Source organism: Tamandua tetradactyla, chromosome 12 (assembly GCF_023851605.1).
Source record: "Tamandua tetradactyla isolate mTamTet1 chromosome 12, mTamTet1.pri, whole genome shotgun sequence".
In the NCBI taxonomy this organism is placed as follows: Eukaryota; Metazoa; Chordata; class Mammalia; order Pilosa; family Myrmecophagidae; genus Tamandua; species Tamandua tetradactyla.
The window spans coordinates 16841641-16913729 of NC_135338.1; the positions used below are offsets into that span (position 1 = coordinate 16841641).

General features: G+C 45.9%; 2 protein-coding genes and 1 pseudogene across 2 annotated transcripts in view; 2 read left to right on the plus strand and 1 right to left on the minus strand.

The window, feature by feature from the left end:
• The first annotated feature begins 25187 nt into the window (after positions 1–25187).
• On the plus strand, positions 25188–44927 carry LOC143651337 (disks large-associated protein 4 pseudogene; annotated as a pseudogene).
• A 10620-nt stretch (positions 44928–55547) lies between these two features.
• On the plus strand, positions 55548–69861 carry LOC143651338 (cadherin-15-like). Its single transcript, XM_077122290.1, is given in 21 exon segments — positions 55548–55586; positions 61293–61439; positions 62083–62237; positions 62712–62886; positions 62977–63090; positions 63310–63669; positions 64579–64707; positions 65083–65125; positions 65128–65264; positions 65948–66201; positions 66556–66698; positions 66765–66932; positions 66935–67018; positions 67077–67314; positions 67666–67807; positions 67971–67981; positions 67983–68139; positions 69143–69319; positions 69435–69557; positions 69677–69780; positions 69822–69861. Coding segments are annotated over 21 exon segments (2940 nt in total).
• Positions 69862–70084: 223 nt separating this feature from the next.
• Positions 70085–72089, minus strand: part of LOC143651339 (putative solute carrier family 22 member 31) — a 4247-nt gene continuing 2242 nt past the window's right edge. Inside the window, 5 exon segments of the mRNA XM_077122291.1 lie at positions 70085–70439; positions 70809–70920; positions 70998–71080; positions 71278–71473; positions 71759–71937. Coding sequence (XP_076978406.1) covers positions 70085–70439; positions 70809–70920; positions 70998–71080; positions 71278–71473; positions 71759–71937 — 925 coding nt within the window.

The following is a 72089-nucleotide window of genomic DNA, read 5'->3' on the forward strand; positions in this document are numbered from 1 at the left end:
GACAAAGAAATTGAGGTCTTGAGAGGGTACATGACTTATACAAGGTCACACAACTATTGGTGCCAATACCAAGATTCCTTTTTTTTTTTTTTTTTTTTTTTTTTTTTTAAAGGAAAGACAGAGAGAAGGAAGGAAGGATAGAAGGAAGGAAGGAAGGAAGAAAGGGAAACATTTTTAACCATTTTCTTGTTTTATTGTATTCTGTTTCTCCGTTTTTGTTACATGGGCTGGGGCCGGGAATCGAACCGAGGTCCTCCGGCATAGCAGGCAAGCACTTTGCCCGCTGAGCCACCGCGGCCCGCCCCCAAGATTCCTTTTGACAGTGATTTCAGTGGTTTTATGTTTGTGTCTGTACCTCCATCTTATATACCAAGCCTCTTTTTTTTTTTTTTTCCAAATCATGACATGCACAAAATTGAGGCTTTTAATGGTTAGGAAAGGAGAATTAATGGAACCTCTTTTTTTTATGTTCCATGTGAGCAAAGAAGAAAATTTTCATTTACCTTTTCACATTTGACCAAAACAAAACAGGTAAAACAAACATTAGTTCACCAAAACTTCTATAGGCCTTTAACCCAGAATTTAGGAAACAATTTCATTAAGTTGAGCCATTATTTGAATCCTTATTTTAAAGACATGGAATCCAAGGTCCACAGAGGTTAAATGAATTGTGTGAGGTCTTGGAGTTAATAGTGGCAGGTCCAGGACTCTATTCTTTTGACACTAAGGTTCCAACTGGAGATAGTTGGCCATTACAAATAAGTTGTTTCTTTATGTTATGAGTGGATTTTTCTGGGAACCAAAGTGAACAAAAATTTGTTTAAGAATTATGCTGATGAGGTAAAATAGTTCTGGAGTGGATGTACAAATTGTTGTTGAGACATGCACATATAAATTTAAAAGACTTTGGATGCAATAGTACATGTAATTATTAACTGAAAAGGAAAAGTGTTTAGGGTCATTGACAGCTCCCTTTTAATATTATTGGCCATAGACCCTATATCTTCTTTCCCTTTTACTTAATTTTTTTGTTGACATTTGTATTTTGGAAAAAAATCATACATACTTGGTATTTTATGGAATAGTAACTATTTTTTCTATTCAAAATAATTTAATGTACCAACTCTATCAGATAAACTTGAGAAAGGACAGAATGAAACAATGCAGAGAAAAGCAATTCAAATTGGTTCTGAATCATCCAGAAGTTAGAGCTGTTCTTAACATCCTCTTCCAAGGTGGAGATATTTGGTTTTTAGTATTTGGTTGTTAATTTATGCAACAGAGTTTTTTGAAATGGGGAAAATGGGGTCTCTAACTTCAAACTAGTCCTTTTTTTAAAACAACTATTGAAATAATTGGTTACTCTCTCTTGAAATGTACTTACACAGAGCAAATTCTAGGCAAGTTTTAGAGTCAGGATTATAAGTCCTGATCTGTCCATATTGATTCTTTGTAATAGTTAAGATTTCCTAAGTTGAATATTAAAAATGTGTTCAGTGTGCATGGATAGTTCAGTGGTAGAATGCTCACCTTCCATGTGGGAGACCTGGGTTTGATTCCTGGACCATGCACCTAAAAAACAAAATAAAACAAAAACCAAAAAATATGTGTTCGGTACACGACTGAGTATTTCATATGGATTATCTCATTTAATCCTCATGACAGCTCTAGAGAGAAGAAAATTGTTCCTATTTTATCATAAGAAACTGAGGTTTAGATGGGTCAATGATTTGTTGCACTAAGCAGGTGATCTGGAGTAGAATGAAAGTAGATATGAAGTAGAATGAGGCAAATGAATATTAGAGTCTCATTCCTAACTACTGTTACCTTAGGACCATGAGAAAGAGAAATCCAATTAAACATTTCAATATGCCAAATTCATGAGCTCTTTCCTTCTGGAACCACGATTTTTCTATGATTGCAAATCTGACCACCCTAACTAGCATTTGCCTTTCAGTTTGGCTAACATCACTTCTAGAACAAATAGAGGAGAAACATGGCTCAGCAGATGCCTCACTTTAGCACAGGTTGCACTCTTTAGTCCAGTTCTTCTCAAACTCTAATGTGTGCATGAACCTCTTAGGAAACTTGGTAAATTAGACTCTGATTCAATGGGTATGGGTGGGGTCTGAGAGTCGGCATTTCCAACAACATCTAGGTGAGACTGGTTAGTGGTTCATACTTTGAGTAGCAAAGCATTAGTAAAACCCTACATGCTTCAGTTAAACTTATCTGTGTCTCAGTTTCCTCCTTTATAAAACTGGAGTTAATATCTCCCTCAAAGGATTGTAGTATATTCATGCAGGGGTTGGCATATGGTAAGCACTCCATAAATGTTAATTGTCACTATTATTGTTCTTTGATGCTCTAACTTTCATCTATTCACATTTCATACTATCTCAAATGCACAGGCCATACATTAACAATTGTTCAAGTTTCAAACTGCATTACCCTGAGCCTCTGGAACATCAGTGCAGCAATGAATCAAGCCAGCATCCAGACTTTCACATGTGCTCCTGGACTGCAGGTTGTCCTTGCCTTTCCCACCCCAGTCACTGTAACTCTTCTCCACATGTTCATGGAACTGAAGAACCTTCAAGTTGGTGAGTAGCTAGTCCCACTTAATAGGAGGTGTCTTGTTCCATGTCTGCCACCGAAGTCTCCAATTAGCCCATCTAAACCTGTTTCTTCCTGTATAAAATAGGAACAATTTCCTCCTCTCTAAGGCTCTTTTGAGGATTAGATGAGATAATCCATGTGAAATAGTCAATGGTATGCTGAACACATTGTTAATACTCAACTCAGGAAATCTTAACTATTGTGCTCAATTAACACAGATAATAATAGTTAGGGTTTATAATCCCATCTCTGAAGTTTTTCTAAGTGCTCTAGCATTTGCTATGTGTTAGTAAAACTCAAGACAGCTAGAGTAACCAATTATTTCAATAGTTTATTTAAAAAAATACTAGATTATAATTATAAACGCTGTTTTCCCCATTTCAAAAAAACCGTGTTGCATAAATGAACAATCAAGTATTGAATATCAAATATCTCCACTTAGGAAGAGGACGTTAAAATCAGATTTAACTTCTGGATGATTCAGAACCGATTTGAAGTGCTTTTTCCTGCATTGTTTCATTCTGTTCTTTCTCAAATTTATCTGATAGAGTTGGTACATAAAATTATTTTGCACAGAAAAAAAGATGGCTACTGTTCCATAAAATATCAGGTACATATTATTTTCCCCCAAAATACAAGTGTCAGAAATAAAATTATTGTTAAATTAAAATCCTGGAATCTTGTTAAAATGCCAATAATAAAATAAAGTAAAAGGGATGGAAGATCTAGGATGCATGGCCTATAGAATAAAAAGGGAGTTATCAATGACTCTAACCACTTTTCCTCAGCACAGGGAGGGAGAAGCAGGATACAGTCCTCCACAGGTAGAGACAGGGGATGGTTCATAGCATGTTCTCCTCTCTGCTTTTTGCCCATTCCTCCTCACCATGCTGAGAGCCTATCAGGGAAGTCCCTATGGCCCAGGAGAGTTTGTTTCTGATGCAGAAAACTACCTCTTCTCTAGCCACTTCTCAAAGCTATGGAGCAGGGGGTCTCTCAGGTGTAGTAATGAAACTTCCAGAGATACCAAGGCAATCTGTTGGGGTGGAAGCATAAAATATTGAAACTTCTCTTTGTATTTATTTCCTTGTCTAAAAAAATAAAGAAATCAAGCACAACCACTCAAATATAGATTGGCTTAAGTACATGCATATGTTTTCTATATAAATATGCATCTATTAGGGTATAGGCCTTAACTGTTTTATCATTAGGGGAGAACAATTAAAAGAGTTTAGAGATCATTTCTAGAGATGAAAGTTCACCCCATTCATGGATGAAAAGAAATAAAATATCCCTGTGGTAGAGATAGATCTGGTGTTCACCATCCTTTAATTTTCTTTCCAAGAACACAGAGAGAATCTTTTCCAGCTCCTTTGCATTGATGTGGGGTCATTCACCTGGCTCTGAAGGTTGGCCCCTAAAATAACTGGTGAGTGTTCTAGTTTGCAAGCTGCTGGAATGCGATATACCAGAAACAGAATGGCTTTTTAAAAAAGAAGAATTTATTAAGTTGCAAGTTTACAGTTCTAAGGCTGTAAAAATGCCCAAATTGAAGCAAGGCTATAAAAATGTTCAGTCTAAGGCATCCAGGGAAAGAAATCTTGGTTCAAAAAGGCTGATGATGTATGGGGCTTCTTTCTCAGCTGGAAAGCCATGTGGAGACATCTGCTAGCTTTCTCTCCAGGAATATTCAACAGCTTGCTCAGTGCTCTGTCCATTCTGGTGGCTCTAAAGTTTTTTCCAAAATGGTTCCTTCTTAAAGGGCTCTAGTAAGCAACCCCACCTTGAATAGGTGAAGACACATCTCCATGGAAACAATAAAAATGGTCCCACCCAACAATATTGAATGGCTTTTCTGGGGTACATAATAGCTTCAAACCAGCACAGTGAGATTCCCCCAGTTGCCTGTAGTCTTCTCCAGTCAGTTGGCAGAATGCGGATGATCACCCAAAATTCCAGGGAAGAGTGTACCCATTTGTGGAAGGAACCTGGGTCTGACTCAACTTGGAGAAGTGCTACCCAGTAAAGCAGACTAAGAGTATCTTTGATGGATTTTGTGGAAGCAGGAAATAAATATTTACTGTTTAAAAATACTGAAATTTCAGGAGGTTTTGTTACTGCAGCCTATCCTGACTGATACAGTCTAGCTCACCCTTCAACTCCATTGCCTGGTGTCACATGGTCCCCAACCAGAGTCTCTGGATTCTGGACATTTAATCTGTTTTTAAAGTTTTTCTTTCTTCATTAGAGAAATTGTGTGCTTATAGAACAATCATGCATAAAATACAGGATTCCCATATACCACCTTATTAACACCTTGTATTTGTGGTAATATAATTGTAACATTTGTTACAATGGATGCCAGAACATTTTTCTGACATTTAGTCTCTAAAGGTCTTTACTACCAGGAAGGTTGTAGCAGTGTAGATGTTAAGAAATCAAACTCTGATGTCAGGCAATGTGGGTTCAAATCCCAGCTTTATCACTTAATAACCGTGTGATCATTTGAGAAGCCATTTAGGCTCTTTCTGAGTTCACTTCCTTTTCTGAGATAATAGTGATTTTCACAAAATTAAATGAGGAAATCCTTGCAGACACATAGTAAATGCTGAATAAATGTTAAAGTGCTTTTGCAGTTATTATTGCAACTGCAAGTTTACATCCCTTCCACAGCTACAAAGCCTTTCTCTCAGTAAAAAGACAAATAGTGCTGCCCTACTCACTCTTCCCCCACTGCCTTCTTCCAACCCCCAGCCTCTAGCCTTGTGAGATAAGCAACTAGTTTATCCAGGAACATTGGCACCCCTCCCCCAGCAACCCCTCCCAGCTCCCAGTCCCACATACCAGAAATTAGTGCCGAATTCCAGGAGAGTTTTCTCTATGCCCATCTGTATCTCCTGGCTGGACCAACAATACACGAATCAAGGCATTAAATCCCTGGGGGAAAGCGAGGTTACCCTGATTCTTCTGTAACCTATAGAACTGCAGGGGAATTAGTAGAGTAGCCTTTGTCATTACAGAGATTAACTCATGAAGGACTATTCTGTGTATTAAATGGAAAATTACCTTCTTCTTATGCAGAATAATCTTATTATTAGTCCAGGGATTCTCACAATTGAAAGCGCATTAGAATCCCCTGTAGGGCTTTTAAAAATGCAGATGGTTGGGTCCCACCCCTGGAGATTCTGATTCAACAGGTCTAGGCTGGGCCTGGAAATTGACATGCCTACCAGGTTCCCATGCTCTAGGAACCATGCTTGGAGTAGCTGTGTATTAACCCATTCGATAGTTCAGAATTTAAAGATAGTGAGTGGGTCCCCACTTCCTTCCGCAGTCACCTATTCTCTGGGTTAGACATCTCAGGGTGCTGACTTTTCCTTATCCTGTGTCAGGCTCTGTCCTTAGTTCTAGGTACTCAAAGATAAAAAATAATTGCCCCCTGTTCTCAAGGAGCTTACAGTTATGTGGAAAAATAGAAAGGAAAATCGTCCACTGTAATGTGACCGCAACAATTATTTACTGTGTGTCTGCTATGTGCTGACTGTCCCCAAAGGCTGATAATTCAATACTGAGCAAGCTGGCATAGTCCTTGCCTCATGGAGCCCCCAGTTCTGTGAACAGAAAATTAGTCCAGTGTGATAAGGTGTGGAGAGGAAAAGCCAGAGAGCTCAGACCCCATTTGTGGCCAGAGCATCACTTGGGGAAGGCTTTTTGGGAGACTTGGTGGCCAAGGTGAGACATGAAAGATCCTTAAGCATTAAGCAGTTAAGAAAGGGGGGGCGGGGGGGTTGGGGGGGAAGAGATGCAAACAAGGGGGAGGCACAAGAGCCTGGTGCAATTCAGGGTTGCTGAGAAGTGCCCTGTGGCTTAAAAAAAGGTCTGTTGGGTGGGGGTGGGGGGACAAGAAGAGAGGATAGAGTCAAGAGAAACTGCCACTTCACCAGTGGACATTAAAAATCCCTATCTTCCCTAAAAACACCTCATTTCTTCCTTGGTGGTGTTTGAAATGACAGATGCAGACCACACCTCCAGCCCACTCTCCAGGTGGGACTAGGAAAGCAGTCTCGCCCCAGTGTTAGCTGGATGCCTGGAGGCGTGGCATATGGTAGGGAAGAGTTGGTCCAGGGTTAAACATTTTCCAGAGCTCCACCAGGACATGTCTGGCCTGGGGCCTCACTCCTGTGTCAAGGCCAGGTGCGCTACAGTGGGTTAGGTGTGTCCTACTTGTGTGTGACTAGGTGGCAATGGTGAGGACTTAGGAAAACTCAAGGGGACACTTCCTGGACAGAAATCTGGAGTGGAACAGAAATGATGAAGCAAGTGTGGAATTCAAGGCACCTCCTGATGTTATAGTATAATTTACAGGTTAGAGAGTCAGGGCAAAAAAGCCTGGAATGATGGTATGTGGGAGAAAGAGGTAACAATAGAGAAAGACACACACTCAGGTAGAGACAGAGTTAGACAGAGTGAGAGGGAGAGAGAAGGAGGAGGAGAAGAGGAGGAAGAGGAGGAGGAGGAAGAGGAGGAAGAAGAGGAAGAGGAGGAGGAAGAGGAAGAGGAAGAGGAGGAGGAGGAAGAGGAGGAGGAGGAAGAGGAGGAGGAGGAAGAGGAAAAAGGAGGAGGAGAAGGAGGAGGAGGAGGAGGAGAAGAAGACAAAGCTGAAGAAGAAGAAGACAACGAGGAGGAGGAGGGTGGACCGGAAAGAGGGAGTAAGAGGGGAGAGAGGGGAGGGCAAGAGAAGAAGAAGGTGGACAGAGGACAAGAAGAAGGAAGCTGAAAGGCAGGAAGAGAGAGAATCAGTATTCCCAGAGGCAGAGCTGAGGATTAGGTGAGTTTGTACTTCTGCAGGATTTGAACAGAAACTTTTTTCAAGGAAGTGACTCAGAAGGTTGGAAGACCTTGCTGTAGGGAAAGGAGAACACAGATTCCAAGGCAAACAGACCTGGGTTTGAGTCCTATCTCTGGCACCGACTCACTGTGTGACCTTGAACAAGTCATTTAAACTCTTTGTGCTTCACAAACCTCATCTGTGAGAGAAAATAATAAAACCCACTCCAGAGTGTTGTTGGTCGACTTAAATGAGGTTCAGATGCACAGTCGCTGGCACAGAGTCAGCACTCAGTAAAACATTTGTTCCTGTGCTATGCTCTCTCCTGGAATCCAAAGAGAACTCTGCCTTGGGTTCTGTCAAGCTGGAAGGGTCAGCTTGAAGAACTGTAGTTCCTAAACTGTGAGGGTATAAATGCCAGAGATAGTTTCTTGCTTTAAACCATTGTCAAGCTGAGTGTGTAAATGTTCGGTTGTTCTGTGAGCTGACTGTATGCTTTGGACCAAAGCAGCAGGTGGGAGCTGGGTGTGCTGTGGGAAAACAAAGGCTGGTGCTTAGCAGAATGATCATTCATGGAGAAAGCATCCCCATTTTTACCCTAGAGTAAAGAGCAAAGCTTAGATTCACCAATAGGAAGACAGGGTTCTGGCCCTTCTTGTATCAGCAGGTACTCAAAAAGAATGTGAAATGGTTCTCTGTTATCTTTAATAAACTACATCTTTAGTACAACATATCATACACTGGGGATAATGATTTGCCCATCATTTTATAGTTTGAAATTGTTTCCATGGACACCAATTGTTTAGTCATTCAACAAACATTTCCTGAGTGCCCAGGTTGTGCCAGACATTCATCATATTGTATAGTCACCATTATTACTTCTAAATTGGGTCTCTTTTAGGGTATTCACTTTGCTCTACATTCACGTGAATAATCAGGAGTGACCCTAATTTACTCTTCACTTCAACCAGGCCTGGGGAAATTTCCACTTGCATTCCTTCCTCCTTCCAGGATGGCTGAGTCATGAGCTAGTTGTGGCTAGTCAATTCTGGTGGTTAATGAACTGAAGAAAGGATAAGGTCACAATTTTGATCCCCAGGGGCTGATTTACTTGTCTACTTTTTTTTGTTACATGGGCAGGCACCAGGAATTGAACCCAGGTCTCTGGCATCTCAGACAAGAACTCTGCCACTGAGCCACCATGGCCCTACTTGTCCACTTTTGTGTATTGCCTTTCTTTCCCTATCCCCAATGTATGTACTTCCTTCCATCTCAAGGCCTTTGTCCATTTTCTCACTCTGCCAGGAGCCCTCTTGCTCCAGCCCCTAATTATTAAGATTTGGTGTCATTTCCTTAGCAAAGCCTAACTCACCCCCCAGACCTGTTCAGGTGCCTCAGTTTACATTCTCATAGTGCCCTATGCCTCTTTAGTATGGCATTTATCAGTGTTTGTATTTATACACTTATTTCATTATTATTTGATTGATGCCTATCTCCTTGTAACAGTTAGAGTACTATCCAGCTGCAAGTAATAAAAAACTTGACTGATCAAACCTACTTACAAAGGAGTTTATTTATCTCCCATAACAAGATAGGCAGTCCAGCATGGGTGTAGTGACTCAGCGATGCCATATGGGACTTCGATTCCTGTTCTTTTCTTTCTCTGCTGTCTATAGCAAGTGCCCTTAATTCTCATGTTTACAAGATGGCTGTTGCTATTCCAGGCATATTATCTGAATTCCAGTCAGAAAGAAAGGGAAAGAAGAAAACTGAGCATCAGTCGACTACTGCTTATGTCTCATTGGCCAGAACTGGTTCACATGGCTGTTTCTAGCTGCAAAGGAGTCAAAATGATTATTTTTGTTGTTGCTGCTATTGGTTTTCAGCTTTTATACCCTATATTGTCTTTTTTTTTTAACATGGGCAAGCACCAGGAATACATTGTCTTTAAAACTTTTTATTGTACAATATAACATATATACAAAGCAAAGAAAGAAAAAAGCAATAATTTTAAAGCACTCTTCAGCAGGTAGATCCAGGACAGATCCCAGAATTTGTCACAAGCTACCATTCCATCATCTCAGAGCTTTTACACCCTATAGGGTTATAATAGTTTGCTGAAGCTGCCAGAATCTGATATACCAGAAATGGTATGGCTTTTAAAAAGGGGAATTTAATAAGCTGCAAGTTTACAGTTCTAAGGCCATGAAAATGTCCAAATTAAAGCAAGGCTATAAAAATGTCCAAATTAAGGCATACAGGAAAAGATACCTTGGTTCAAGAAGACTGATGACATTCAGGGTTTCTCTCTCAGCTGGGAAAAACATGGTGAAGTCTGCCAGCTTTCTCTCCTCATTCCATAAGTCTTCCCTGGGGATGTTTTCCTTCTGCTCTGAGGGTCTCTGGCTGTGTGGGCTCTGCTCATTCTGGTGGATCTAAAGCTTTTTCCAAATGGTTCCCTCTTAAAGGGCTCCAGTAAGCAATTCCACTTTGAATGGATGGAGACACATCTCCATGGAAACCATCTAATCAAAAGTTACCACCCACAATTGGGTGGGTCACATCTCTGTGGAAACAATCAGAAAGGTCCTACCCAGCAATATTGAATTAAGGACATGGCTTTTCTGGGATCCTCAGTAGATTCAAACTGGCGCAATGGTAGAAGCACACCAGAGAGCAAGGATGAGATAACTAAAGTAGACCAACCGGTAGTGCCTTCCATATTCCCTTACTGAACTTCAGTATGTAAGAAGGCAGGCACCACGTTTCTTTTGTTCACTATCACAAGCCTACCTTGTGCAATGTCTATCCCATTGTAGGTACCCAATAAGTATTTTGTTGAATGTAAATGAATGAATAAATGAATTCCTGCAGAGACTATCTCCAACACTTGGTCTTAAGAGGGCCCAGACAAGGATAGATGGATCAGTATCATCTAATTACTATGGATAGGGAGAATTTAAAATAGATACAACGGGGGCCCCACTAGTCTTTAAAATGCCTTTGTATGAATTAGGAAAAGGCACCCACATCTTCCTCAAGACATATTACTGCCATCTGCTGGAATATGGTCCTAATAAAATTATAAATCTACCACTACTACAGTGTGAATGATGCCCCTTTAGACGTGGTAAGGCTATGGACTGAACAACCTGCACAGCCATATACGATCACCTTGAAGGATACATGGACAAGCATCACCAACCAGGTGGATGTAACCAAGCAATATGGGATCCATCCCACCTGTCTCCTGAAGCAGAGGAAGGGCATACCATCTGTGGGGCAAGTCTGGAGATTTTACCGGGGTTGTTGAGAGCTTGCTCACCATATATAAAGCTATAGAATAAAGCAGCAAGGGTACAGTGTGAAGAAGACCAGGAGGTGTGCTCCCTGCTCTTTACTTTCTGCCTCTTATAACACTGTGAGAAACACTTAATCCTTCTAAACTTCTGTTTCCCCATCTCTAAAATGGGGAAAAGAACTCCTGCCTAGAAAGATATGCTGAATATCCAATAAAATAATGTTCATGAAAGAGTTTGGGGAAACTTCTAAATATCAAAACAATGCAAGCTACTGTTAGTATGGAGGGATAACAGGAAATAAATATGGAGTGAGTATTCAAATCTTGTCCTGACTACTCTCCAGTCATATGACCTTGGGGATATTACTTAATTTCTCTGGGCACAGTCCTCTCATTTGTAAAAGAGGTATGAAAATATGAGTACCCATTACCCAGGAAATTTGTGAGGTTTTAAAAAAATAATAAATGTAATAGTAAATGTTAGCTACTAATATTAAAGAAGTCATGTCTTGCATTGTGCTCTGCATTTTGTATTCAGTATTTCATTCAAATATTTAATTAAATTGCCCTTGACTTTTAAAAAATAAAAAAGAAACATAAAATGGAATGAACCAAAAGGGTTCCTAAGCTTTTTTTGCAAAGAGGGCATGTTGGGTAAAGTGTGATTCAGCATATTTCTATGACTCTGGATCTGTTGTGATGTCTCTAATGCATGAGGAGGCACTCTCCTTTTCACTGACCTTCTCCTCTTCTCTCTACCCCAAACCACCTCCAAACTTTTAGCCAAACCTGCATGCTAGCCCTACAAGGTTCTAGCTGGAATTTATCAGTAAGTCATCAGTGATGTTGATTTCACAGAAATTTCACATGATTTACAAAGCCAAAAAGTACCAAGGGGAAGGAAAGGCCAACCAGCTTGGCAGGGTGGGTGAGCTCAACCAAGTAGAATTTTGGTTCCCACATACTCTGGTTCTCTCCTCCCCTCCCCTCTTCCCTGTATCCCCTGCCTTTCTTTCTTTCTAGCAGTCTTCATCCTCCTACCCCCAGCCCTGGGAACAGGGCCCTGTAATTGCTGAGGAAATTGGTTCAAAATTTGGAAGAGTGAAACTGGAGGGCAAAAGGTTCCAAAGCAGAAAGCCGAACAACAAAATTGTTGATTCGACTGCTGCCCAACAACTGATTTTCTCATGTGCAATTTCTTACAGCCTGATTTGCCTATCTGTCTAGTAACAATATTTTACCCTGCCTTCTTTTCCACTTGTCTACTCTTGACCATCACTACTGTCCTTTCTTCATATCTCCTCAGAATATAGAGTTAGGTGGGAAGCAAGAATTTTCTTCTTGATTTCTCATATCACATTTCACTGGAGTAAATAGCACTTCATTCTCCTTTGTTCTGCCCCACAGAAGTTGTTTTAGGGAAATTGTGCTGAGCACCTGAAATTCCTGGGCTTGGTTTCCATATGGCCTAAGGCTGACATCATCTTTGTGTTACTTGGTAGAGAGTAGAGTGGTGAAAAACCAGCTCCCATCCTGATGACCAAATTTCATTGACTTTTTAGAGGCCAGTGGCAGGACTGACTTGTCCCCCATTTAATCACTTCTTCCTTTGTGACAGCAGATTGTGTTAACCAGAGGCCATGCAGGTGGCTCTGGGGCCAGAGAACTTGGAATGGCTAGGGCTTGGCAGCTGAGAGAAGCTTGGATGAGCATAGGGCTGGGGGTGTAACAGCTGGCAGTTGTGAGCTATGGTTTTTATGACCACACTGGGGACAATAATCAAACAGTGGGTCTGTTGGACTCATTTGAAGAACACTTTGCATAAATTCCAGCTGCTAGCCATATGTCCGACCCCTGAGATGGAAGGGTATATTTCCCTGAACTTTTGGTCCCTTCCCTGGAAGTGAAAACTAACCAAACCTCTAAATGCCTGGTGGGGGTCTTTGGGTTAGGAAAGTTGGCCACCAGAGCTTAAGCTAATTTAATCACAACCTAAATATTTATTGTACTTCACCAGCTTTTCCTTTCCACAATTTTGTGTCATTTTGTCCTCACGTAACAAACAGAAAACATTTTGCATTGGGCGCTTACTATGCATTGGGCACACTTTAAATGCTAGAGATTTATTCATTTATTTTGTATTTGTATTAGTCTATAAGACAGATACTATTATTATCCCTACTTTATTGATAAAGAAACATAGCCCAGAGAGGTTACTTTACTTGCCCAAGGTCACAAGTTAGTAAATAGTAGAGCTAGGATTAAAACATAGGCTTCCTGGCTCCAGAGTCTGTGCTTGAAACTACTATATATGCTACCAGCCAGCTTGGCAGTGACAGAACTGGTATTCCATGTAGGAACTCACACTCCAAGTTCAGGTTTTCCCCTAAAAACCATTTTTTCCTCTAAGCCACACCACTCTTCTGAAATTTGCTCTATAAAGATCCCTTATCCCTAGAAGCATTAGCAATAGCAATTAAGGTTTGTATTATTTTCATCTGGTATCTCAGTCATTCACTTAAATTTCTTTGATTAGTCCCTCCTTCCCCATTTACTATGAAGTTAGAAGCATACCCATTTAACAGAACTGTAATGCAGCAGGAAATTACTCCCAAGCCAAGGCTTTGGAAAAATGCAGGTATCTAGGTGTTGGGAGTTGCTAAGGTTTGGCAGTCCAATGTCTGGGATAGTTATTTTTCTCACCCTGTTTCCTAGGGAGGATGGGTGTGGTTTTCACAGTACTGGCTGATTTGTGAGCATGTGTACTCCAAAGTTTCAGATGCCCAGAGAGTCTGCCTCTCCTTTTGGGAAAAGGTAATTCCATCCCTGACTTCTCTGACAATTGTGCACCTCTTAGCTGAGGTGTCTCCACAAGTCTGAGGTAAGAATAAACAACCAACAGCAGGAGCTGTTTCAATGTGCTACTATCTCCAGCTGCCCAGACTAACCTTCTCACAAAAGAAAACCTGTAAAAGCTTTGCTCCAGCATTCACTGGTGCCCCAAAGAAAACCTCTAGCTGAGTACAGATGTTTATAAAATTTCATAGCCAAAACCAAAGCTAGAGGACATTAGAATTTGTGATAGTGGCCCAAAAGCAGGACTATGATTCCCACTTTTAGTTCTGAATAGCAATTGTCTTTCCTCATTTGCAAATTAACTCTGTAGTCAGGCATTTGGTAACACAAAACAAGTAAAACAATGCTTCAGTTTAGAAACCATAATGGGAGGCTATCAGAAGGGGAAGACCAAAATGGTTTTGTTTGCTGTAATCATTAGTCATATTTACTTGATTATTTGGCTACTTTCTATTTCCCTAGGTTGGATTTATTTTGTAGGTGATTCCGGGAAGCACCAGTAGGAAGCAAAGAATTGAGACAGGAAAGGGAAGGAAACGAATTCAGAGTATCAGAAAATGTTACTTGTATTCCACATAGGAACTCACACTCCAAGTTCAGGCTTTCCCCTAAGCCATACCACTCTTCTGAAATTTGCTCCATAAAGATCCCTTATTCCTAGAAGCATTAGCAATAGCAATTAAGGTTTGTATTATTTTCTGGGCAACTGAGGCTCAATCCTGCTGAGGACCTTGGGAAGATGGTGGGGATCATGCCTCAAAGTCCAATATGAGGGCTAGGAAGCTGGGAGATTTATCCACCAACTCTGTCAATCATTGGTTTATGACTGTCCCTATATTTCTTAATTACCTGACATTCTGGCCTCTCCCACCTATGGCCTGAGCATTCCCCTGAAGTTAGAGAAAGTGCTCAAGTAGGGAGTCTCATTTGCTTATGGTGAGAAGGCATCAGGCTACATGAGAGCAGTGAGTGCCAAAGGGAAGGGCATTGGCAGCATCTCCTACTGTCTACTCAAGAGCCAATCCAGTTTATAGAGGAGGAAGATGTAAGGGAAAAGATATATAGTAATTAGGATTCTTTCAGTTGCAAGTGACAAAATATCAATTCAGCTTATGCAAAAAAAAAAAAGGAATTTATGTGAGATGTGAGTTATATCACTGTGCGAAGATCAGCTAGCTCCACAAACTCAAATAGTGCTACTGGAACCATGTCTTGGTTCTGTTCTCCTTGGTGTTGACTTTATTATCTGGCTGGTTGAGAGAATGTGTGGAAAAGATGGAAGCTCTTGACTTACATAATCCTTTTTTCCTCTTGATCTTACAGAAGAGCATTTTTTTTGGTAGATCTGGTCAAAATCGTGGGGAAAGATTTCATAGGTCTATCGTGGGCCATGTGCCCATCCTTGCACCAATTGTGGTCTTCACTATGTTTGGTCAGACATGGGTCACATATTAGATTGGGGAGGATGGTGTCATCCCACCCAAATAGCAGGGACCAAGAAGAATTGTTTGGACCTGGGGGAGGAGCGGTTCTGGTGATGTACTGATAAACCAGCTTATAGACTGTCATGGTTAGGGACAGGTGTCAACTTGGCCAAGTTATGGTACCTGTTCATCTGATTGGGCAAGCGCTGGCCTGTCTGTTGCAATGAGGACATTTCATAGGATTAGGTCATGATCACGTCAGCTACATCCACAGCTGATTCCATTTGTAATCAGCTAAAGGGGAGTGTCTTCTGCAATTAGTGATGCTAAATCCAATCATGGGAAGCCTTTTAAGGAGGACTCAGAGGAGACGGGTTGCATTCCTGCTTTGGCTGGTGAGCCTCTCCTGTGGAGTTCATCCAGGCCATCCATTGGAGTCGTCGGCTTCGCAGACTGCCCTGTGGATTTTGGACTCTGCATTCCTATGGTCACGTGAGACACTTTCATAAATTTTATATTTACAAGTGTTCCCTGTTGATTCTGTTTCTCTAGAGAACCCTAACTAATACATCTTGGTACCAGGAGTGGTTCTTAAGGAACATAATCTTAAAAATGGGTTTTTATGAATGGTTTTCTACTCTGACTGGGCTCAGAGACACTAAGGACTCTGATTCCCATAATCAGAATGACACTCCCAATCCATGGACTGAGTTGGCAAAGGAGATAGTCAAAATATCATCATTCGATTCTCCTAATGCTTCGCTTGTACGAAGCCAGACTCTGGGGGATAATGTTTTTGACACCTTTACAGAGTTTTGTAGAAATAAGAGTTATAGAGATGTTGGTTGGTTGTTGTTAGATACACTGTCTACATTAAAGGGTGAAAGGGATGGGCTTAAGGCTTCAAACAAGAAGCTTAAGTGCCGTCTGAAAGATGTAGAGGTTTCTATGAGTATCCTGAAGGAAAATTTTATTTCCTGTAGCCGTAGACTTGAGATCTCTGAAAATCAGACTCAGAATCTTATTGTTAGAGTAGTAACTTTACAACGTAAACTGAAATCTCAGTCTTGCATGGTGTCTGCCGTTAAAGTGAGGGCATTGATTGGAAAGGAGTGGGACCCTGAAAAATGGGATGGTGACATATGGATTGATAATGATGTTGGGGGTGAGGTTGAAACCCTAGACCATGCTGAGCCTTCTTTAGATAACCCTGTAATAGTCTGCCCTGAGGACATAGCCGCCCCACCTCCAGCCTGCCTTGAGAAATTGGCCACCCAACCTCCTCCTGAAGGGATTAGCCCTAGAGTTATTAATCCTGTTTCACCAGATGAAACTGCAAATGAAAGCCCTGAAGCAAATGGCTTGGAAGATATTTCTAATTCTTTTCATGACCCACCCCCACCACCCCTCATTTCTTCTAGACCTATAACTAGACTAAAGTTCCAACAGGCCCCTAAAGGTGAGGTACAAAGTATCACACATGAGGAGGTACGTTATACTCCAAAAGAACTGTGTGAGTTTTCCAATTTATATAGACAGAAATCAGGGGAATATGTGTGGCAATGGATTTTAAGAGTGTGGGATAATGGTGGGAGGAATATAAGGCTGGATCAGGCTGAATTTATTGATATGGGCCCACTAAGCAGAGATTCTGCATTCAATGTTATAGCTAGAGCAGTTAGAAAAGGTGTTAACAGCTTGTTTGGGTGGTTGGTTGAAACATGGATCAAAAGGTGGCCAACATTACCTGAGGTTGAAATGCCAGAACTGCCCTGGTATAATGTAGATGAGGGGATCCAGAGGCTTAGAGAGATTGGGATGTTAGAGTGGATTTATCATGCAAAGCCTGCTCTTACACCCCAGGAATGTCCAGAAGATGCACCTTTTACCAGAACAGTGAGAAATAAGTTTGTGAGACTAGCACCATCATCCCTCAAGAGCTCTGTGGTTGCACTTCTCTGTAGGTCAGATATTACTGTAGGAACTGCTGTCACTGAGCTGGAATCCTTAAACACAATGGGGATGACAGGATCCCGAGTTGGCAGAAGCCAGGTGACAGCACTTAATCACCAAAGACAGGTGGCTATTATAACAGATAACAAACTCAAAGGAGGCACCAAAATTATATGACACGCAGAGATTTGTGGCATTGGCTAGTAAATCATGGGGTGCCTAGAAATACAATAGAAGGGCAGTCTACTAAATTCTTGTTGGAGCTGTATAAACAAAAGAGTTCTAGGTCAAGGGAACAGAAGTCTAACCTGAATTACAAAAACACAGAGTCCCGGCCCCTTAACCAATTTCCAGACTTGAAACAGTTTACAGACCCTGAGCCCCTTGAATGAAGGGGAGGCCAGGTCCCTATGGGGGAGAAACCTGTTACACTGCCACAAATTTATACTGTTAACATTCCTCTAAGTCTTCCCCAAGGAGACCGACGGCCTTTTACCAGGGTAACTGTGCATTGGGGAAAAGGAAATGATCAGATATTTTGGGGATTATTAGACACTGGTTCAGAAGTGACATTAATTCCAGGGGACCCAAAACATCACTCTGGACCACCAGTCAGAGTGGGGGCTTATGGAGGCCAGGTGATCAATGGAGTTTTAGCTCAGGTCCGTCTCACAGTGGGTCCAGTGGGCCCCCGGACCCATCCTGTAGTTATTTCCCCAGTTCCGGAATGTATAATTGGCATAGACATACTGAGCAACTGGCAGAATCCCCACGTTGGTTCTCTGACTCGTGCAGTGAGGGCTATTATGGTGGGAAAGGCCAAGTGGAAGCCACTAGAACTGCCCCTACCAAGCAAAATAGCAAATCAAAAGCAATACCATATTCCTGGAGGGATTGCAGAGATTACTGCCACTCTTAAGGACTTGAAAGATGCAGGGGTGGTGATTCCCACCACATCCCCTTTCAACTCTCCTATTTGGCCTGTGCAGAAAACAGATGGGTCTTGGAGAATGACAGTGGATTATCGTAAACTCAACCAGGTGGTAACTCCAATTGCAGCTGCTGTTCCAGATGTAGTATCATTGCTTGAGCAAATCAATACATCCCCTGCTACCTGGTATGCAGCTATTGATCTGGAAAATGCTTTTTTCTCAATAGCTATTAGTAAGGACCACCAGAAGCAGTTTGCTTTCAGCTGGCAAGGTCAGCAATATACTTTCACTGTCCTACCTCAGGGATATATCAACTCTCCAGCCCTATGTCACAATCTTGTTCGCAGAGACCTTGATCGTTTCTCCCTCCCACAAGACATCACACTTGTCCATTATATTGATGATATCATGTTGATTGGACCTAGTGAGCAAGAAGTAGCAACTACTCTAGATTTACTGGTAAGGCATTTGCGTGTCAGAGGATGGGAGATAAATCCAACAAAAATACAGGGGCCTTCCACCTCAGTAAAATTTTTAGGTGTCCAGTGGTGTGGGGCATGTCGAGATATCCCTTCTAAGGTGAAGGATAAATTGCTGCATCTGGCCCCTCCCACATCCAAAAAAGAGGCACAACGCCTAGTTGACCTTTTTGGATTTTGGCGACAACATATTCCTCATTTGGGTGTGCTATTCCGGCCCATTTATCGAGTGACCAGAAAAGCTGCTAATTTTGAGTGGGGACCTGAACAAGAGGAGGCTCTGTGACAGGTCCAGGCTGCTGTGCAAGCTGCTCTGCCACTTGGGCCATATGATCCAGCAGATCCAATGGTGCTGGAAGTGTCAGTGGCAAATAGAGATGCTGTCTGGAGCCTTTGGCAGGCCCCAATAGGAGAATCACAACGCAGACCCTTAGGATTTTGGAGCAAAGCCTTACCATCTGCTGCAGATAACTACTCTCCTTTTGAGAAACAGCTTTTGGCCTGCTACTGGGCCTTAGTAGAGACCGAACGCTTAACCATGGGCCACCAAGTTACCATGAGACCTGAGTTGCCTATCATGAGTTGGGTGTTGTCTGACCCACCAAGCCATAAAGTCGGGCATGCACAGCAGCACAAGCCATAAAGTTGGGCATGCACAGCAGCACTCTATTGTAAAGTGGAAATGGTATATATGAGATAGAGCCAGAGCAGGTCCTGAAGGCACAAGTAAGTTGCATGAAGAAGTGGCACAGATGCCCATGGTTTCCACTCCTGCTGCCACATTACCTTCTCTTTCCCAGACCAGAGCTATGGCCTCTTGGGGAGTTCCTTACAGTGAATTGACTGAGGAAGAGAAAACTCGGGCCTGGTTTACAGATGGTTCAGCACGATATGCAGGTACCACCCGAAAGTGGACAGCTGCAGCATTACAACCCCTTTCTGGGGTGTCCTTGAAGGACAGTGGTGAGGGGAAATCCTCCCAGTGGGCAGAACTTCGAGCAGTGCACCTGGTTGTTCATTTTGCTTGGAAGGAAAACTGGCCAGAGGTGCGTTTGTATACTGACTCATGGGCTGTTGCTAATGGTTTGGCTGGATGGTCAGGGACTTGGAAAGACCATAATTGGAAAATTGGTGACAAAGAGGTCTGGGGAAGAAGTATGTGGATAGACCTTTCTGAGTGGGCTAAAAACATGAAGATATTTGTGTCCCATGTGAATGCACACCAGAGGGTGACTTCAGCAGAGGAAGATTTTAATAATCAAGTGGATAAGATGACCCGTTCTATGGATACCAGTCAGCCTCTTTCCCCAGCAACTCCTGTTATTGCCCAATGGGCTCATGAACAAAGTGGTCATGGTGGTAGGGATGGAGGTTATGCATGGGCTCAGCAACATGGGCTTCCACTCACCAAGGCTGACCTGGCTACAGCCACTGCTGAGTGCCCAATCTGCCAGCAGCAGAGACCCACACTCAGCCCCCGATATGGCACCATTCCCCGAAGTGACCAGCCAGCTACATGGTGGCAGGTTGATTACATTGGACCACTCCCTTCATGGAAGGGGCAGTGATTTGTTCTAACTGGAATAGACACATACTCTGGATATGGGTTTGCTTTCCCTGCACGCAATGCTTCTGCCAAAACTACTATCCGTGGACTTACAGAATGCCTTATCCATCGTCATGGTATTCCACATAGCATTGCTTCGGATCAAGGAACACACTTCACAGCAAATGAAGTGCGGGAATGGGCACATGCTCATGGAATTCTCTGGTCTTACCATATTCCCCATCATCCAGAAGCAGCTGGATTGATAGAACGGTGGAATGGCCTTTTGAAAACTCAATTACAGTGCCAACTAGGTGGCAAAAACTTGAAAGGCTGGGGTAATGTTCTCCAGGAAGCTGTGTATGCTCTGAATCAGCGTCCGCTGTATGGTGCTGTTTCTCCCATAGCCAGGATCCATGGGTCCAGGAACCAAGGGGTGGAAATGGGTTTGGTGCCACTCACTATTACTCCTAGTGATCCACTAGGAAAATTTTTGCTTCCTGTCCCTGCTACCCTGAGTTCTGCTGGTCTACAGGTTTTAGTTCCAAAACAGGGTGTGCTTTCTCCAGGAGAAACAACAGTGATACCACTGAACTGGAAGTTAAGATTGCCACCTGGCCACTTTGGGCTACTTATGCCTCTGGATCAACACACCAAGAAGGGGATTACATTATTGTCTGGGGTAATTGACCCTGACTATCAGAAGGAAGTAGGACTGCAACTACATAATGGAGGTAAAGAAGAGTTTTCTTGGAATATAGGAGATCCCCTGGGGCGTCTATTAGTACTACCATGCCCTGTGATCAAAATCAATGGAAAACTGCAACAACACAATCCAGGCAGGACCACTGCAACAACACAATCCAGGCAGGACCACTAATGGCTCTGAGACTTCAGGAATGAAGGTTTGGGTCACCCCACCAGGCAAAGAACCACGGCCAGCTGAAGTGCTTGCTGAGGGGAAAGGGAACATGGAATGGGTAGTGGAAGAAGGTAGTGATAAATATGAACTTCGACCACGTGATCAGTTACAGAAACGAGGACTGTAATGTTGTTTTGTTTGTGTTATACTATTTAAGTTGTAAGATATCAAGTTTAAGAATGAATGTTGCCCAAGGATTTGCACGCTATTCTGGAGAGATTTAATGTGTTTCCAGTTATATGCAGGACAGTTGAGTATTGTCAGGTAAAAGAAAAAATGTGTGCTTATTTGTTTTCATTTGGAAATTAAGTATGGTCTAAGGTGATATATATATATATATATATGTGCCAAATTGACAAGGGGTGGACTGTCATGGTTAGGGACAGGTGTCAACTTGGCCAAGTTATGGTACCTGTTCATCTGATAGGGCAAGCGCTGGCCTGTCTGTTGCAATGAGGACATTTCATAGGATTAGGTCATGATCACGTCAGCTACATCCACAGCTGATTCCATTTGTAATCAGCTAAAGGGGAGTGTCTTCTGCAATTAGTGATGCTAAATCCAATCATGGGAAGCCTTTTAAGGAGGACTCAGAGGAGACGGGTTGCATTCCTGCTTTGGCTGGTGAGCCTCTCCTGTGGAGGTCATCCAGGCCATCCATTGGAGTCGTCGGCTTCGCAGACTGCCCTGTGGATTTTGGACTCTGCATTCCTACAGTCACATGAGACACTTTCATAAATTTTATATTTGCAAGTGTTCCCTGTTGATTCTGTTTCTCTAGAGAACCCTAACTAATACATAGACAAACAATCCTGAATTTGTCATGTTTGGTGATTTCCATGGTATAGATGCTCCCACCATGGCTAACTCCAAGCTATCCACATGACATCACTGAACATGGAGTGAGGTGGTGTGTGCTACCAGTAGCACACCACTGCATGATTCCCCATAAGGAGGGCTCTTGGGCTGACAGCGTGGTCACTACAGCTTTAAAAGAGAAAGTCAAGGTCTATCTTGTGAAGTCCTGGTAGTCATGAAGGTCCAGATCAAAAACTGGCAATTTAGCTTACTTTGCTCGATGTGCATGATGTTTGAGATAGATTCATAAATTGAAACAAGTGGACTTCTTCCTCCAAACTCCTCATCTCATCTTGCAAGCACCTCCAGGGAACACTACCTGGTAAGTTCAAGCAAATCAAAGAATATATAGCACCATTTATTTCACAACTGTGTAAGTTCCATGAGGGTACGGATCTTTGCCAGGTTGGTTCAGTGAGTACAGAGGAAAACACATAGACATTCAATATTTATTGTATGAATACATGATAGCATGTTAGTTCTATTAGCTAAGACTATTTCTTCAGCTTACACATCATTTGCACATTCTTCAACTTATAGCTTCTTGCCTAACAGTTGTTGTTTAGACAACCATGTCTCCAAAACGTCCATGGAATTAAATCCATTCTTCAACACCAAAAAACCATCTTGTGGTACCCATCCCCTCACCAGTGATGCAAAAGTTTTGTTGACCTCACTTTGCACCTCACAGCTACCATGTCAGGCCCTCCTGACTCTCTGTTCTAGCCCTAGGAAGGACCAAAGTTGGTGGCTGATGCCCTCAGTCCACCATGCCACATAACTTCCTGGTGTGAAGAAGACGTAGCTGTGGCCCACTGTCCTGCCACTGCCACTTTGTTCTCCTTGCGCCTTGATTTCTTTAACCAGGTGTTGCTCATTGTTTTAGGTCAGGCTGGGAGACTCTCACCTTCCCGTCTTGGGGCTTGGCCTTCCCCAGACAGGGGCAGACCGTGATGGCGACTTCTCATTAAGTCACCAGAATCTGCTGGGACTTGTCTGATTAGAGTCTCCTTACACATCGATATAAAGAACTTTCTGCCTTTGCAATTCTTTTGTTTCAAAATGAAAAGCATAGTTAGGGAGCTGCAAGGCTGGAAAGTTGTTAAACACACAAACACATCACACCAAATCAGATTTGCTGATAACAGGAGAATAGGAAGGCCTGAAGCTGAAGGAGCAATTCAAGGTCACAGGCTAGGAGGGACCTGCGGGTGGTGGTGATGAAAAAGATGAATAGACAACAGTTGAATGCATTATTTAGTGTGTTCCACATTGCAAACCCAAGAATGGTTCCCTCGCACCAGAAGATTTGATGTATCATGCTGGCTGTCTCCTCAGAGGACACCCCCCGGTCTCCTCTTGAGTTCATGGAGACATGGTTGTTTAGGTGACAACTGTCAGGCAAGAAGCTACAAGCTGAAGAATAAAATCACCTTAGCTAATAGACCGGCATGCTATTATGTACCTGAAGGTTTAACTGCTATATTACCCTGAAAGAATCATTTGGAGGAGAGAAAGGAGCTGGCTTTTCCCTGGGCTGCATCAGTGAATTCAATTTCTATTGAAGAGAGACTAGTATTTTAAAAACCACTGTGTGTGGAGCTTCAAGTCTTTTTTGTCTTTTGGTGAGAAATGATTTAATAATGAACTTACAACAGCAGGGCCTCCAGCCAGCCCCCTGGAGCCTTAGAAGAGGGAAAGGGTGGTGTAGAGGGGCCAGGAGCTGGCAGGCTCCATCCTGTTCTCTTCCTGCTCAGGCCCAGGTTTTGTGACTGAGGTTACCCCAGAACAACTTGGTTCACACGCGTGTAGAGTCTGAGTGATAATTTTCCTCCCTCACAAGATTGCCAGGTGTCTCTAATTAATGGTTGTGAATTCCTTAGATGGGGTTGTTATTAGATGGAAAGGGGCTAATTGTACTGGTCACAATAGTTAACCTCTTCCAGAAAGAAGTGTGTGTGTGTGTGTGTGTGTGTTGTGCACCCATGCACACAAACATGGCTTGGTTCTTTCTGCAAATGAAGCAGAAAAGCTTGAGAATCATGGAAATTCTTTGGCATCAAGACACAAAGAAATGCCACATTGTTTTCACTAAGATATTTTTGCCAAGCAAAGGACCAACATTTATCTGATTCTTTCTAAGTCTGCCATCAGTGCTACTTGCTTTACTAGCTTGAGCACATATAACTCTCAACATTCTTGAGTCTTAACTGTGATTATTCTCCTTAGCTTCCAGATGGAGAAACCAAACAGTGCATTTAAGAGAATCATACAAGGCCCCACCCATGCCAGCAACAACTGAGGGTCTTTCACATTCAGAAGGTCCCGACAGAAGCCGAGCGCTAAGCAGGGCAACTGGAAGAAGAGTAAGTGGCAGGCAAGAGGAAGCCCTCATGCAAGGATCTGGACAACTTTGCCAGGCTCTTCCACCAGGCTCATGGCTCTGGGCAGCTGGAAAAGCTCTTCCTTTTCCTTCTGCTCCAATCTTGGCTCTGCCTTCTGTTTTGTTTGGTCCCTCTCTTGTACTACAAACAATATCTCTGCTCTATCCTCCTGTAACTCAAGCTCCGGATCATAAAATTGCCTTCACCTCCTCAGAGGCAACCCTAGTAAGACATACCTGTGTTGGTCACCTGCCATGTGCTGGGTGGCCCTGGACAGCTGACAGAATGAAGATAAATGGCATCACAGTCTGGAGAGGAAATGAGACATGAAACCCCCAAATCAAAACAGCATGGTTAGTATAATAATAATAATAACAATTTTTTACGGTTTCCTATGTGCCAGGCCTTGGATTAAGCTCTGGAAACAATCCTATTAAATAGATACCATTATTATGTCCACTTTACAGGTGAGAAAATTAAGGCACACAGAGGTTAGATCTCTCTCCGAAGGTCTGACAGGTAGTGAATAGCAGAGTAGGGATTTGAACAAAGGCACTGAGTCTCCAGAGCTGATGCCATTAGCCACTGCGCTGTACTGCACCTATAGAGACTAGTGTAGATATATGTATACATTATAAAGGGAGCCCAGATAAAGGACATAAATTCCTTCCTAAATAGAGTGGTTCACAGGAAGCAACAGAGAAAAGGGACTAATAAGGGAAAAAGAAAGATCATGTGTTCAGAATAGTAAAGACACAGATCAGGCACTGGGTCCCAGTTTTTGTCTTTATATCCTGTATCTAAAGTTGCCTAACAAATCACTCCAGAGCTTAGTGGTTTAAAACAACAATAAATATTTGCTGTCTCTCATGGTTTCTGTTTGTCAGGAAGTTAAGAGTAGCTTGGTTGGGTGGTTTGTGTGTCCAGGCTGTCTCATGAAGTTGCACTTCTATGTCAGCTAGGGCTGTCATCACCCAATGTGATTCACTCATACAGGATGGTTAGTTGGTGCTGGCTGTTGGCTGGAGGTCTGAGTTCTTCTCCATGTGGTTCTTTTCACAGGGCTGCTTGAGTGTCTTCACAACATGGTAGCTGGCTTCTTCCAGAGCAAGGATCCAAGAGACCCAAGGAAAAAGTCAGGCAGTGTGATGGTGGCTCAGCAGGAGAAGGTGAAAGCAGGGCTGATAGGGAAGCCAGGAAATGGGGCTGGCAGTGAGGGGCAATGTAGGTCTCTTGATAACTAAATCAGAGTGACAAGCTCCCTGAAGGCTTGACATCACTTAGATTATTGGCTAGACCCATATTCTGATCTATAAATCATATGGAAACAGAACTTATTCAACCAGTTCCCCTGCTTCTGGGTTGGATGTCTGCCTGTTGACCACATGTTGAAAGAAGCTACCGACAAAATTTTCAGTGGAAGAATTTGAGTACTTCTTTATTCCTCCTACTTCAGTGATTTGTACATACTAAGGGTACTCGTAAATGGGAGTAGCAAAATCACTGATGAATAAATGGCTACTCAATGATAAGTCAAAATATGTTATTGGGCACTAACACCATTTTAATAGACTCAATAGTTTATGGCATCTTTCTGTGTGCTGGGCCAGATACCATGCTAGATACTGGGGGAAAGCTTAAAAAGACATGGCCCCTGTTCCTATGGTGCTTGTGAGACACAGATATTAATCAAATAACAATACAGATAAATATATATAAACCTAGATAAGTACCATAAAAAAGGAAAGAACATAGGATTGGGAGATTTAAAACAGTAAACATTAAGGAAGTGGTGCTGGATTTGAGGTCTGAGAGATGAATAGTGGAAAAAAATGGGAAGAAGGGAATTCCAGGCAGAGGGAACAGCAGGCAAAAAAATGTGTTTGCAGAACTTAAGGGACATTAGTGCGACTGAAACAGAGAGAGTAAAGGGAAGTAGGGGGGTAAAATGAGGGTGGAAAAATCAAGGGCCAGATCATGCAGGACCTTCTAGCCCTGTCAAAGATGTTGGCCATTATCCTAAGCAGTGGGCAGCCACTGAAATGATTTAAGTAATACAGTGCCATGGCCAGATTTTTGCTTTGAAAATATCATTGTCTGCAAATGGAGACTAGATTAGAGAGGGCAAGACTAGAGGAAGGAAGACCAGTTAGGAGGCTATGACCAGAAGAGAGATGTTGGTGGTTTGTGCCAGGATGTTGGTAGTGAGGTTAGTGGAAGGAGGTGGAGTTGAGCTAAGTCATCATGACCTGAAAGATGAAAGCAAGCCATGTGAGGGCAAGACAGGAGATTGGGAAGTCAGAATGGAGTCAAAGAGATAAGAGGAAGAGGAAGATGGGTGAAATCCAGTTTGGGTACAGTTAAGTCTTAGACTGCAGAAGGAGGCTATGTAGGGACTGGGGTGTTTGAGCAGTGGACTTTGTTGTTAAGAGGCATTGGCCATTGCTATGTTGGGTTCTGATGTGTGAAGCTGTAAGTGATAAATCTGTGATGATCAATATTACTATTCTATCAAGTGCTCCCTGAGATCTTCCTTGAGTACAGCACATTTTTCCTGTTGTATTTTTTTTACTGCACAGTTTATAAAACAGGACAGATTGTTTCAAAAGTAAGTTTTTAGGTAGGAGCTTTAAGAGTGGCCAGTCCACACCATGGGGTCAATAATTCCATCCTTACCAAAAGGGGGAAAATGTAACAAATAAGGTATCAGTGGCTGAGAGAGTTCAAATAGTCGAGAGGCTACTCTGGAGGTCACTCTTATGCAAGCTTCAGTTAGATATTGCTAGGTACCATAACTTGCCAAACCAAGACCATTGCAACTAATCCTAAAGAACACCTAGGGCAATATATAAGATCCTACAAAGATTCCATGCATTAGAATAACTTTCTAGAAACCTACAACCTCCACATGGGTCCCTGGACCAGATAAGTCCTGAAATGCAGAGGGCCAGTCTCTCTAGAACATCAACTAGTTCCATCCCCCTAACCCATATTATCGACAGCCTCTTGCAAAATGAAAAAGTTAGAATGGGCATAGCCCAAAAACCCCTAAAGAGTGGGAAAAAGATCAAAGGTTATAGTGGAGTTGTACAGAGAAGGTAGGGATTAACAAACAAGTATGATTGCTGAATCATTACACTAATATTTCTTTTAGTCTCTAGTATCTTACAGCAGCTAGGAGTAAAAACCTAAAATTGTGGAATTGTAATCCATAGCAAACTCTGAAATCTGTTCTACAACAAATTGTTGCAATGTGTTTTGACATTTATTGCTTTTATATATGTATGCTATTTTTGACAAAAAAAAAAAAGAAAAATTTATTCCTTGTAGCCACCAGTGTTTTGGAGTGGCCAGAAGGAAAAATCTGAAATTGTGGAAGGGTAACCCATAACAAACTCTGAAATCTGTCCTATAACTACTTGTTGAAGTGTACTTTGAAAATCATAGTTTTTCTTTCTTTTCTTTGTGTGTATGTTATATTTAACAATAAAAACAGTTTTTAAAAAAAGAGTGGCCTGTCCTCAAGAGTGACCCTTAGACTGCACCTCTGAAATTATAACTGGATTTTAATTAAAAAAAATATAGTTGGGGGCAGTGTGATGGTGGCTCAGCAGGTAGAATTCTCACCTGCCATAACGGAGACCCAGTTTCAATTCCTGGTGCCTGCCCATACAAAAAAAAAATAATATATATATATATATATATATATATATATATAGATAGATAGATAGATAGATAGATACATACATACATACATACATACATACATAAATAAGAGGACCCAAGACCAATGGAATGGATTGGAAAGTCTAGAGACAGAAACAGATGCACATAGGAATTTATTATAAAGGGGGCATCACAAACCAGTGTGGGAAAAGATGGATTGATTAATTCCAAATTTGATTAAAAAAATTCAAATGAAAAAAAGTGAAATCTTAAAACACTATTACAGGAAAATATGGGGGAATTCTTGGGTAACCTTGGAGTGAGAAAGGCCTTTTTAACTATGACTCAAGTCCCAGAATCCAAAAAAGAAAAGGATGATCTATTTATATTAAAATCAGATTAAAATCTCTGCATAGCAAAAAAATGCAATAAACAAAGTAAAAGACAAATGATAAACTAGAAGAAAAGTTGCCACCCACATTACAGATAATGTACAAATCTCCCTGGAAAAATCAATGAGAAGAACAATAACCTAATAGAAAAATGGGAAAAGAATATAAACTAGTTCACAGAAACATAAATACAAATGGCTCTTAAAGTTATGAAAAGATGTTCAGCTGCACTCATAATATGAGAAATATAAAATAAAACTGTGCTAAGAAACTCTTTCTTTTTTCTATGATATATTTTTGTGTATCATACACACACACACACACACACACACACACACACACACTCCTACCAACTGCCTACTGGCAAAACTGTGGGGAACAGGTATACTCATACCTTAATTGTGGGAGGATAAATTGGTATAACGCTCTATGGTAAACATTTAAGCAATTTTCATCAAAATTACAAGTGCATAATCTATTTAACCCATTCTGTTTTACCCAGCCCTTCAATTTTTGGACTGTATCCTATAGAAATACTTGTCACCTTGGGAAATGATGTACATGCAAGTCTTCTCATTACAGTATTATTTGAACTATGCAAGATAGGGCACAACCCTAAGATGTCCAACAATAGAGGACTGACTAAATAAATTGTATCACATTCATTTAATAAAATACTATGCAACTGGAAAAATGAATGGGGAGATCTTTATGCAATTATAGGTCAAGATCGCCAAGATAGACTTTATTAAGTGACTATGAACAGAACATAATATACTCTTTCCTATCATAGGGTATAGAACTGATATCTATACTCACAGTTGCTTGCACATTCAGAAAGAAATTAGGAAACATAAATCAAGAAATATCAATAGTTTATTGAGTCTACGTTATGCATTTTTTCACATCTCAACATCTGTGAAATAAGAATGTGTCTTCCTATCAAATGATATTTTAGAATGACAATTAATCACATTATTTTCTTTCTTGGTGGTACATTAAATAATGGCTCATCTTCAAATTGAAGGGGTCTTAGATTTGATGGAATATAACATGTGACAATGGTTAGTTATGGTGAAGGGAGACTTGGCAAAAGGGTGAGGAGGTGTTCCATTTTTATGCTTTTTAATGGATTTTGTTTTAGCCATGCAAATTTACCCCCTACTCAAACACTGAATATATGATAACAATAATGAAAATAAGATGGTAGGAACTAACATGTGTCATATATATTAGTCACAAATATGACATTTATATATATGACATATATATGTTCCTGCTATCTACACCCACTAGCAATGGTCTAAGACAGCCAGTTCTACGTTATTAAAATGGGACACAAACTAACCCACTCCTTGGACCATGCTTTTGATGACCACACAAAAGCTGTGTGCTGTGTTGACTTGTGACCACTTGGATATTTATCAGCTCTTCAGACTCACATCTGATTTGGCCAGTAGATAAGAATTAATATTCTTCTAGATGAGACTAGCAACTTTGGTTTGATAGCCAGGAAGACATTGTCTCATCACAAAGCCCTATGAGCGGTGGAGGTACACTTTTATGGCTTCTATGATGATCTCATGGACATTTCCCGAACTTTCAAAGAAAAAAACAGCACTTGAGCAAACACACAACTGAACCAGGATCTTGCTTTCACTTTCTTCTCTTCTCAAAAGAAAATGGGCTCCTAATTAGATAGCTTTTTTCTTTTTGGCATTTATTTTAGTGATGAGAGCAATTGCTTCTCCTTCCCTCCTCCCTACTCCCACACACCTTTATGAGCCTCTTCTGGGTTAAATGTAGTTTCTAGGGAGGAAATTGACAAGAATCAGGGCAAAAGATGTCATAAGAAGAGCCAGATGCATAGCATCCTGACTTGTGTTCCAAAGAAGTCTTTTTAAATGAAAAATAGAACTGGGGGTAGAAATCCTAGTGGGTCTTTCTTTCTGTGAGTGGCAAGGTACATAATTTTGTGAAGACTCTAGTTTAGGTTCAAGAGACCCAGGTTCTAGTTCTAGGTTCTTCACTATACAGCCAGGCAATCAGTTAGTGACTCTTTCCCTCAGTTTTCTTATCTGAAAAGTGGGTGTAATAGTATCAATTCTGCTTTCCTCAAAAGGACTGTAATAAGAATAGATGAGATAGTGTTTGGGAAGACACTTAAGCCTAAGTCTATCCAAAGTGCTGCAGTTAGAGGTAAGGTTTTATTTTTGCCATCCTTTAAAGGGGAGACTAGTCATGTCTCAGCTAGAGATCCCTCTTTCCCAACTGCTCTGTTGGACTATGACAATTGGGAGCAGGAAGGGGTCAAGCCAAAATGACTGAACTAACCTTCACCAAGTACTTTTACATGCTTTATGTTACACCATCTTCCCAACAGTTCTGTGAGGCAGGTATCAAGAATATTATCCCTAGGTCACTGATGAAGAAGCTGAAATTGTGAGCTGAACTGGGAGTTGAAGCCAGATTTCTCTACCTCCAAAATCGGTTCTCCTTCCACCATACTGTTGTGCTTCCTTTCTTCTCTATACCAAACCTACCTCAGGAACATGTCACAGAAACCACAGAAATCTAGGGCTTGGTCTCTTCTGGTGATCAGAGGTAGAAAGAAGGGACAGGAGAGACATGGAAACATTCTACTTCTAACACAGGCTGTTAAGATGTGTACCAGGACATATGGTGTCATGGAAATGAAACCACTTATGTCATTGCAGAAACCCAACCTAACAACAATGTATTCAGGTTAGGTGGTGCAACAATGCCCTAGTCACCTAAAATTTTGCCTTAGGGAAGTGTGGCCTTGGTAAATGGTGATCAAGAGTCACAGTATATCTGTTGACACACAAAATAAAATGTTGGCCAATGTATGGAAACATAGTTCTAGTTGATCTTAAATGCCTTCAGGCAGATTGTGTTCTATTCTAACCATAGAAGTCATCCTTAATAACCATGTCATGCAAAATTGTATCAATGAAAAGGAACTTTCAAGGGAATGAAACTCAGTTCCATAAAGCAGATGTCTCTACTGAAGAACCAAATAATCATTTCCAGCTGCTGGTGTTTAAGGTTAGGCCAGAGATAGGCAAACAGTCCTTGGGCCAATTATAGCCCCTGTCTATTTTTGTAAATAAAGTTTTATTGGAACACAGTTATGCATATTTGTTAATATATTGTTTGCTTTCATGCTACAATGGCAAAGTTGAGTGGTTGCGGCAGAGACCATATGACCCACAAATCTGAACATGTTTACTATCTAGCCTTTACAGAAAAAGCTTGCTGATTTCTGCTCTAGACAATGAACGTTCAGATGAGCAGCCAAAAGCCCTGACCATGTCTCCTGCTGATGAGACACAGGAAGAGAAGGACCAATAGGAATCTCTAGATAAATAAGCCCAGAGATATACTTCAAGGGGACTAATTCCAGTCGGAACAGTAGAACAGGTTTAGCATGACCTATCCCTTACATTCTGGGCCTGTAGGCAGAGATGGCTGATTGAAGGAAACTGCAAGCCTGTAGTCATATCTGAAGCTCAATTTATTACAGGGGTTAAGGGGATGGGAAGTGTTATGAGAAAGTCTTTTGGGCTATATGAGAGAAGAAGGAAAGAGCTATATGCAATTGTTGATATATGGCTCTTTCATAAAGGACTGGAACAGTGAACCTGGGTCAAATCCAAGTGGGGCAACCACCAGGACAAGAAGGCAAGGTAAAGGGGAAAACACACCCCAAGAACATTGCCAGGCTCCTCACCATTGGGTATGGAATTTTCCAGATCAGAATCAGAATCCAAAGTCAGGGTCCTTGTGTATGAATAAGGACCACGGAGGAAAAGGTAGCAATTCTATTTCAAATGCTGGGTTGGTGTAGAGAGGCTGAGGTTATGGCAACAATGTAAGATATGTTGGATTAGAGATTCCATGCACTTATAACATAATAACTCTCCTATGAAAATTATTGTAGTGTGGGCTCACAGGAGTTCCAGAATTCCCATGTTGTTATGTAAAAAAAAAAAAAAAAGCCTAGGGAAAAATGTGTGTAACTTTGGTCTACATAGTAACCACTGCAGTTACAAATATAGGAAAGGATTACCAATGGTGAACACAGAATTGCTTAAGAGCAGAGCTGGCTGCATAATTTGTGTGCCACATTCTGTTCAGTAAGAACTGAGCACCCACAAACAAACACAAGGGCAGATCAATAGAAGATAGTCACATGGTGCAAGCTAAAAAAGTGGACCAAGGAAGATCTTAATTGAATAGGGCTTGGAAGTTTCTCTTTGAAAGTAGAGCTCTAATCTCAATTGTCCTCACCACAGGTCAATTTCATAACCTGGACTCCCTTTAGAATCTGGGGCTCTGAATAAATGAGAAACAATGTGTGTGCAGTAAAATGAAATCCTAAATAAACTGTTATGATGACAATCAATCTACTTTGTCTTTAACATTTGCCTGAGATGGTTGAACATGATTACATACCTGTGAGTGGTGTACTCTGTAACAAGTGCTGAGGGTAGAAAGATGAATGAGCACAGCCACTTCCTTTTGGAGCCTTCTCACTTAATGGGGGAAACAAAAGCACAAACAGAGAATTTTGATATAATTTAGTAAGGGCCAGAGTGCTCAGAGAGCACAGAGGAAAATCACAGTAGTTCAGCCCAGGATGTCATGGAAGCTTCCAGAAGGAGAGGACATGTGGTTTCACAATGGGATCAGTAATGGGATAGTCAGTGAGACAGGAGGAGAACCAGGGGACATGGAGACAAAGGAAATGGAGAGATTCAAGAAGCAGTGAAAAGGCAAATGTGTCAAATACAAAAGATAAGGATAAAAAAGTTTCCATGGAATTTGGAAACATCAAGGTCATTGGTGACTTTAATGATAGCATGTTTCAGGGGAGTGAGGGAGGGAGAGGCAAGAGTCAGTGTTGAGGACTGAATGAAATTGAGGAAGCACATGGAAATCACTGCCCTCCCCCTCCATGTAGGACATGACTCCAGGGGTGTAAATCTCCCTGGTAACATGGGGCAGAAATCCTAGGATGAGCTGGGACCCAACATCAAGAGATTGCTAAAACCTTCTTGACAAAAAGGGGGAAGAGAGAAATGAGACAAAATACAGTGTCAGTGGCTGAGAGATTTCACACAGAGTTGAGAGGTTATCCTGGAGATTATTCTTATGCACTGTATAGGTACACCCTTTTTAGTTTCTGGTTTATTGGAGTGACTACAGAGAAGTACCTGAAACTGTAGAGCAGTGTTCCAGTAGCCATGTTTCTTGCAGATGACTGTATAATGATATAGCTTTTACAATGTGACTGTGAATATAAAAACCTTGTGTCTGTTGCTCCTTTTATCTAGGATATGGACAGATGAGTTAAAAACATGGATAAAAATAAACTAATAATAGGAGGAACAAAGGTTAAAACAAATTGAGCAGATGGAAATACTAGTGGTCAATGAGAGGGAAGGGTAAGGGGTATAATATGTAATGAGTTTTCTTTTTTATTTCTTTGGCTGGAGTGATGCGAATGTTAAAAAAAAAGATGATCTGAAGGGTCATAACTTAGAAGAGCAATGGACAGTGGTTGGAAGAGGTTAAAGGGAGGGGTGTGTATGTGTGTGTGCATTTTTATTGAATTTTTTTTACTTTGAATTGGAAGGATTTTTATCAAGTCTATGGGCTGAGGAGAAAGAGAGTAGAAAGGATGCAATAATAGCAAAGACAGGGGACTGATAGGACTCTAAGGGAGAGGGTGGCCTTGTAAAAGAAGGCTGACCCAATCTTTTGAGACCAGGGGTGGGGCTGATAAGGAGTAGGTATCATGGAGTTAAGTTAGTAGGTGGGAAATAGTAGTGGTGGTGGTGGCGGGGCAGCCTCTGTGATCTAATTTCTCAGTTTACTGGAGGCATCATCATCCTCAAAGAGTCAAGGCTGTGGAGGCTGGAGAAGAGGCCTGAGGGCCAAGAGGCCCGAGGAAGGTGCACAAGCATGCCTGAAAGGTCCCTGGGGGGAACGGGAGAGGTGCTGAACAGGGACCAGCTACATGGAAGCTAGAGCTTGCTGGGGTCCCACCCACCCATGGTATGGAGGGGTGCCACTTTGTGTGTTATCTTCTCTGCCAAGGTCTTCCTTATGACAAATAGCTCTGCTTTTTTTGGTCGTAAGTTTGACTTTGCTATCATTGAGAATATTGGTGAAGTGAAGTGCATTCTAATATCCCCAACAGCAATACACTTTGCCATTTTCCACTCACTGGTTGGTCTTGGTTTGTTCTAGCTTTATAGGGAAATATCTTGCAAACAGTAGTCATATTTTTGAGTGAGATTTGGTATTTTTAATCATAATTTAGAAGGAGAAAAAGTGCATTACAGTAATTAGGATGGGAAGAATAATGGAATTTCAGTGGTAGGTGTTTATTTGGAGGAAATAGTTCAGAAGATACAATTGTTCCATTACTTTTCCTTCAGCAGACCAGATGGCCAAGACTGAAAAGTGTTACCTAAGGGTTTTTACTGTGAAATTGAATAACACGCACTTTCTACTGAAACTTAATTTCTTTCTGGTTAGTGGATAGCCTGCATGTAGCAGCAATTAGGTATAAAATTAAATCAAGTTAAGCAGGTGAATATTGCTTATACTTTTTAACCATATTTGTCTCTAAAAATTCTCACAAATAATCTAGCATTTAACCCAAGCGCTGTTTTATAGATATATTATAAAGCATAGCACAGGCTCATGAAGGCCTATAAAGTAGAGATGGATATTTTAAGGGTAATAAAAGGGACATCATGTTCCTAACATTCAGGTTAAGAAAAATGACATTACTCTATTCTATGAACTGCCCTGTGCCTCTTCTGCTTTGTATTTTTCATCCCTTTCCCACAGAGCTAATCATATTCCTGAAACAATTTTGCTAACAGATCTCATTTTTATTCTATCCCTCTCTATATAGGTGATTTATTTTTGTGTATTTACTTATATGTGTGTAATTTTGCCAGTTTTGCTCTTTTTTATTTTTTATTTATTTATTTTTTTTTTGCTCTTTTTTAAATGGAAATATACTGGAAATATTTTGTGACCAGTTTTTCTTCCCCAGTACTTACACTTAAGACTCATCCATGATGATTAAGGTAATTCATTTATTCATTTCCATTGCCTTTAATATTCCATTGAATCACAATATCTCCATGTAGTTATCTGTTCTTCCATTGCAATGTTTGGTATATATGTGCACATTTCTCTAGGTTATAAATATAGTAGTGGACTCTCATTGTCATAGGATATGTATGTTTCCAAATAGAGTAAGTGATGCTAAACTCTGCCCTGACTGACTCATATGTGATCATAGCTTGCTTCCAATCCCCTGGTGCCAAAAAAGAAAAAAGAAAAGTGCAATGAATAACTTCATATATGACCTTTTAAGAACTCATAGGTAAGTTGACCATATATTTTATATTCAGGAAGCTTCAAAGAGTAAAAGTATGCTAAAATGATTACAACTGCAATAGTTTGGATTATATTTACATTGAATGGGTTTATTTCACTGGTGGACTGAGAAAATTTTTTCTTTTCCAAACCTGTTTGTTTCCAAAACTGAAATCTTTCATGGAATTAATTTAAAAAAAAGCATTCAAAATGTACATTAAACCAAATTTACCAAATTTCCTAGAAGCATAGTATGTGAGTCATAGCTGCACCACATGTTTATCATCACTTGATGATGTCAGCTCCGTGTGGAATGTGTTACCTCTAGAACCAAAATGGCCAACTTACCAAACACTGCACTCCCTGTATTGTGGTAGGGGACTTATGATTTAGCAATTTGTCTTTTATTTTGGAGGAGATATTCTGCACACCCTCAACCACTAGACTTCTGCAAACTTTACTGAAGGGCAGGTCCCTAAAACTACATAAGATAGTGTGCCAAGCCCTGGAGTAAATGTATATTACCAAGCCTCCAGCACCCTAGCCACCTTTTGCTCATCTTGTCTCATCAGGCCCTGTCATAGATATAGAGCAGGGGTTGGAAAATTTTTCTCTAAATGGTCATATATATTTTAGTATTTGTGTACAGTGTGTGTCATGGCTTCTCAATTCTGCTTTTGTAATGTAAAAATAGCTATAGACAATATGTAAATGAATGCATGGGGATGTGTTCCAATAAAACACAGGTGGTTGGACCATATTTGTCCCAGAGGCTGCAGATCCCTGATGTAGCGGATCAATATGATGCTCTGTGGGATATACAGATCCAATAGACATCTTACAACTTTATTAGGACAGGCAATGAGTTAATAGTTAACACAGTCCTGTGCATCCTATATAAATGCGCACTATTTTTGATTAATTAATTCCTTAAACTTTATTCCTTCTTTGTTTTCTGGTGCAGTTAATAAGCAAAACCTTTTTTACCCATACTTATATCCTTCTATTTATTGGATGTAATATTCTCTAAACTCTGTAAAACTCCATGCAGATCAAGCACCCTGAGCTGCTGTTGCAAACCAGCAAATGACGGGAGCAGACCCTGAAGAGGCCACAATGGCTTTGAGAAGCAGCCACTTCCAGCCCGAGGGAAATCCTGGCTCTCACTAGAGAAGTGCTGTCTGCCTCTGTACACTCGGAGGGTGGGTAGAGGAGGTCAGTGTCCTTAGGGGCATTGATCTAGGTATCCTTATCCCCCATTTCAGGGCTACAAGGTTTCCTAGGGTCCTGAGCTACCTCCTTGCCTTTAGCTGAGCGTTTACATATCTTAGAAGCTCTGTGACTCCATCAAATCCTCAGTTTGCTCCTCAGCTGTGCCTGAACCAGATATAAGGGCTTCTTTGTAAACAACTACAGAGGTCACTGGCTCTTGCACTAAGCTTTTATTCATTTTTTTTTCCTTTGTAATGATTATCAGCTTCTCTTTATCTCTTTGCAGTGTATCAGTGAAACATGAGTCTAACAGACAATTCCAATATAAGCATTTCTGCTCCATATGCCTGACTCATCACACTTGCAAGTGCATTCTCCTTTACCAAGATGTTTCCCTAAGTCACCACTGGTGACGTCTTATCAGTTTTCCTGTTACCTAGTGTCAGTGAATATCCATACCTCACTTATAAGACAGGGTGGCATCTTTTTTGTGCATTGGGGAGTGAGAAGCCAATCCCAAAGCAGTATCTTACCAGCTGTTTTCTTAGACAATTCCTAGCACCACTTGTGCATGTGTTAGTTTGAGCTTTCTGCAAAGCAGTAGAGGATACAGAATTAGATATGCAAGAGATTCATTGAAGAACACGTCTATAAAGAATAAAGAGGAGGGAGTCAGAGGAATGAGAGCCCTCAGACACTTTTTGCAGGGTCTGACATTTGTGAAGGAGCAATTTGTGACATCTCAATTGTGCAAATAAAAAAAAATCGTGGTCCACAGAATAGAAGGGATTTGCACAAGGGCACCCATCCCAGAAGAGACCAAGCCAGGTTTCAGAGCTGTCTCTCACCAGCTCCAAATGTGACTTTTCTGTAGAGTTCTGCTCTGTTTTCTAAATTTCAGTTTTTCTGCTTGAATTTAACTCATTTGGCTAAAATAGGACTCACTGACTTTTTCTCCTCCCTTGTAAGACCTCTCTTAGTGGCTAATTGATCTTTCTGACCTTCATGCATCCAAACCTTCAAAATATTCTTAACAAACTTCTCCTCAGTTTTTTTGTCCAAAAAGTCACAAAGTCCTGTGGATTGTTTGTTTTTTAAATACAATTCAAATTTCTCCTTTTCTTCTTTACCTCATTATCACAGCCTCAGTCTTCATGGATTTATGATTATATTTTTAAACAACTCAACACTTCCCAACTGTTTCTAAAAATGCTAGATTTATTTTGATGATTAACATTCTTCCCTGTTTATCTCCTTCAGGATAACAACACAATCTCTAAAACAGCAAAATAGAGTAGAAAAGAATCAAAGACAACAGTTCAATTCTAGAGTATGAACTGGATGCTGGCCCCACCAACACAATGGGGACTGATGCAAGAGGACATAAGCAAACATGACAAAAATACACTTTTTTTTATTAATTAAAGAAAAAAGAAATTAACACAACATTTAGAAATCATTCCATTCTACATATGCAATCAGTAATTCTTAACATCATCACATAGATGTGTGATCATCATTTCTTAGTACATTTGCATCAATTTAGGAAAAGAACTAGCAAAACAACAAAAAAAGATATAGAGAAAAAATAAAAATAATAATAAAAAACAAAAGACACAAACAAACAAACAAACAAAAAAACTATAGCTCAGATGCAGCTTCATTCAGTGTTTTAACATAATTACATTACAATTAGGTATTATTGTGCTGTCTATTTTTGACAAACATACACTTTTGCAATACTAATTCTCTTAAGAAAGTGTCAGCCTCATTTTGGCAAAACACTTGGTTGGACCATTTCTTTAAAGAGAGTATATCTCATAATCTAATAAAAAGACTAACAAAGAGACTATTTCCTAGACATTCAATTTCTAATTGCCTTGACCCTTAATACTGACTGTAAGGAGACTCCTCCTCATGAGAAAGTAGGAGTGGTTGAGATGAGGGTAAATGATGCACCTAGTGTCAGATAAATTCTGCTTGAAGCACCTGCCTTGTGGGATTGCCCTTCAGGGACTCAAGAATATAGCTTTATGCAAAACTATATTTGAGCAGCTGTATCTGGGAATTTTTTCTCCTGCACATGTTGGCTTAGGTCATAAGAAATCTGTGGTATCCCACTCCAGCAATTGTTTGGAACAGTTTATTTATCCATCTGAATTCTTGGGCAGCCAGAATATGTACAGCCTTGTACTAGAAGTTTTAAAGGAACCCCAAAACAATATGTTCATTGAATTTATAGGTTTGCTGACCAGCAACTCTTTTTACTTTTTGTCAGCATCAATACTTTGTAGTTCTGTGTGTTCTTCAACCATTGCCATAATCTGATTGGCAGATTATGGATTATCCCAGACAGTCATGGATTAGTTCCCCACAAAGAAAATGGGCTTGGTCACTAGAATTTTATTGCATTAATAGATGATATATAAAAATGACAGATACAATTTTAAATTTTTCTACTTTTATTGTTTCTATATAGCAGTGAAATAAATGGACCATTATTTTTCAGAATATTGTTTGAAATATACTTCTTTTACAATTATATCGTTATCTCTCTAGCTTAATTTGACAAGCATTGAAATGCTAAAGAACAGATCATTTTGTTGAAAACAGCTTTAGAAATACATTTAAAAAAAAAAAGAACAACATGATGTCTTTACCTGGTGTGCCAGATTTTCCCAGTATTAAAATGTAAAAGGTTCTTAAAATTGTTACATGAAGTTTTCTCACACTCGCTAAAAAATGGATTAACTTCATTGTCTCCTCAATGCATTATTTTCCCCAAGAACTGAGAGGACAATTAAATTCAAATAAAAATCTAAGCACAATAAAAATCATCTTGATCATTGATTCTCTTTGCTCTGAATAAAAGACACTCTTTTTATTATTTGGGGAGGATTTCAGTATAGACTGTGAAATACATTTCCTCAGAGAAGGGAAAAATATAACACCTAATCTTTTCCTTGACTCTCTTTTCTTTTGCCTACACAGAGAACTTGCTACTTCCTTTATTTCATGAATTCTAAGTTGTTCTTCATTAGTTTTTACATTTGAAAATCTCTGAAATAAAATATAAAATCAAAGATGTCTTTTAGTTATATTTGGCAGAAACACACATTCCAAGTACTCTTATACTCTCTGAGACCCATGACTCTGGCGGTTTGCTTTCTCTTCCCTCTATACTTAGGAGTTGAGAAAACCGCTTGCAGAGAAAATGGCGCCTGTACAGAGGCAGCAGGCCTTACTGTCTAAAGGGCCCATGCTCGGCTGGGGCCCCACCACACTCTGCAGCTCAGCCGCGGAGGAGCCAAATATACCCCACTGACCTGAGCAACTCACTTCTGCCTCCATCATAAAGCATGGATAGAGTCAGGGTTATTATGCATGTTGAACAAGCACTAATGGGTATCCCCTATTTTTGTTTCCTACACTGGTATCTGCCTACTCTTTCTGTTTTCTTTGTCAGTCTGGCTAGAAGTTTAGCAAAGTTACTAACTTTCTGAAAAGACTAGCTTTTAGTTTTATTCATTTACACTATTGCTTTCTGTCTTCTTTGGTCTTCTTTTGTCTGCTTTGTTTAAATGTATCTTCTCTTAAAAATTATATTCTATATTCTGCTTACTTTGTTCATAATTTGCTTTGTTCTAGTTTCTCAAGGTGAAGAAGCTAAGGTCATTGATGAGAAGTCTTTCTATTTTTCTAATATATTGTTTAGTGCTTTTAAAAATTCTGCAAAAGACTCTTTGAGCTGCAAGCCACTAATTTTGATGTGTTGTGTTTTCATTTTTGTTTACTTCAAAATACATTGTGCTTCTCACATCTTCTGTATTGTCAGTGATTTTCTATTTATTAACAGTTCTTGAGAGAATGAATTTGAAATATCTGATCATAATTTTGAATTGGTTCCTTTCTCCTTGTAGTACTATCAGTTTTGCCTCTGTATTTTGAAGCTCTTTTATATCCACAAATATTTAGATTTTGTTTTTTTAGTCAAATACATTAAATTATATAATATTATAAAATTTCTTTTTTATTTCTGGTAAAATTAGTTGCTCTGAAATCACTTTGATATTAATATCACTTTCTTTGAGTAGGACTAGCATGGTATATTTTCCCCACCCACTTCCCTTCAGTTTACATGCATTTTTAATTTTAAGGTACATTTTCATTAAAGAGTATACATGTGAGTATTGATTTTTATCTAGTCTGACCACCTCTGCCTTTTGATTGGGATGTTTAGATAATTTATCTTTAATATGGTTATTGAAACTGTTAGGCTTAAATCTATCATATTGTTATTGGTTATCTACTTTTCCCACTTAATATTTATAATTGTCTCATCTGTTCTTTGGATACTTTTTTTCCTTATCTGCCATCTTTTGGACTAATTGACTACATTTTACGATTTAATTTAGTTGGTATATTAGCTGTAACATTGTTTTGCTTTTTCAATGTCTGCCCTAGCATTTATAATATGTCTTTATCACAGACTACCTGCGAGTGATATTTTAACAATGCCTATATTATAACAGACTCTCATTTGCATACTTACACGTCCTCCTGGTCTTTGGGCTTTATTGCCATACATACCTACCTTTACATATGTTATGAACATCATACAACATTGTTATTATTTGTGCATGACAATTATATCCTAAAGAAATTTGAATAATAAAAAATATATATTTACACATATAGATACCATTTCCATTATGCTTCTTTTCTTTTCATAGATTCATATGTCCATTTAATATAATTTTCCTCCTCCCTAAAGGAGAGGTAGCATTTACCATAGTGAAGGACAGCTTATAATAAATTATTTCAACCATTTTGTGTTAGAACATATTTTTCTGGACATAAAATTTTAGGTTTAAGTGTTTATGTTTTTATTTTCTTCTTTCAGTACTTAAATAATGCTGCTGCACTCCATTTCTTCTCAGAATGTTTCTACTGAGAAATCTGGCATAATCCTTTATCTTTATTGTTCCATCCATAGCCATAGTACATCTGTTTTTCTGGTTGCATTTAATATTTTTTCTTTATTAAGGGTTTGGTGCAATTTTTTCATAATTTAACTTGATACAGTTCTCTTCTTCTTTCTTCTTCTTGAAGTTTATTGAGCTTTTAAGAGCTGTGGGTTTGTAATTTTCATCAAATTTGAAAAATTTCAGGCATTATTTCTACAAATATGTTTGTATACCTTTTTTCTTTGGGGACTACAAGTACAATAATTTCTGGCTGCTCAATGTCCCCAGCTTTCTGATCTTTTCTTTGCTTTTTTGTTGTGTTTTGTTTGCCTTATTTTATTTTTTTTTGCATTGCAGGAACCAGGGATCGAACCCAGGTTCATGGCAGGCAAGAACTCTGCCACTGAGCCACTGTCACACCAGCCTTGTTCTCCTTGTCTTTTATTTTCAACAGTTTGTACTGTTATGTAGCTACTGCTATCTTTTGAAATGTCTAATCAAGTGTTTGTATCATTCACTGTACTTTTCATCTCAGACTTCACAATTTTCATATCTAGGAGTCTTATATGAGTCTTTTAATATCTTTCATGTTTCCATTTAACATGTACAATAATTGCAAAACAGATATTAACTTTATTCATATCCTTTTCAGCTAATCTAAAATCTATGCCCATTTTAGGACATTAAATTGATTATCATCCCTCATCTTTATGGGTTGTAATCTCTACTTTTGTGTATGCCTGTTAACTTAGGATCAGCTGTGAAACATTGTGAATTTTACCTGGTTTGGATGATGGCTATTTTTGTGTTCATATCCATCTTTTTGAGCTTCCTGCTAGGATACAATTCATTTACTTGGAAATGATTTGATCCTTTCAGGTTTTAATTTTTATGGATTACTTGACACTCCAGGGCTAATGATTCCTCACTACTCAGGTAAGGCCTTCCTTCTACTGTACTGCCTGCCTCATGAATGGTAAATGTCTTCCATCTGGCTTATGGGAACAGGTGCAATTTCTGGCTTGTGTGAGGACATGCACTGTTATTGCTAATGTTTTGGATTAGTTCTTTCCCCTGGCTCAGAAATCTTCTTCAAATGAATGTGCAGATCAGCTCTTTGTTGACTATTTGAGGATGATTCTCTGTGGCTCTTTGGTGTACTCTCCCTGTGCGGCTCTCTCTCCTCTGAAACCCTGCCCATCTGTTGTGGTATATCTGAGTACTCAGATATTAGCTATTCTGGGTCCATTACAATTCCATATGAATTCGATAATTAGTTAGTCTATTGCTACAAAGGATCAGCTGGATTCTGATATTTAATGGCATTTCATTTGTAGATCAATTTGAGGGAGTATTGCCATTTTAATGATGTTAAGGTTTCTGTCCATGAAATGGGGAGTTTTTTACAATCATCTGGAACTTTTAAAATTTATTTCAGCAACATTTTATAGTTTTAAGAGCAAAATTTTGTTCCTTTACTCCTACTTTGTTAAATTTATTCCTAAACATTTTATTCTTTTTGATGCTAATATAAAAGGAATTGCTTTCTTCATTTCATTTTTGGATTGTTCATTGCAAATGTATAAAAATACAATTGATCTTGTATACAGATCTTGCACCCTGCAACCTTGTTAATCTTGTTTATTATTTTGAATAGTTTTTTGGTGGATTTCTTAGGATTTTCTATATACAGAGTCAGTTTCATACAGAATAGAAATAAAGTCTTCATTTCCAGTCAGTTTCTCTTGCTTAAATAATTGCCCTAGCTAGAAACTCCAATGATGAATATAAATAGTGAAACAAATATCCCTGTCTTGTTCCTGATCAGAGGGGGAAATTATTCAATCTTTCAATATTAAGTATAATTTCAATTATGGATTTAGACAGAGGTCATTTATCATGTCAAGGGAGTTCTTCTCTATGCCTCATATTTTTAGTGTCTTTATCATGAAAGTGTGTTAGATTTTGTCAAACGTTTTTTCTGGATCCATTGAGATGACCGTGTGATTTTTGTCTTTTATCCTATTGACATAATGTATTATATTAACTTTTTCAGATGTTAAAGACTAAACTTGTATTTTGGGTTAAATTCCACTTGTTTCTGGTGTGTAATTCATTGTAAGTATTTCTTGATTTGGTATACTAGTATTTAGTTGAGGATTTTGTGTCCAAATTCATGAGACTTTTTTCTTCATTCTTTAGATTATCTTTTATTATATAAGCACTGCTCCACAGCTTGTCTCCTGTGTCCTTGCCAATGAAACAATGGTAGATTAGTTTAATCTTGCACTTTGACACCACAGTCAACATTTTTCTATGATTCAAGGCTTTATATTTTGTCTGGCATTGTCCTCTTCCCACATACCCAAGTCAAAGACTTGTGGTCATCTCTCTAGCCTCTCACTCCCTCACTCCCCACAGCCTATCAGGGACCATTTTCCTACTTACTCTAGTTCAAACATTTGGAACCTGTTTCCTCTTTCTCACTGCCCCCACCTGACTCCTGGCTGGTGACCTCTTCCTGTGTCCTGCAGAACCAGCACAGCCAGGAGCCTGCTGCCAAGATGGCTACTGGCTCTCGAAGCTACTGCAGGCTGAGAAGAAGTGGCTGAAAGGCTGGTGCTGCCAGATGGACAAGAAAACAAGAGAACCACCTTTCTGAAGAAGTCTTAAGAAAAGCCCTCAGTGCTGTGGGCCGTGCCCAGCTACTGATGTCCCAGAATTCCACAGTTCTGGAGCCTCTGTGAGCAAAACATGAACCCCAATGCCAACCCCAATGCCAACCCAGGACCTGGCAGATTTCTGGGACCTGCTACACCTGTCCATCGAGGACATCAGCATGAAGTTTGATGAACTCTACTTCCTCAAGGCCAACACCTGGCAGCTGATGGAAACCCTGAGAAGAAAAAGGAAAAGAAGAATCCAACCCTCTCTGGTCCCAGAGAAGCCAGCCAAATTTAAGCCAGCAGTGAGCTGAGACGAGGCTTCAGATGTCTGGGACAAGCAGCACCAGAATGTGCACTACAGACTTAAAGCAACCAAGCAGGCAGCTTCTGTGTGGCAGAACTCAGCCACACAAAGCACAGACAGCATTGAGATTAATTCCCTGAGGTCCAGACTTGACTTTGAGAACACAAAGGAAGAAGGAAACAATCTCTAAGTCATTAAAAGAACACATAAAAAATTTTAACAAAAAAGTTTTGTTTTCTTGTGATGGCTTGATCTGATTTTGATGCAGGGTAATACAGATCTTGTAAAATGAGATGGGGAGTGGTCCCTCTTCTTATATTTTTTGGAAGACTTGGTGAAAATTTTATATTATTTTTTATTTATGTGTTTGTTTGGTAGAATTTAGAGGTAAAACCTTCTGAGCCTGCATTTTCCTTCTGGATAGTTTTATCATTATTGTAATTACCAATTCAATTTCTTCACTTGTTAAGGGTCTGATCAGGTTTTTATTTCTTCTTCAGTTAGTTTTCATAGTTTGTGTCTTTCTAGAAATTTGTCAATTCCATCTAAGTTATTGAATTTGCTGGTGTTCAATTGTTCACAGTATTCATTTAATCCCTTGTATTTCTCTAAGGTAAAATGTAATAACCCCACTTTAAAATCTGATTTTAGTATTTTGAGTCCTCTCCCTTTTTATCTTGCTTAATCTAACCAAAAACAGATCAATTTTGTTGATCTTTTCAAAGAACCAGCATTTGGTTTCATTAGGCTTCATTTTTCTATACTCTCATTAATTTCTGCTCTAATATTACTATCCCTTCATTTTGTTTACTTTGTTTGGTTTTCCTTCTTTTTCCAGTATCTTAAGGGAAAAAATTAGATTTTTTTGAGGTTTTTTTCCTTCTTAATTTAGACATTTACAGCTTTAAATTTCCTTCTATGCACCAATTTTGCTGTACCTCACTATTTTGATATGCTGTTTTCATTTTTGTTCATCTCAAAGTATTTTCCAATTTCATGTCTGATTTATTGCTTGTCCCCTGGTTTGTTAGGAGTGTTTTATATAATTTCCACATGTTTGTGAAATTTAATGAATATTACCTGCTACTGATTTATACTTTCATTCCATTATGATCTGAGGAACTTACTTTGCATTGTTCCTATCATTTTAAATTTATTGAAATTTGTTGTATGGACTGCTGTATGATTGATTCTGGAGACTATTCCAGAGGCACTTGTAAAGAATATATATTCTGTTGTTCTTAGATGGAGCATCCTATAAATGTCTGTTAGATCTAGCTGGTTTACAGCATTGTTCAACAATACATTATATAAGTAAGTTTTATACTTGTTTTTTTTAATTATTTAAGAAAAGAAAGATTAATTCCACATTTAAACAGCCTTTTGAACTTACATAATTACCTTTACTGGTTCTCTTTGTTTTTGTTTTGTTTTGTTTTGCATAGATTCAAGTTATTACTTGCTTTCAGCCTAAAGAATTTGCTTTAGTATTTATTATAAGGTAAATCTTCCAGCAATAAATTCTTCCAGATTTTCATTCATTTAGAAAGTCACTGTTTCACTTTCATATTTGAAAGGTAGTTTTGCTGGATGTAAGATTCTTGGTTGAGAGTTCTTTTTGTGTGAGAACTTTGAATATTTTATTCTGATACCTTCTGGCTTCCATTGTTTCTCCCGAGAAGGCAACTATCAATGTCATTGTGGTTCACTGGAAGCATCAAATCTTGGTGCTTAAAGGTTTTATTCTTATATTTGATTTCCAGCGTTTTACTAAGATGTGTCTGTTTGTGGACCTCTTTTTTTTTAACCTACCTGGAGTTCACTGAGATTTCTGGATGGCAGCTTGTTGTTGCTGGGGAGGTTTCGGCCATTATAGCACCTAATAGTTTTCTCCTTTTTCTCTTTCCTCTTCTCCTGGCGCTCCCATTACATCTATTTTCATGTATTTAGTAGTTTCCCATGTTTCTCTGAGGACTTCTTCATTTTTCTTCATTATTTTTCTTTCTATTGTCTTTGTTTACATAATCTTTATCACTGTATCTTTAAATTCACTTATTCTTTTTGCTTCCAGTTAAATAAATTGAGCTCCTTTAGTGAATTTTTTGTTATTGTATTTAACTCCAAAATTTCCATTTGATTTTTTTTTTTTTTTTTTTTTTAGAAGGGAGGGAGCAGAAAGGTTATTTTTTTTTTTAATTTTATTAGTTAGTTTTTGTTTGTTTGTTTGTTTTTTACATGGGCTGGGGCCGGGAATCGAACCGGGGTCCTCCGGCATGGCAGGCAAGCACTCTTGCCCGCTGAGCCACCGCGGCCCGCCCCTCCATTTGATTTTTTAAAATAATTTCTATCTCTTTATAGACATCCTCTATTTGATGTGACATTGACATCTTACCTTTCTTTACTCCTTCACTCATAGTTTCCTTTAGTTCTGTGAACATGTTTATAATGGTTATGTTGAAGCCCTTTTCCAAGAAATCTGAAATCTGGCCACCTTACAGGAGTTTTCTTGTTTCCTGCTTTAATTTCTGGTGTGTGGATCATATTTTCTTGTTTCTTTGCATCTCACATTTTTTTGCTGGAAACTGAACTTTTTGTACTTACATTGTAGCAACTCTGCATATTGGTCTCATGATCTGGAGAAAGGATCATTAGCCTGCAGCATCCAATGTAAAGCCCATATTCCACAAGTGGGTTTTGGATGGCAGGAGAGAGTACCGCCTCTCAGACTCACTCATCCAGCACTCAGCCCTAGCGACAGACAGTTGAGCACTGGATGACAAATGCTCATGTCCTGTTACTCCAGGGAAAAAGCCCTCCAGCTGGAAGCTGGTGGAAGGGGAGCCTATGTTCTTAGCTTTTGTATTCTGCATCGGAATCTCCACCTTGTTGAACCAGGAAGAAGAAAGGAGGGAGTAACCTTTTATCAAATACCACAGATACTTTTCTTACTCAGATTTCATACAAGTTCTTTAATATATGGTTCTTCACTTTGCTGTTTGCCTTTAGAACCATTCCCAGTGACTTTACGTGTGTGTACGCACGTGCATATGTTTAATAGTTTTCACCAGTTTCACTGTGGGTCAGGTTAGCAGACCTCCGCTGTTGTCACTGGGAAGTCAATTTCCCCAGAGGAGAATTTTAAGGTGATTGTTAAGTCTGTTTCTTTCAATGTTTCACATTTAACAAGATGGGAGGTGATACTTCAGTTAACTATGCAACTCTGAAGTGAATATTCTGGTGTACCACCTGACCACCCCTCCAGTAAAAAGAACCCATTCCTTGGCTGCTGGAAGTACTGCCAACAAGCAGCTCTCATTTGGGTCCCTCTCTGAAAGCTGCCCTTGGCTGAAGGAAACCACTTTGCAGCAAGACTATAAATCCTTCATGGGGCAGCTGACATCAAATGATTGGTCAGTGTAAAGGAGAAAAGCCTAGCTCCCTTGCACCAATTGGGACAATGTTGGGGGTGAGGGGTGGGTGGGCATTTCAGTTTTACAGGTTGAGGTTTTTGTGGGAGTACTGCCCAGGTCAAATTCTTCCATTGTCCAAATCTATCTCCTTTACATCTCCCCAAAATTCTCCATTATATTCCCTGCTCACTATTTGCTTTTCAGGAAATCCAACTGCAATAACTGGGCATCAGTAGAAATGTTTTTAAGTCCTTCTTAGGCCACTAATTCTATCACATTTATAGAAAAAATAGTCAGTATTTGCTACCATAGTTGCCTCTTGTGCTGGTTTGAAAGGATGCATGTCCCCCAGAAAAGCCATATTTTAATCCTAGTCCCATTTTGTAAAGGTAGCCAATTCTTCTAATCCCTATTCAGTATTGTGTGTTTGAAACTGTAATTAGATCATCTCCCTGGAGATGCAATTTAATTAAGAGTGGTTGTTTAGCTGGATTAGGTGATGACATGTCTCCACCCATTTGGGTGGGTCTTGATTAGTTTCTGAAGTCCTATAAAAGAGGAAACATTTTTGAGAATGAATGATTCAGAGAGAGCAGAGCAGAACGACATAGCCATGAGAAGTGGAGTGTGCCAACCAGTGACCTTCAGAGATGAAGAAGGAAAATGCCTCCTGGGAGCTTCATGAAACAGGAAACCAGGAGAAGAAGCTGGCAGATGATGCTGTGTTCATCATGTATCCTTCCAGATGAGGGAGAAACTGTGATTGTGTTCACCATGTGCCCTTCCACTTGAGAGAGGAACCCTGAACTTCATCGGCCTTCTTGAACCAAGGTGTCTTTCCCTGGATGCCTTAGATTTCTACAGACTTGTTTTAATTGGGACATTTTCTTGGCCTTAGAACTGTAAACTAGCAACTCATTAAATTTCCCTTTTTAAAAGCCATTCTGTTTCTGGTACATTGCATTCCGTCAACTAGCAAACTAGAGCACCTCCCTTACAAAGTGAGGCAATTAATTAAAAGTTTAATTAAATTTAATTAAAGCACAATAATAAATATTTTCTGATCCACAATCTATGTGATAATTCATCTCTTTTTGTTAAATAAATAGAAATATGGTGAGAAGTCCTTGAATAGAAGAGTAGGAGCAATGTAGTGTGAGAGAGAAAGAGAAACTATATTTTGAGAAAACAACAATATTTTAAACCAGGAATTTCAATACCTTGGTCAAATATTTGCACCTTGACTCAATAGCAGAGTGTTTTCACATCACTGATAAGTAACTGGTCTAAAACAAAGATTACCCTTTGATAAAACAGAAGAAGAGAGGAATATAAAGGAATTTATTCTTGCTTACACACTCACTTTCATGCTGTAAATTAGAAACATCCAATCAAATGTTGAATACAATACATACAAGGGGTGCTGCAATTCAAAACAGGTTAGAAAGGTGACCTTGACTTTTCTTCCAATTTAATACAAGTCTTCCTGAGTAAACTTGCCCAGAGAATAGATTGCTGAATAGACAAGATAATTAATTTTGACTGGTCCAATCCTGCTGTTTAACAAAAATAACTAACCTTGTATAAGAGTTGCAAAACAAGGCTTGTACATACAATTAGCTTTAGGATGGCATCACAAAGGTCATCTTGATTCAGTTAGCTGGGTAGCAGTAGGTACTTTACTGAGTTCAAGTAAACTCCACAGATTGATCAGAAAAGAAACTTTTAGTGTCTTTAATGGGGTTGTTAGGGATATTACTGAATGAAATTAAACCGAAGGACAATCTCAACAAACCTTTTTTAGTTCTAATAGCATACCCCTGGAAAAGTTAATAGCTAGTGCAAATTGATGCTTATTTCCTGAATCTCATTTTCTTTATCTGGCTTAAATAGATAATAGATGATTACATTGACTATAAATTAGAAGCATCCCCTGTTTTCTAAACTTGACCCTTATAAAAATAATGCATAAACTTTTATAAATTCAAGGAGAACTTTTACAGTCAATCAATACTTAGAAAAAGCTGGTGCATGTTTTCTATAGGCAATAACAGAACTGTAACATTTTCCAAGTTGGAATGACATTAGTGAATTTGTGATTCAGCCATAGATCCAAATTTCAATTTTTGAGAAAAATCTGCAGATGATTAAGTGTAACTTGAGATTCCCAAGTCAAGGAAAGTGTTAACTAAAAAGACAGCCCCTCCATATAGTATGACAGTATACACTTTTATGTACTGCCTTCAAAATGAAGGGACTGTATGGTGGTGCCATGGAATGAGCTCTAAAGACAGGTCAGGGATTGCTGATTCTCTCAGAGAGTTTGCTAAGTCCTAAAACCCTCTCATCTTTACTTTGATTCTTTTGAATACAGAATATTTATACTGGTATTATCTCCTTATCAGAACCAATTAAGATAAAATGTGTAAAAGCAATAAAAAACTATAAAAAATACATAGACTAAAGCTATTTAGGAGGTATTACTATTCCTTAATCAAATTTGAATTTATTTTACCCTTTAAGTAGAAAAAACAACCCTTTGGTTATAATGATCTCTTGGTTGTTGCTAAAGTAAGTGAAACAAACCTAAGATATGCAAGGTTCCCTTAAGTAATTAAGAACAAACATGTAGAACAAATGGGAGTTTAGGATGTCCTATGATATATTTAATATAAACTTCTCATGACATATATTAAAAGCCAAAAATTGAAATATGCATGTAAAACCAATAAACCAACGTATAAGTTTTGCAAGGTTGCAGGATACTAGATCAGCATACAAAAATCAATCTATTCACAACAGCATCAAAGATATTAAAATACTTAGGAACAGATTTAGTACATTGAAAACTACAAAATATTCCTGAAAGTAATTAAAAATCTAAATAATTGTAAAGAAATTCTATGCTCATGGTTGGAAGAGTTGAAGTTAAGACATTATTTTCTCCCAATATTGATCTATAGATTTTAACAGAATCCTATCAAAACTCTTTTGTAGGTGTTTAAAATTGATAAAAATGCAAATATCCTAGAAGCCAAAACATTTTCAGTAAAGTTGAAGAAAGTTGGACAACTTACATGCACAATTTCCAGCATACTATAAAGTTAGAACAATGAAGACTGTACTGTTGGCAACAGGATTGGCTTAAAGGTCAATAGAAAAGAATTGGAGTCCAGAAATTAACCTTTACATCAATGGTTAATTGCTTTTTGACAAAAGTGCCCATACAATTCAATGAGAAAATGATCATCTTTTCATGAAAGGTGTCAAGACAATTGGATGTCTATATGCAAAAGACAAACAAACAATCAAAAACAACCCACAAATAAAAATTAAAAACCATTACCTTACATTATAGATAAAAAAGCTCAAAATAGATTATAGATCTATACATAAGATCCAGTAGAAGAGCTCTTCTTAAAAGAAACCATAGAAGAAAATCTGTATGACCTTGGATTAGAAGAGTTCTTAGATGCGACACCAAATGAACAGACAATAAAAGTATTTTTAAAAAAGCAAATCAGCCTTTGTTGCAATTTAAAAACTTTCAGCACTTCAAAAGAAAACGTTAAAATAGAACATCAAACCACAGATTGGGGAAAAAATATTTCCAAATCATTCATCTATTAAAGGACTTGTAGTCAGAATATATTAAGAAATCTTACATAAGAAGACAAACAACCCTACTTAAAAATGGACAAAATACTTGAATAGGCCTTCAACAATGAAGACATTTATGTAGCTAAAAAGCATATGCAAAGCTGTCTGATACCAGTAATCAAGTTATACAATTCAAACTATGAGCACAGGTTTAGAGTACCATTCACCTACTATGATGCTGATGATGTGAAAGATAATACCAAGTTGGCAAAGATGTGAAGAAACTAAGGCTCATATGTTGCTGGAATGGATAGAAAATGGTAAAGCAACTCTGGAAAATAATTTGGCAGTTTCTTGAAAAGTAACATATATAGTTATCACACAACTCAGTAATTCCTTTCCTAGGAATGTACAGTGGGGGGGGGGATGAATGTCAACACAAAAACTTGTATGTGAACATATATTACAGAATTATTTATTATAGTCAAAACATGAAGACATTCCAAATATCCATCAATTGGTGAATGGATAAACAAAATGAGATATATTCATATATCAGAATAGTATTCAACAATAAAATGAATGAACTATTGATACACATTATCAGATGGATGAAGCTCAAAACATTATGCTCCGTCCTTTCTTAAACTGCCTGGTAGCAAATAGTTTAGGCCTTGCAGACCTCGCAGGTCTCTGTTACAGTAACTCCCTGTTGTAGCAAAGAAGCAGCCATAGACAATGCACAAGGGAATGGGAACGACACTGTATTAGTGTCCCGGCTGCTATGGCAAATATGACCCAATATGTTGCCTTAACAACAGGAAATTATTGGCATATGATTTCAGAGGCTGGAAGGCTTGATTTCTCCAGGGTTGATAGCAATCTGGCTGGCCAACAGTTTCAGGTTTCCTTGGCTTTGTGGTCACATGGTGATGTCTTCCCCTTTCTTTTCTGGGTTCAGTGAACTTCCTGCTTCTGGCTCCTCCACATGGGTTTCTGGCACTGTCTGAATTTCTTCTGCATATGAAAGACTCCAGTAATATAGATTAAAGCCCAACCTCATTCAGTAGGGCCACACCTTAACCAACAGCACAATCTTCAAAAGATCCTACTTACAATGGGTTCTACCCCACAGGAAAATAGATTGAGACTCTCCACCCAGCCCTAGAATGCATAATTCAATCTCCCAAAGCAGTGTTCAAGAAAATCATCAAAAAAAATTATTTGTATTGCTGCAGTTTTCCAGCATCTGTAATAAGTAAAAGAGTTCAGATACAAAAATGTGTAAGCTATATAATTCCATTTACATAAAATATACAGAAAAGGCAGGTTTATAAAGATAATCCACAGCTGTTTCCAGGAGCTGGGTGTTAGAGATAGGATTGCCTGTTAAAGGGCTTGCAGAAAAAATCATGGGGTGGGGAAGTGTTCAGGGTTAGTGACAGTTATGTGCTACTCCAGAATTGTGGTGATTCTAGCACAATTACATAAATTTATTAGATATCATTTTTTTTGGTTTGCTATAGCTGCCAGAATGCAATATACCAGAAATGGATTCACTTTTATAAAGGGAATTTATTAAGTTACAAGTTACAGTTCTAAGGCCATGACAGTGTCCAAATTAAGGTACCAACAAGAGGATACCTTCTTGGAGGAAAGACAGCCAGCATCCAGGACGCCTCTGTCAGCTGGGAAAGCATGTGATTGGCATCGGAAGTCCTTGCTACTGGTTCATTGTTTCCAGCTTCTGATTTCAGTGGCTTTATCTCCAAGCATCTCCAGAACCTGGAGAGAGCCAAAGGAAGCTAAGAGGTGAAATCCAGAGTTTGCCCCATGGCTCTCTCCAGGTTCTGGCTATTTCTGTGAGCTCTTGCTTAGCAGCCATTGTATTTGTGTCTGACTCCTCTTGGCCATGAGTGAGCTCTCTTAAAGGACTCCAGTAAATGTATTAAGACCCACTTGGATGGTGGGGTCATATCTCCATGGAAACTACCTAATCAAAGGGTCCAACCTTAAACAATAAGTCTGCCTCCCACAAAACTGGGTTAAAAGAACATGGCTTTTCTGGGATACATAACAGTTTTTAAACCAGCACATCATTGAATCATCCACTTACATTGAGTAATTTTGTGGTATATAAAATATATCTGTAAAAAAAAAGCTGCAAAGAATGGACAAACACAAAAATAAAGCCCAAATAGAATAAGTGACTTGACACTCAAGTTATAAAATTGGAAAGTAACCAAACAAATAGCATCTACAGAAAATGGCCCTGTTCTTTTTATTTTTGAAAAATTACAAGTATTTGAAATTAATTCTGAAAATGTTCTCCATGGACACATGACCAAAGATGAAGAGAAAATTCAAAAACTTTCCTGTTCCTCTTCTGTTTGATTTTACCATCTCTATTTGATCCCCTTGGTGACCAAATTTTGACCAAGTTCAGCTGATGTCTCTTGTCACCTCGGTTGCAGAAGACTTGGCCAGTCACAAGACCCTGACTTTCCCACAGTGGAAAATAATCTCGGGCTCTGGAATAAGTAGGTATATTGAAAATTTAGTGGGGTGAAACCTATTTTAAAAATGGATTAATAACATGAAATGAGAGACTGAATTCTCATACTCTGCTTTGAAAGAATATATAGGGTTAATGTTTATATAATGTTTATGATATAAATTTAGAGACAAATAAGATTGAAGTAAGTTGGTTGGTAGTACATATAATATATTTCAGATCAGAATGTGAATGCTAGAAAATCTGTTACATTTTTAGGGCATATTAGTTGACTTCTGGACAACAGAAAGAATGAAGGATCCATGTCCCACTTCTATGAAGTGGTGAAAATATACCCTGGTTCAAGGCATTTTGTTCTGGGTACCACATCGTATTAAGGTTCTCTAGAGCAACAGAATCAACAGGGGACACTCGCAAATATAAAATTTATAAAAGTGTCTCACATGACTGTGGGGACGCAGAGTCCAAAATCCGCAGGGTAGGCTGTGAAGCCAATGATTCCGTTGGAGGGTCTGGACGAACTCCACAGAAGAGGAGGAAGACCAACTGTCTTCTCTGAATCCTCCTTAAAAGGCTTCCAGTGGTTAGATTAAGCATCACTCATTGCAGAAGACACTCTCCTCTGGCTGATTACAAATGTAACCAGCTGTGGATGCAGCTGACATGATCATGATTTAATTCTATGAAATGTCCTCATCCCATCAGACAGGACAGCACTTGTCCAACCAGACAAACAGGTACCACCACCTGGCCAAGTTGACACATGAGTTGAGCCCCTGTGGGGCTCCCACCCTGAGGGAGACACCAGGGAAACGACAGATGCGATCCTTGCTGGCAAGGGCAGGCGCTGGCTTTCAATAGGGTGAGGAGGTGCATTTCTCCCCAAACCCGAACCCAGGGGCCCAGGGAGCCAGCCCCCAGCAGAGCAAGGGGCGCGCATTCCAGGTGGAAAGCCCTGCCAAGCCCCCAGCGGCCAAGTTCCCACAACCCAAGAGTGAGTGAGTGAGTGAGTGAGTCCAATCCGGTCCCTAACCTACCCCCACCCCATTTTTTGGGCAGTCTCTGCACCCTGCCTGAGCCTCTGCCCACCGTCTGACTCCAAAAGCCCTGCATGCCGTGCTGTCACTCAGCCTCTGCCCCACCCACCCGCCCACGTGCTGCCTCCCGGCCCCGCCCACCCGCACACGTGCTGCCTCCCAGTCCCGCCCCGCCACACTTGTGCTGAGGCCGCCTTTCGGGTCGCGACCGGGAGGCGCCCTTGTCCACTGAGCCCGGACAGTTGCCCATGGACGCCGCGCTCCTCGCTCTCGGGCTGCTGGCCCAGGTAAGGCCTTGCACCCCTTGGGGAGAGCCTGCTCCCCGAGCCATAACGTGGGGCGCCCCAGGCTTCGCCCACTGCCTTTCAGGGGTCCTGCAAGCTGAGGGGCCCCGGGTGGGCTGCTGGGCTGCTGGGGTTGGGGTAGTGTGCCCCCAGGAGGCTGCTCCATGCCCAGCTGAGTCCCAGGTGTGGGGAGGAGGGAGATGGAGGGACTTTGATGGGATCACCCAGAACGGAGGGCCCAGCTGGAGCCCCCCAGGCTCCCACTTTAGCAGGGATGCAGCAGGGTGTCCCCCAGGAGGGCCAGGCCTGGGAGTGTCCAAACCCTCCACCCCATCACCCCCATGCCGGGACAGCAGGGGTTCCCCTGAACACCCAGGCCCACCCCTACCCCCGCACCCTGCGTGCCCCCACATCGTCTCCGGCCAGGACAGCTGGCCATGCCTTTGTGTCCGCGTAGAGCTCAGCAACAGCTGCAGGGGGCAGGGTGGGGCCTGGGTTCCACAGATCTCCGCCCTCGACCCCTTGTACTCGGCTCTCTCTGGGGTGCGGGCAGGCCTTCAGAGCCCCCGGTCCGCACTGTGGGTGGGTCTTAGGGACCCACTGCCTTCAGGGGGCCGGGGCCGACCGTGGTTGGAGCATCTGTGGGTTCAGAGCTGCCAATCGGACGCCTCCTCCCTGGCAGCGCGTGGGCGCATAGGGCGGGCAGGTGCCCGCGAGGCTGCGCCGGGTGCGGATCAGGCAGCACCCCCAGGACTTCCCAAGGGGCCAGGCAGGCAGGCTTGGATCTCACCCTCTGGCCACCGTCCTGGTGCCTGGCCAGCCGGCCCTGCAGAGACAGCCGCCTGCCCCTGACTGTCCATGGCTGCCACTGCTCCCGCCCTCTGCCTGGGGGCCCGCCCCTCTGCAGGGCCTGGACACCCCATCCGCTGCCCACACACATTGGGATCCCCTTTGGAAGATGCTGAGCCCCCAGTGCTGCCCCCCCCGCTTGTTCTTAGCACAGCACTTCCCCATCAACTGCACCCGTGCAATGTGAAAGCCTCCTTCTCTTTGGGGGTTGGCACTGCCTTTCCATGGGACCCCAAGTGGACTTTTCTGGAGGAAGGGGAGTTTGACACCTCTGAACTTTTCCTTCCTTCCCCCTCTCCCAGGGCTACTGCAAAATGCGCCCCCTCCCCAGACAGCTGGAGGCAGGTCCCCAGGAGTGTGGGGAGCACATGGGGCTCCCATTAGCTCCACTGGGAGGGGTCTCCTGGGTCTGCCAAGTGTGTGCAACAGGAACCGGCCCCTCCCCCACCCGCTCAGCTTTCAAGCTGGTTGGCCTGGGATGGCCTGGACGTGGGGCCCCCGCCCTCGCTTGGGCACCTGGGCCCTGGACCCGCCTCCCCTGGCCTGTCTGACCCTCAGGGGGCTACCAGCGGGTGAGCTCACCACCCTGTGTCCCCGGTAGGCTGGCCCACACCTGGGACCCACAAGAAGGTGCGGGGGTAGTGGCCCCACACTTTGTGTGACAGAGGCAGTGTGTCCGTGGGGGGAGGGGAAAGGAAACACCATGTCCAGTCCTGGGCCCCCAGGACACAGCACACCCCCCAGGGCCAGCAGGAGGGACTGCCTGCCAGTTGGAGGGTCACCCAGGCAGCAGAGTGGAGTGGCCCTTGGGCCTGTGCTCTGTCCAGTGTAGATTGGGGCCCTGGGTGGGGCTGGGGGCACACAGAGCTCACTCCCACCCGTGGGAAGACATGTGTCTCCCAGCAAGGATGGGGGAACTGCTGAGCCCCCACCTCTCTCCACCCCTGGCCTGTCTGGCCTCTGCCCTCTCGGCAGCCTGAAAGCCTGTGGTAGCGGGACAGGGTGGCCCCTGGGGCCAGGCCGACAGCTGGGTCCTTTCCTGGCACTCTCGCCACCTGCTGGGCTATCCAGGAAACTGAGGGCTGGATTCCAGCCCGGGGGAGGGGCTCTGCCTCAGAAGCTAGAGGGGCCCAGGCTGGGCATCTCCTGCCCCCACCTGGCTCAGTCTCAGCCCCATGGGGCAGCACCTCCACCCAGGGCTTCTCAGTCAGGACCAGGCATGAGATTCCTTGAGCTGAACACAGGTCCCCAGGACCTCCTGAGAGCCGGCAGCAGGGCGAGGTGGAGAAGTGGGGGCTCCTAGGGCCAGTGGGTTTGTGCTTCAGCACAGCGCGGAGGGCACCCGGGGCGACCCTGACCAGGCCCTGAGCATGGAAGCCATGGTGCCAGGGGCCGGGAAAGTGCCGGAAGGAAGCCTGGCCACAGGCTTGTGGCTTGAGCATTCACAGCCCTTGCTAGCAGCCATCCTAGCCTTGGCCTCCTCTTCTGGGAATCAGGGTGCTTATGAGGCACCCCTCAAGCCTGGCAGGTAGGAAGACCTGAGGGAGGTGGTCTCAGAAGTCCCTGGGGTGCTGGGCACAGGGCTTGGGACTTCGCAGCCCAGGACCCTCCTAAAGCTTCAAGACCATTCCTTCAGGGTCCTTGGCTAGGGGCAGGGCCACAGCATGGGCTCGAGGGCAGCGGGTCTGCTGTCCGTTCTGTCCAGGGAGCCGAAGGTCCATGGATGTGGTTTTGTCATGGGGGGGTGTCCCTGCCCCCCAAGGTGGCTGCGGGCCCGCCTTCCACCCACTGTGGGGTAGAGAAGCTGCTGAAGCCAAAAGCCGCAAGTCTGGGGGGCCTGCTGGGCGCCAGGGAGATGGCCAGCGGCTCTGCTTGGGTCGGAGGGGCCAGGCTTGGCAGTACCTGGACGGGGACAAGGGCTTGACCACATGGGCTCTGCAGAGCCAGGGTCCACTCCCCTGAGCCTGGGGATTTGGAGGGTCCTCGGGCCCCGCAGGGCTCTGGGTGATCCCTTGCAGGTCTGGCTGCCACGTTCCGGCTGTGTGGCCTTTCGCCAGCAGCCCAGCCTCTCTGAACCTTGCCAGGGAGTGGGGGAGCGGGGATGGGGAGATGGAGAGAAGGGGGGGAGGGGGAGCGTGGGGAATGTGGGATGGGGAGGGTGGAGGGAGGGGAAGGGGTGAGAGGGGTAGTGAGGCCTGAGCAGGAAGGCATCCCCGTGCCACACCAGCCCTGCTGCTTGGCTCCTGCCTGGGCTGGTGAGTCCCGCTTGGCAGCAGGGCCGCCCCTGGCCTGGAGGCAGCTGGTGCCTTGGCAAGGAGCCCCTGCCCTGCCTGAGGTGGGCCCAAAGGCTGCACGGCCATCTGTCACTGGGCAGGAGGCTTCCTGTGGAAGTGCGGGCCTGGGGAGCTCAGGGCCATCACCTGCCCAGTGCCTGGGATCCTGCCAGCCAAGCGAGCACATCAGCTGCCACAGAGGCAGTGACTGCCACCGTCCCCTCATCAGCAGATGCACGAGGCCCTGCTGGGGGCCAGCCTGGGGGCGCAGCAGAGGACAAGACGAACCCATTCTCCAGGGGCTGGGCCGCATCCTGGGACCAGGCAGTGGGGAGACGAGGGTTGCAGGTGAGGCAGAGACACGTGAGGCCACCTCTCATCCCCCGGTCCCCGGACCCCCAGCCCTCCAGCCCTGCCCTCCCGGGGCGCCCCTGGATGTGGCCCCACAGGTCCGGCTCTGCCTCCTCCCAGCACCCCCTGCACTCTGCTCCCTGGGGCCCATCTTTCCAAAGGGGAGCCCAAGGCTCAGAGGGGTACGCTTGTCTGAGCCCAGCCTGAGCAGGGCCAGCGGGCCCCCAGCTCCCACCTGCCACCCACGACCCCAGCCATGCCCCGCCTGCTTGCCACTGGGAAGAAGGGAGTCTGATTCCTGACTGGGTGGATACAGCTGGGCAGAAAGGCCAACGGGGTTGGAGTTCAGGGTCAGGGCTATCACCGCCCCCCAGATTGGAGCCCCCCACCCTCGGGAACATCAGCAGGGGGAGGGGCCTGGGGCTGCCCTGTGCTCCCGGCTTCCTGCTGACCTGCAGGGGAGGGGCCAAGGATTCGGAAGGGCCGCCTTCTCTGTGGACCCCAACCCTCCTGACTCGGGCTTGGGGTGTGGGGCAGGGAGGTGGGCAAGCCTGGGGGTCCCACAGGGAGCCAGGCCCCTAGCCCCATCTCTCGTCCCCAGCCCACCCGGCCCCCAGCCCTGACCCCCCTATCTGAGTGGGCGGTTCTGCACAGGGTCCCAGCCCGGGCAGCCTCACATGCTTGGGGGGCCCTGGGAAGACCCTACATCTCTGTGCCTCCTGAGGGCAGAGGCTGAGCCGCTGTGTGGGCCGTGCAGTGTCCAGGGCGTGGGGGCTCACGGGGCAGAACCAAGAAGGCGAGCGGGCGGCCTTGCGCCAGACCCACGCGGGGACCTGACCCCCCCACCGCGATCGCACCTTTCACGGCCCCGGAGCTGCTGCGGGTGCTGGGCGGTGGGCGGCCCCGGAGCCCGGGGCAGTGCTGGCTGGTGGGCAGCGTGTCCTCGGGCAGCTCAAGCCACCACGCAGGCCACCAACCCCCCCGCCAGGCTGGTGGCGGCCTGTCCCAGGGGCCCGCGGGCGCCTGCCTCCTACTCCCCCAGGGGCGCGCGTCTGGGGTTCCTGCGACTTCATAGACCGTGCACCCGGGACGGAGGGGAGCTCAGGACAGTCCCAGGAAATCAGGGTGTTTTGGGGGGCCGGTGCCCGTGCCACCACTGCCTTGCCTGGCGGTCCCTGGGGGTCTCCGTCTCCCCACGGGAGGGGGGCGTTCCTGGTCCCAGCAGAGAGCCATGCGCGGTTGGGGAGCAGTTGGGGGGAGTGCCTTGAAGCAGCCGCAGGGGCTGCCCCCCCACCCCACCCCGGGCGTCTCTCCACCTGCCCACCGCGCTCTGGGTCCCAGGTCTCCCCGGCTCTGGAACAGAACGGGGCGCAGCAGCCCCATCTCGGCCGTCCTCCCTCCGTCCCTCTGCACTGCTGGCCGGCCCAGGCAGCAGGGCCCGGGGTCCAGAGAGGGAGGGAGTGCACCCCAAGGGGCCCCATTTCCTGGAATTGAAGTGTTGGGGTGAGAATCCCACGGCCATCCACAGCTCGAGGAAAAAGGCACAGGCGGGAGGGGCCCCATGGGGAGAGGGCCTGTGGGGAGGGGTTCATGGGGAGGGGTGCCCACAGGGGGGGCACGGGCCTGTACGTGCCCAGTGAAGGCCTGGGTGCTGACTGCCTCCCCCAGGTCGAGGCTCCTGCTTGCAGGACTGTTGCTGCCCCCACCCCACACACAGAACCAGGGAAGCTGCTGGGTCTGCCCCGCAGGCCCCAGGTGTGCGCAGTCCCTGCTGCTGCTCCATCCCTCTGAAGGGCCCACGGACACCCCCACACCCCCCCACCTTGTGGGGTCCCTGGTGGGCCAGCGTGCTGGGAGCTGGCAGGGGAATGTCGGGGGCCTGGCCTCTTCACCACTGTGGGCCCCCCTTGGCAGGGTGCAGCAGTGGCGCCCACTCATCTGTGACTCCCAGACCTGCTCGGCCACCTCTGTGCTGCGCAGCCACCCCGAAACTCCCCACTGCCCCTCCTGGCCGAGCCCTGCGCCCCTAGACACACAAACTGGACTTGGGCACCAAGGGCTCAGAACCCCAATCCTGAACCCCGGAAAGCACAGTCAGCGCCTGGGGCAGCCCCGGACTGGGATCCCTGAGAGGGGCGGCTGGAGGGGCTTCTGGGGCTGTGGCAGAGGTGAGTGGAACTGGTGCCCCCCGCCCAGCGCCAGCCAGGTGCGACCGTGCTCTGGTTTCTTGTTGCAGGGCCTGGGCCTGTCTCGAGGAGTCCCCGGGGGTCCCAGCACCCTGTACCCCCGGCACCGGGTGCCCGGGCATGTGCGGAGAGCCTGGGTCATCCCCACCATCAGCATGTCTGAAAACTACAAGCGCATCCCTTACACCCTGGTGCAGGTGAGGGGCGGGGGGCACAGGGCGGGACGTGCAGGGCAGGAGCTGAGGTGTCCTCTTCGTCCCTCAAAGGTCTGCATGGAGGCTCTGTCCACCCCCACCCCACCCCCACTCCTGTTCCCAAATGTCTTCTGGGAACCCTGGGCCCAGCTCCCCCGTTTCCTCCAGGGCTTTCTTGTTCTGGGCTGAAAGCAGGGCTCAGACCTCCCCACAACCAGGGCCACGCGCCCCTGCACTCCCTCTGCCCCAAGGGTGTTCCCCCGTGGGCACGCTCCTGTGACACACTCCCCCTCCGTACATGCTCCCTCCTCCCTGTGCGCATGCTCTCCCTGCATACACCCTCCCCTGTGCACACCCTCCCCTGTGCACACACTCCCCCTCCCCGTGCACACGCTCCCCCATGCACACTCTCCCCACCCCCGCACACACTTCCCTGTGGACCCACAGATTCGGGTGAGGCCCTAGAGACAAGGGCCCATGTCCGCCCAGGCTGTGTCCTGGGGCAGACTTCAGGACCCCCCTGTGCCAGCACCACTCTGGATTGGGGTTTGAAGCGTCCCTACCCCTAGGCCCAGGGTGCCTGCATCTCCCCTGCCCTCAGCACGGAGGGGCTCCCAACCCTCCCCTTGCCTGTCTCCCCACGCAGATCAAGTCTGACAAGCAGCAGCTGGGCAGCATCATCTACAGCATCCAGGGCCCGGGTGTGGATGAGGAGCCCCGGGGCACCTTCTCCATGGACAAGTTCTCTGGGAAGGTCTTCCTCAACACCATGCTGGACTGCCAGAAGATAACTGCTTCAAGGTGGGCTGCGTGGGGAGCCCGGGTCCCATCCCAGGTCCCGCCTCATCCCTGAAGGGGCCGAGACCTGGGACCTGCCAAGCCTGTGGCTTTTAGGACTGCTGCTCCTGTGGCGCGCCCCTAACCCTAACCCTAACCCCAACCCCAACCCAACCCCCACCTTTAACCCTAACCCCAACCCCAACCCCAACCCTAACCCAACCCTAACCCTAACCCTCCCATCTGCCGTCCTCTGCAGAACCTATTTTTAGCAAAAGCGGTGCTGCCTCGTGCACTGCCTGCAGCTTACGGCCTCTTCTGCCTCCTTTAATCTGGTCTGTTTTCCCGTCCTGTCCCCCAATCCCTGGCCCTGCCCCCGTTCCCTCCCTTGTCCCAGTTCCCCCGGCAGGGGTTCTGTTGACTGGCGGGCCTCGGGCTGTTGCGACTATGCTCCGTGTCCCTCTGTCCCCAGCTTGCTTCTCTTCTCTGGCCGAGCAGTGGCATGGCCGCGGGGAACCGTGTCTGCCCGACTGGCGTGGGCTGCCAGCCCAGGTGGGAGCGCCTGGCCCAGGGCCCCTGGCTGGGGGCTGCGTGGCTCAGGGGTCCCCACCCCATGCTCCAGCTCGGCCTTCACCCCAGCGGCCCCTACCCCGGGACCCTGCCGGCAGCGCCTGTGTGCACGGGTCCGTCCAGCTGGCGCTGGTGGGGCTGCTTCTCTCGCGCGTGATTGAGGCTGGCCCCCACCCCACCCCCGTGCCCCCAGCACCCCCACCCCCGCATCCCGGGCAAAGAGGCTGCTGTGCAGGAGGAGCACCCTGTGCCCCCAGCTGTGTGCTTCCTGCCCCCTTGCTGGTTTAGTGTCTCACATCTCAGGCAGGTGGGTGGGGTGTGGTGGCGGCCCTGTGCCTCAGGTGAGGACAGCTGCAGGGGGCTTGGCTGCAGCCCCCTCTCCTGCGAGCTGACCTGGAGCTGCCCGGGTCTCAGGTGGCACATGCCATGCAGCTGGGGTGGAAGCTGGGGGCCTGGGGGCCTGCTCTTCTCAGCCCCTCGGCCATCTCCCAGAGGACCCCTTTGTGAAGGGCTTGGGGCCACGCAGGTAGAAGGAGACACCAGCCTCACCCACGTGGCCCAAGCCAGGCCAAGGCCTGCGCAGCTTGGGGAGAAGTGCCCGGAGGCCAGGGCTGCACCCGGCACCCAGAGCCGACCACTGCCAGCAGTATGGGCCCCCAGGCCCCAAGACCCCCTGAGCTTGGCCCCGGCACCTCCTGCCCCCACGCACCCTCTGCTCTTCTCAGGCACCTTCGTGACCCAGGCCGAGGCCATGGACGCTGACAGCCCCGAAATGGACAACGCGGCACTGCGGTACTCCGTCGTGGCACAGGGGGACCCCAAGCTCTTCAGCATCGATGAGCTCACAGGCGAGATCCGCACCGTGCAAGTGGGGCTGGACCGCGAGGTGAGCCCCCCACAACCAGCCACGCAGTCTGCCCGCCTGTGGACGTGGCCCACCAGGCACCTCTCCCGTGTGTGCCTCTGTCCAGAGTCCCCCCCAGGGCCCCCAGCCCCAGTTCAGCCTCGTCTTAACTGGATGACGTCTGCAAAGACCCTCTTTCCAAACAAGGCCACCCCCATGGCACCTGGGGTGAGGACGCAGACCTGTCTTTTGGAGGGACACTGTCCCCCCTCACCCCCCAAGATGCTGCAAATGCCCGGCCGCTGGCTGTGGACTCATGCCCAGCCCAGTCAGAGTCTGGTCTGGCCATGTACTGCCTTCAGTGGGGACAGTGACCAGGAGAAGAACCCAAGTCCTAGGGGAGTGTGTCTTCCCATCCGCCTGCTGAGCACATGACAGGGCCCCTCCCTTCCTGCGTGGCACACTCTGGAGTGACTAATTTCTGTCTGCCCGTCTGTCTGTCTGTCTTTTGTGCATCTCTACCTCCTATTGGGACACCTACTGCTCCTGCTGCCTGAAGATTCCTCTTGGGAAACCCTCCTGAGACCCGGCCCAGCCTCAGTTTACCCACAGCTGCCCAGCATGGAGCTCTGTCTGGTCACTTGCTGTCTGTGTGGGCCTTGTCCATTTCTTTTGGCCCCTGCCACAAAATCATGGTCCCCAGGGGCAGGGACTAGTGTGTCAGTGCTGGCCTGTCCCGGCCCATGGACCATGTCCATGATTCTACCCAGCATGGGCCCTGGGCTCCGAATCAGCAGCTGACAGTGTGTCATTGCCTGGCCCCTGCCTGGACACAGGGCAGGACGCTCAGACTTGGGGGCCTCAGGATGCTTGTAGGACTGCCCTGGAGGGACTGACCCCCCCATCCTGAAGGGCCCCCAGCACCCTCTTATGCCACCGCCCATCCCCCAGGTGGTCACCGTGGACAACCTGACCCTGCAGGTGGCCGACATGTTTGGGTACAGCCTCACTGCCATGGCCTGTGCCCTCATCACCTTCGACGACATCAATGACCACGTTCCTGAGTTCACCAGGGACGAGGTGACCCCCCCAGGGCTGCCCCGTGGGAGGCACAGAGTCCCAGTGTGGGGCCAAAGTTGAGAGACTGGAGGGGTGCCTGGGAGCCCCGGGGGCTGGGAGGAGGGGCTGGTTTTCCCCAGGCCCCTGCTGTGGGGTTGGGTGCCCTGCCTCCCGGGAGTAGGGAGCTCCCCAGCATCTGCATACACAGAGGCTCACGGGGCTTCCCGGGGGCGTGGAGAAGGTGAGGAAGCAGTTAGGGCATCTTTCCCCGCAGCGTGGGGGTGCAGAGGGGAGCTGGGAGAAGGGGGTCCAGATCGAGGTGAGTGATCCCTGGCACCCAGGCTGTGGGAGGCCCCCACTCTGTAATCCTGCAGGTAACCAGGACACTTTCCTCAGTTTTTCTTGGAGGCAGTGGAGGCTGTGAGTGGCATGGACGTTGGCTCGAGGTGCAGCGTGTGGACCTGCCAGGCTCCCCCAACTGCGTGGCCAACTTCTCCATCCTGGAGGGTGACCCCGACGGCCGCTTCACCATCCACACAGATCCCGGGACCAACATGGGCATCCTGTCTGTGGCAAAGGTAGGGGGCACCCCATCATGTGTGGTGTGGAGGGCAGGGGGCGGCAGGGACCCCCATTTCTGAGTTGCCAGCACTGACGCGAGGAAAGGACTCGGGTACAGATTCTGGGTGTGTCCTCAGGAGGGGGGAGAAGGTGCAGCCCCAGGACCTGCTCCCCCCACCGTTCTGCGTGTGTGTCAGGCAGAATCAACATAGGTGGGCCATGCGGCGCACCTCTGCAAGCAGGGCTCGGCCCGAGGCACAGCCAGGGGTGGCTATGTGGGTGTGTGTACACACACATGCGCAGACACACATGGACACATAAGTGCACACACATAAAGGGATTTTCTGTGGGGAATGGGCCTCGCGATGGCAGGGGGCAGGCACGGCTGGGGTGCAGGCTGGGCTCTACCTGCGAGGTGGTGACTGCTCAGAGCCTCAGCGCACCTGTGCAGCCGCCCACCCACGGAGCTGATCTCGCGGCACCCAGCAAACTTGGTTGGGGTGGTGGCTACCTGGCCTATTATTTTTACCTTTGTGCACACTTTTTATTTTTCAAGGTTAGAAAGGGAAGGAGAGAGTGCAGGGCTCTCAGCACAAGTCCGGAAGCTGTTGCCTTGGGCCTTGGCCATCTCGGGCCTGCCCCGGGATAGGGTGGGTGCCCGCGTGCCAGGCAGACGCCATCAGCCCTGCTCCTCCCACAGCCCCTGGACCATGAGAGCTGTGCGCTCCACCAGCTCTGCGTGGCAGTGCAGAACGAGGCCCCGCTGCATGTGGCCACCCTGAAAGTCAGGTGGGGCCAGGCCGTTATCAGCGTGCAGGTGCAGGATGCCAACGAGGCCCCCCACTTCCTGGAGAACGCACTTCGGACCAGCCTGGCTGAGGGGGCGGCCCCGGGGACCCACGTGGCCATCTTCTCTGCCCGAGACTCTGATACCCAACACCTACAGAGGCTCAGGTTGGGGCATCTGCATTTGTTGGGGTGAGGCAGTGGGGGGTGCAGATGGCTTCACCCCTCCTTCCCGGCCAGGCCTGGGGCCCAGGTGCTTGGGCGGTGGGGGGCATGTGGAGTGCCCTGGAGTCCCTGAGCAGGACGGGCTCCGTCCACAGGGGCCCCCTTGGCCAGTCAGTTCCCATCAGCCAGACTGCCTGAGCTGTGTGGGCACCCACCTGGGGGTCCTGGCTGCCCCCCACCCCCCACCCCCACCTCCCCAGGGGTACCAGCGCCAGCTGAGGGCCGAGGGGGCCAGCCTGGGGAGGTGCAGAAGACCCCGGGGTGGGGAAGACTCAGAGCCACCCCACCCGCCCCCAGCTACCCCAAGGACTATGACCCTGAGGACTGGCTGCAGGTGGATGGAGCCACGGGCCGGATCCAGACCCGGCCGGTGCTCAGCCCTGCCTTGCCCTTCCTCAAGAGCGGCTGGTACCGGGCCATCATCCTGGCCAGCGACGACGGTGAGTGGCCGCGCGGGTGGGGCGCCGCTGGGACACCCCCTCAGGGTGGGGGCACGCCGAGCCCAGCCAGTGCCCCCGCCCGCAGACCCCCGCTGCGCACGGCCACCGGCACCCTGTCCATCCAGATCCAGGAGGTGAACGACCACGCACCCGTGCTGAGCCCGCTGGCCGGCAGCCTGTGCGGCGACCCCAACCGGGGCCCCGGCTTCCTGCTCGGGGCCACGGACGAGGACCTACCCCGCACGTGGCCCTCTTCCACTTCCAGCTGAGCCCCGGGGTCCCCGAGCTCGCCCGCAACTGGAGCATCACTCAGGTTAACGGTGAAGCCCGGGATCCGCGGGCCCGCCATCCGCTGACAGCGCCCCCCCCCCCCCGCAGCGAGCCATGCGCGGCTGCGGTCGCGGCTCTGGGTCGCCAAGGGGCTGCTCCGCCTCAGCTTGCTGCTCCGGGACTCAGGACACGCGCTCCGGCAGCGCGAGCAGTCCCTGAACGTGACCCTGTGCCGCTGCGCCCAGGACGGCGCCTGCCTGCCCGCCAACACTGCGCGCCAGGCCGCGGGAGCCGGCCTCAGCCTCGGGGCCCTGCTCCTTGCGCTGGCCGGCGCCACCCTGCTGCTGCATGAGCCCTGCCTCGCCCTCCCGCCGGCCTCAGCCTCCGGGCCCTGGTCGCTGGGCTGGCCAGCACCGCCCTGCTGCTGCGTGAGCCCCGCCCCGCCCCCTCCCTGCCCCGCCCTCCCACCGGCCTCAGCCTCCCGGCCCTGCTCACTGCACTGAGCCCCGCCCCGCCCCCGACAGCTCCACCGCCTCCCCTCCCGGCCCCGCCATCCTGCCGGTCTCAGCCTCCGGGCGCAGCTCCTCGAGCGGGCCAGCGCCGCCCTGCTGCTGCGTGGGCCCCACCCTGCCCCTCTCCTTCAGGCACCGCCCCCTCCCCCTCCCGCCGGCCCCAGCCTCCTGCCTCTTCCCTGCCCAGTGCTCCTTCTCCTGGCTGCCCTCCTTGGGAGGTTCCCCCGGCAGCCTCTGGACAAGACCCTTCTGCACAGGCCACTGGACGACGACCCACGGGACAACGTCCTGGACTATCACGACCTGGGGGACGTGAAGGAAGATCAGGTGAGGGACAGGGTGGCATGGGTGCTGAGCCTGAGGAAGGGCTGCCTCGAGCTGGCCAGGAGCCCCAGGCCAGTCCTTTCCTGGAGCCCATTCGGGCTTCCCAGAGATTCAGCATGGGCACCTCCCCCTGTGGCCCAGGGTTTGCTCCCCTTGCTCCCCGTAGGACACCTATGACAAACCAGCTGCACCACCCAACAGGGCTGAGGGCCCCGGGTGTCCCTCTGGGGCGGCCAATCCTGTGCTGTGACGCCCCGTTCAGCCACAGACCCCCCCCCCAGCCACCCCGAGGGCTGCCTAGCAGCCCCATCAACATCACCGACTTCATCTGTGAGGTAGGTGCTCCTGGGAGCCATGTGCACACACACTCACAGTGCACTCAAATATCGACATGCACACTCACACATGCATACACACTGACACATGCTTCTGAGAGTTCTCTGTGTGCCTGGCCAGGAAACAAGAGCCCACACCCTGTCGGTCAGAAGGGAAGGGGGGACACAGAGGCAGGGCAGAGTGTGGCCTTGGGTGGCCTCCGAGGATGTGAGGGTTCCAGAGCAGCAGCCAGCCAGACTGGAGGGGGAGCAGCCCCGTGGGGGAGAGCAGGGCAGGGCTGCCCTCTGCCCGACACTGACAGAGGGGACGGATTGTCACAGTTGGGTGTGGCATGGGCAGCTAGACACCCAGGGCAGGCCTGGTCTGGGACCCGGAATCAGCCGTAGACTCCCACCTCTACCTTGGAGGCCCATCAAGGAGTAGATACACATGGGTGGCCGTGCCATGCTGGTGCTGGGTGCCACCCAAGCTCCCAGGGCTGTTTTGAGGTCCTCACTCGCTGTCAGCAGGAGCCCGGCATCTGGGTGGCTCCTCTGGGCACCACGAGGCTGACTCCCCACCCCTGGCCGGGAGATGTCCTGAACAATGTGGGAAACCAAATGCTGGGGGCAGGGGCCACCCACGGGCCTCCTGTCCCTGTGAGGGGCAAGCAGGGTTGCAGGCTCTGGGACCAGCCAGGAGGCTGGGGAGATGCAGGGGTGGGGTGGGGGCAGGTTTTCTGGCTGGAGTGGGCATGGGGCTGAGCTCAGCCCCGTCTCATGGTGAGGCACCAAGGGGCTGGGGAGGAAGAAGAGCTGCCCAAGTGAATCTGAGTCCCTAGCAGGCACTCCTGACAGTGGTGCAGTACCCTGTGCCCCAGCCACCTCTTGATGCCCCATCGGGCAGTGCCCATGCCCCTGGCTGACTTGGAGAAAGGGCCCTGCCACCTGGCCTGAGTGGCTGCAGTGTGGGAAGATGGTGCAGGGCCAGCCAGGGCCTGAGCTCTCTGGGGCCTCTCTGTAGGGCCTAGAGGCTGCAGATGGTGACCCCAGCGTCCCCTCCTACGACACAGCCCTCATCTATAACTATGAAGGGGACGGCTCTGTGGTGGGGATGCTGCGCTCCATCCTGTCCAGCCTGGGTGACGAAGACCAGGGTTGCGACTACCTTCTGGACTGGGGTCCCCACGTCACTCGGCTGGTATACATGTATGCCCATTCGTGACAGGCCAGGGGACAGCCACTGGCCACAGTCTTCCCAGGCCGGGGAGGCAGGAGGCTGCCTCCTGTGTGCACCTGAACCCCCCTGCCCAAAGCCAAAGAGCCAGGAGCACCGTCCCCCCGAACCAGGGGCACATGTGACCATGGGGGATCCTGGCTGGGGCAGGTGGATCAGGTCCCAGTGTCAGAACCAGAAATGTGGGCATAGAGCAGCCAGGGTGGGATTGCAGCACCTCCAGGGCCAAGCAGTCCCACTCGCAGCTGCCCCGCTGGGGGCACAGTCCCCCACTGTCCCCTTTGCCTCACCACTCTCGCAGCCCCCGTCTGCCTCTGAAAGGACGACCCGTCCTTTTTGCGGAATTTGAAGAAAAAACCTGATAGTCTCTACGAGGTGGACCCTGGCCTCCAGCGCCACAATGCCCCCAAGCGGGGCTTCCAGGGGTCAGCCTGGAGGGGAGCTCCCAGCCTCACACCATCCCAAGGTGCCCCAACTCGGGGATCAGCGCCAAAGTCAGGTCGTGAGCCTGGGGAGCGTGGGGGGCTCAGCGTGGCGGGGTGGGGGGCTGTGGCCACGGCGGAGGAAGGAGCAGGGAGAGCCCTTGCAGAACCACTTTTTTCCCCTTACATGAACAGCGTGGCTGGGAGGAGAGACCCCGCCCGCCCTGCGCTGTCCCCAGGGTGCCACCCTGACTGCGGGGACACGGGCACCCAGTGGGGGCCCTCCCAGGCTGGGGCGCCGGCATGCTCAGCTGGGCACCCCTTCCTGGTGCGGGAGCTCCGCCAGGCCGGAGTAGTTCTGCCGAGGGTCGCAGGCGGCCGCGCGGGGGCTGGGGGGCGGCAGCAGGGGCTGGTGGGCCTGGGGGCGCGGGCGGCTGGGGAAGAGCGGACCGCGTTGGAGGCGCTCGGCGTCGGGCAAGCGCGGGGGCAGCGGGCGCCTGCGGCTCTCAGGCAGCAGCGGGATGAAGACGAGCGCGAGCAGCGCGGAGGCGGCGAACAGCACGTGGCGCAGGAAGAAGCCGCGGCAGCCGTGGACGGCGGAGAGGGGCGCGGCCACCTGGCCCAGGAAGCCCGCGGCCAGCACCAGGCCCAGGCCCGCGCCCCTGCTGACAGACGGACAAACGGACGCCCGCCTGCGTCAACCCCCGGTGACCCGCCCCGGGGCGCGGCCAGCCCTTAGAGATCAAGGCGCCCAGAAATTAGGAATAAATGAGGGGTTTGGGCAAGGACTGCTCCCCGCCCTGGGAAGGGCTTTGCTCTGTAGCGAGGAAAATGGCGCCAACTTGTCCCTCGACTGCTACGCCTGTGAGGCTTTCCCGTCTCTTCCCCCACTCGGCCTACATCGCACCGGGGCCCTCTTTGAGCAGGTCCCCACCCCCCACCCAGGAGGAGGGCTGGGAGGAGTGCATAAGCCTGGGGGTGTCCTCCCGGCCTCTCCCCTGCCTGGGGGCTCCCCATGCCGGGGTGCTCACCAGGTCACCGTGGGCGGGAGCTCCGCCACGTAGAGGCAGCTGAGCGTGGACAGGGCCTGGGAGGCCACGAGACCCAGCGCAGTGGGCCGCAGCAGGGCCCAGCCGGGCAGGTCTGGAGGTGGAGGGCACAGGCACCGGCTCAGGCCCGGCTCCCTCCCACCCGTGGTCAGCCTTCTCCAGCTTCCTGACCTTTGAAGGGTCCCGTCACACAGCAGGGCTCTCCCACCGCGCCCCCCACTGCACCCTGTTCTGGCCTCCGCACGGTGGGGCAACTGCAGCCCACCCCCACCTGTGGTGGCTCCTGCCCCCACCCTTTGCCCTGTCTGGTCCGCATCCTGATATTTATCCCTGTCAAGTAGCAGCCTTCTTTGGGCCTCAGTTTCCCCAAGCACACAACACGCTAGATAGTTGGGATAAAAGGAATGACGGCCACCCAGTCACCTCCCCTGGGCCGCCAGCCGGGGCTCACAATGGGACCACAATGGTGGTCAGCAGCAGGACCGGCTGGCGTCCCCAGGGATCTGCTGTCAGGAGCAGGAGCACTGTGGTCACTGCCTCCAGGCCAGCATCCAGGAAGTAGGGCAGGTAGATGGATAGCTCTCGTGGGGCCAGAGCGCCCAGGAAGCAGGGCATGATACCCCGGCCAATCAACCTGAGAGGGAGGGCTGTGCTGGGGGCCCAGCAGACCCCAGAGCTCAGGGACCAAACCTTCGCCCCCAACTCCACCGCTGCCCCCTTTCCCCTCCTTATGAACAGAATCCCAGGATAAACTTGTTCCGCCAGGTGACGTGGCTGTGCAGGAGCGCAAGGACAGGGTGGGGCTGGGGCTAGGGGTTCTCTGCAGATGGCAGGACCAGCTCTGTAGCCACGGGGGACGTGAGGGGCGGGGGCAGAGGTCAGGCGCCTCTCTGAGCCGGCCTGGCCCGTGCCCCTCCTGCCTCCTCAGGTACCTGGGTGCCCCTCCCCAGGGGGTACTCCACCTGCTGTCAGGGAGCTCCCTTCCGGCGAGGCACTGGCCTCCGGGTCCGCACCGCTGGCCTCTGCAAAGTGCCACAGGATCTTCCCGGCTCTGGCCAGCTGCCCCATGGCCAGCAGCCAGCAGGGGGACTCAGGGAACAGGGCTGGGAGACTGCGAAGGGGGTGAGGGTGGCTCGCAGCACCCAAGCTGCACCTCCTGCTCCCACAGGGGCAGAGATCAGCCGCTCCCCAGACCCGGAGAGCAGGACACCTAGCCTGGGCTTTCTATGACCTGTCCCTGCTACACGGTGGCCTTGGTCCCAC